This window comes from Haliotis cracherodii, unplaced genomic scaffold, assembly GCF_022045235.1.
Source record: "Haliotis cracherodii isolate W230 unplaced genomic scaffold, xgHalCrac1.p SCAF_20, whole genome shotgun sequence".
Lineage (NCBI taxonomy): Eukaryota > Metazoa > Mollusca > Gastropoda > Lepetellida > Haliotidae > Haliotis > Haliotis cracherodii.
Genome location: NW_027266276.1, coordinates 10,554,598 through 10,615,545, shown reverse-complemented (window position 1 = coordinate 10,615,545; position 60,948 = coordinate 10,554,598). Strand labels below are relative to the sequence as shown.

The 60,948-nt window shown below is 40.6% G+C and overlaps 2 protein-coding genes across 2 annotated transcripts in view; both read right to left on the bottom strand.

The window, feature by feature from the left end:
* Positions 1–3,728: 3,728 nt before the first annotated feature.
* On the bottom strand, positions 3,729–22,961 carry LOC139470174 (sodium- and chloride-dependent glycine transporter 1-like). Its single transcript, XM_071252476.1, has 13 exons — positions 22,847–22,961; positions 21,380–21,511; positions 20,386–20,701; positions 19,680–19,812; positions 18,515–18,649; positions 15,877–15,980; positions 12,431–12,555; positions 9,257–9,369; positions 8,152–8,280; positions 7,023–7,122; positions 6,427–6,527; positions 5,719–5,889; positions 3,729–3,824 (listed from the first exon to the last, which is right to left on the bottom strand). The coding sequence occupies exons 1-13, from the start codon at positions 22,959–22,961 to the stop codon at positions 3,729–3,731; spliced, it is 1,770 nt and encodes a 589-aa protein (XP_071108577.1).
* Positions 22,962–59,727: 36,766 nt separating this feature from the next.
* Positions 59,728–60,948, bottom strand: part of LOC139470157 (vacuolar protein-sorting-associated protein 36-like) — a 1,708-nt gene continuing 487 nt past the window's right edge. Inside the window, exon 2 of the mRNA XM_071252456.1 lies at positions 59,728–60,563. Within this exon, the coding sequence (XP_071108557.1) occupies positions 59,728–60,563 (836 nt within the window). The remainder of the gene's footprint in view (positions 60,564–60,948) is intronic.

Below are 60,948 nucleotides of genomic sequence, written 5' to 3'. Positions count from 1 at the left end.
CTTCCCGTACCTTAGCCAACTGATCTACCCGTACTCCCTAGCCCACTGATCTACCCGCACACTTTAGACCACTGAACTACCCCAACCTCAGACAACCTGTTTACCTCTCACCACATTGAGAAATAATAATCAAGTAAACAAACAATTAATAATGTAACCAGTCATCGTTGTTTTCAGAATATATAGATATTCTTGTAAGTATTTTGAGGCGGTGTATATACACTTGAAACTTGGCCTAACAATATACAAACGTCAAAACACTTCAACTATGATACCCAAATCAAATACATCCCAATGGAAGAATTATTTCATGTTTGTTTAATTTTTAGCCACCATAATACACCTGTATATACTTACTTTTTTCCCCCTGTATATTTCTAAGCAGAAAAATAATTTATCACAATCTCTTTAAAAATTTGTTTTCGTGATCATGAAGTGTAGCAATGTAAGTTGAATCAAGAGTTTCCGGGGAAAGGCATCCAAAATGTATGCAAATGTGTGCTGCATTCCCTTGTGATGTTTTAATCATTGTCTCTCAGAAGACAGTGTCAATAAATCTGCTTTTCTTTGGAAAAAAACATTGAACGAAAGAACACATTCATTCTTCTTTTAAGTTGGAGATGAGAATACATGAAATGGTGTCGCTATTTCCTATCTAAAATATTCAAGCATGGAATTTCGTCAAGAAAAATGTTAGATTTAATCTACATCCTTGCCTAGTCAAATTGTATATTCAGCAAAAACCGAGAGGCCATGGGCCCATAGTTCAACGTATTTACAAGGTATGGGTGTTTCTTCTAACTAACAATGCACGATGTATGTACAATGCGATATTTTGTAATATTGTAATATTTGAAATTGACATGAGTGGAATATATTTGTTTCTTAATTGAATATTTGCATGCGGTTACATGCATAAACATGAACTTTTTCTATACACTCATATTGACCACAAGCCCATATTTCTGATCCTTAAAGTAAAATTGGCATTATCTTTGTATCAAACATTTTAAAGTATTAATTACAGGGCAGATTATCATATTCTAACAAACTTTGTTGCTTTGACATCAACACTTTCTTAGCTTTAACAAATGTAGATTCTAGATATTTATTCCAACCCGAAGTCCTAGTAAAAAATATTCAAAGATAAGAATAAGATGAAACTAATATAGCAGACAGACCACGTGACGTGGCTTTGATAAACTACACAAGGTTTAACATTTCATTTCTATTATCAATCAGTGCAACACCAGCATCTGGCATGCCATCTTGTCTTTCCATGGACAGTTACAGATTTTGCCCTATGAATAAAAGCGACGAAGACTATTTCCATAATCATAAGAAATCTCTACCAAATGCAGATGTAATTGTACGATCCAGTCTGCAATAAGAGCATCCTAAATCATCCGCCTGAAGGCAGTAGATCTGCTCAAACAGGCGTGGAGAAATACAAAATGTCCCATCACAGTATAGAATATGGAAACGAGTCCAATCTTCGTCAGTGCCATATGACCCCCTGAATGTTCAGAATTTAGTCAGAATCACTTAATGTTTTGGGGAGTTATTGCACACATGCCAACTATCACCGATTATTGTTGTTTAACCTCTGACCTTGCTCTCATTAAACAGTTATTTACAGTTATATATAAGAGGCCTGTAACTAATTGCCAGGAAAAAAATCATAATATATATCTGTGGTCCTTAACACGCGGATATATCCTTTGTCCTTACCTTGTGGGTATATCATTGGTCCTTAATACGGGGGTATATCATTCGTCCTTAACAAGTGGGTATATCATTCGTCCTTAACACGTGGATGTATCATTGGTCCTTGACACGTGGGTATATCATTGGTCCTTAACACGTGGGTATATCATTGGTCCTTAACACGTAGGTATATCCTTGGACCTTAATACGTGGATGTATCATTGGTCCTTAACACGTGGGTATATCATTGGTCCTTGACACGTGGGTATATCATTGGTCCTTGACACGTGGATGTATCATTGGTCCTTAACACGTGGATATATCATTCGTCCTTAACACGTGGGTATATCATTCGTCCTTAACACGTGGATGTATCATTGGTCCTTAACACGTGGGTATATCATTGGTCCTTAACACGTAGATGTATCATTGGTCCTTAACACGTGGATATATCATTGGTCCTTAACACGTGGATGTATCATTGGTCCTAAACACCTGGGTATATCATTGGTCCTTAACACGTGGATAAATCACTGTCCTTAACACGTGGATATATCATTGGTACTGTATATATCATAGGGCCTTAACAGTGTTTCCTTTAAAGCTCACTTCGCTCCGAGTCTTGTCTTATATGATAATTTTCGAGTCTTATAAGATCATTTTCGTGTATGTGTACGATATATATAATTAGTTTATTGAATGTTTTGGGGGATTTGGAATTTACATATACAAATATTTCTTTCTTACTTTTTTGTTTGGAATTATGTAACACAATAAGGACACTTAGGGTGGGTGGTTGTTGCTCGTGGATCGTTGTTCCATGAAGTACATATCTCATGTTTCAAAGATGGTTTGAAAAATTCAATGTGTTGGTTAAAATTAGAAAAAAGGTGTTCATACGAAAACACACGTTGGGAGTCCGGGTAAGGATATAGGTCCTCAGCAACATATGCATGTCGTAAGAGACCACTAGATGGATCGGGTGGCCATGCTCGGAGACTTGGATGATTGAATGTCATCTATTCCAATTGCGTTGATCGACGCTCCTGATGTCGGTTACTGGATTGAGGACTTCCGGTTTAAAAACATCACTATCTGTTTGGGAAACCACATGGATATATTGGTTCGTGTGTCCTGGTCAAGATTAAATGGCGACTAATGTCCGATGCATGAGTTCAGACGACCGCAAAATGTCTGAAGAAACACGGAAGACGGTTGGTTTGGTGGTTAACGCAACACTCAGCAATATTCAACTATGTAACGGCAGCCTGTACGTAACTGGGTTTTGGCTACGAGGACGCGTCGATCAAAGGTCACCGAGTCTGACCACCTGTTCCATGACGAACAGCAACAGATATTGGGGAACTTGACGTCTTCCATTCCCTCCAAGAAACATATCAACGTCAAACTTATCAATATAAATCCTTTATTTTCACAATCATATAATATGTCTCTTGTATGAAAATAATTTGACCATGAGTTTTGTTTAAATCAAACTATATACACATTTTCATATACAATAATCAATCAGCAAATTCACACTGTTGTGTAGTTCACTTAAACAGTGTTTCAGATCTTGTGCTGTAGTGATGTTAGTCCCCTATAACAATCAACTTGGTGTAAAAAAAATACTTACAGCTGAGATGATAATCTGGGAGAAACATTATGTAATATCGATCTGGACTGGAATGGTTCTCCAATATATACTGGTTTAAGGTTTGGACAGAGAGTAATTTATGTTTAGAAATTACGTGATTCAGCTTAGTGGTTTAAGCGTTCGCTCGTCACGCAGAAGACCTAGGTTCGTTTTCAACGTAGGTACACTGCCCATTTCTGATGTCCCTTTTACATAGACTTACTACAGTCCTTGAATGATGCTTAAAGCGGCGTAAAACTTGCTCTATGATAGTGAATATAACAGAAACACCAATAATATTCCAAAAGTAACTGCAAATGTATTTATCCTTGGTAGCACTAAATTTATTACAGATACCAATATGCAATGACTAAAATTGGTTGAATTACATCATTGTTTCTGTAGCTTCGCCATTGCAATTTTCCTTCTCGAACGTTGATGGGCCCCAATGCTTGTTTGGTTCCAGGGCCTTCATGACTTTCTAAATACAAATAGATAAAAAAAAACATATAAAATAAACAAAATGCAAACTACTACAGACAACAATAGTTACTGAAGCATCTTTTTCTTGCAGCTGATCTGTACCTCGTTCTTGGTAAGTGAATAGGGACGGTGGGATAGCCTAGTGGTTTGAGCGTTCGCTCGTCACGCCGAAGACCCGGGTTCGATTCCCCACATTGGTACAGTGCATGAAACCCATTTGTGTTCCCTGCCGTGATATTGCTTTAATATTGCTAAATGCGGAGTAAAACAATACTCACTCACTCACTCACTAATAAGTGAACCTGTATTGCTTCTTTCTCGTTCATTTTATCAGACATTATCGTAAAGGTTTACGTAATTACGCTTTGCTTCAATATTTCTACCAGCTGAAGTCCATATATACTGAACAGATAAAGAAACGTCGTATTTTTGGATTCTTAGGACATAATTGTAATTTTTCTTCATGAATATGTTTTTTAGACTTAAAAAAAAAGCCAGTTTATGACATTCAACTGTTAATACCGGTTGCGTTCGGTGTAACAGTTGTGAACCTTGGGAACTGTGAGATGCCTGTGGGAGCAAGTTACAAGTGATGCACAGGAAAATTGAAATGCACGTGAAACATGTGCCAGGGTTCTGTATAAGAACCACCTGACACCTACTGAGAATTCAGTTGCTTTGTGAAGACAGCGGCCATGCCACGACTATCCTCCCAACAACGTGAACAAGCAATAGGACGATTAAATGCTGGACAACGTACCCAAATCATTGCCAATGCTTTTAACTGCAGTGTACGAACCATTGAAAGACTTCGAATACGTTACAACACCACCAACAGCACTAATGACCGTCCACGCAGTGGTCGTCGCCGAGTCACAACACCAAGACAAGATCGCTTCATCCTGCGGCAACATCTGCAGGACAGATTCACCACAGCGACACAGATAGCTCGTCAGACCATTGGCAACCATCAGCGACCCATCAGTGCTAACACTGTTCGAAATCGGCTGGCGAAGGAGAGGTGAACGTTTACAGAACAGTGTGTGGTTGAAAGAGACACGTGAGGAGGACCAAGCATTATCAGAACAATCGGCATCAATCAGAAACTTGGACCTGTTGTCTTCCAGAATATTGGCCCAGGCAGAGGACATGGAGTCACAGCCGCCCGTTACACCGACCAGGTTCTCCGACCCAACGTTGTACCTCATTTTGCAAGACTCCGAAACCACACCTTCCAGTATGACAACGCCCGTCCACACACTGCCATAGCCACCAGGACCTTCCTCCAACAGCATAACATCAGAGAAATACCATGGCCTTCACTCAGCCCGGACTTAAACCCAATTGAACACTTGTGGGATGACATCCAAAGAAGACTAAACCAGATCCAACCGCGTCCAAGAAATGCAGCAGAACTCAGTGCAGCTTTCCTCAGGGTCTGGGCGCAGATTCCAATGACGTCTGTAAACCGTTTGTGCCACTCAATGTACAGAAGATGCCGGGCCGTTATCAACGCACAAGGTGGACACACCAGGTACTGACTTTCAGCCTCCATCTGTGAGGATCACGTGATCAGACCCTCGATATGACATTGCAATAACATGACTGACACTCAAACAATACTTTGTGCCAAATGTGGTTGTTTTCTGACACTTATTTTTGTGCATCATTGACATTTGAATAAACAGTTCACTGTTTTCTGTATTCTCTCTCTCTCTCTCTCTCTCTCTCTCTCTCTCTCTCTCTCTCTCTCTCTCTCTCTCTCTCTCTCTCTGGTAACTTCTGGATATGTGATCGTGCGTCATTTATTTAGATTAGACACCTATCCGTGGGTGATATTTGATTTGGAACCGGATGATGCAGGATTTTACAGGAATCACTACTGCCATTACCTCTTTGAGTGTCTTCCCCTCTGTTCTGTACACTGTCCAGAAGAAGATGACCGGCAGGGGTACAAGTGAAGAAAAGGATATCGTCCACCCGAGTCCCGTGGCCCAGGCAGGGAAGACGTAGTCCCCGTACTTAGGTGGTCGGTAGGAGTAGAGGGAGTAGCTGAAGATCACCTGACGACGCAACGCTTGATGATCAAATATTGATATTGAAATATATTTAAGCACTTTTAAGGCGACCTCATCTTCAGCAACCCATACTTGTCGTAAGTGGCGACTATACTTGATGTACATCCAAGTGGCGACTGACAGGATCAGGTGGTCAGGCTCACTGACTTGGTTGATGCGTGTCATGGTATCCTAATTGCGTGGATTGATGGTCCGTCATTTGGTTGTCTGGTCCAGATAATTTACAGACCGCCGTCATGAAGCTGTAATATTGCTGGATGCGGCGTTAAACAACAACTTTCATTCGGTACAATTTGAATGCGTACTAATCTGCGTATTGATGGTATTGGTCTGTGATAATTAGTTGTGCAGAGTGACCAACATGAACAGATCGTTCATGAGTTTTATCCTTGGTCTGTCAGCACCATCTCAGGGTTCGCAATGCTAATCGTACAAGAGCTGCATTTCACAATTATCTGATACGCTGAGGTATACCGAGATACTGAGATACTGTTCAGAGCTGTTCAAGCTACCCTGACCTACCAGAAAAAGAATTGGGCAGATGTACTTGAGACTGATGATCATCGCCTTGGGAACCGTCTTCCCCCACATCATCTTGATGTCCTTCTCCAGTCTGTTTGTGCCTAGAATATTTAACCAAACAACTGACAGTGTTCTGAATTGCGTCCCTTAAGCACTGCATCGATGACAGGGATCGACGCCCAGAATCACCCCGTATGAAATATGTTACTTATACTACTATATATTAGTAAACTGTTATTATCTATAAGTTTACACAACGATGGATGTATCATGAATACAAAACATTTGCGGAAACCATTATGGACATGTGAGATATATTCAGACTTTAATGTATTGTTGTAACGAGAAACAAATTCGTGTTATTTCACCTAGACGTCGAGACAATGACGGAAATCTGGGTAAAATTAGTCCCAGTCAAGCTATGCTTGTCATTAAAGGTTATGTTCGTAAATTACATGTCATCGTACACGCTGTGTGGTGCGTTGATCATAATGTACATTCCTGGTTCGTATTGACTCGTAGCCGGGATATTGCTGAGTGCGGAGTTAACAGCAAACAAAGAGAGAAACAAAAAATGACAATTCAAAGATTCGTACCATAGCACCAGGTGACCACGAAGCATTCCATCATAGCGAAGACCGCCATGGAAGGGAAGAAGGCATACCAGTCGACGAGGGTAAGCATGTATATACCGCCCTGTAACATAAGCTCCGAATTTTGGAAAAATATAAGAACAGAATGTCGCCTTATCAATAGCCAACTACTGTTGTATAGCAATTATTGATTGTTTTTACATCCAGTTAAAGCTCGGGTAGTAAACTATTTTCCAGGAAACGAATGATCCGTTAATTATGTCCATCTGTATTTTAATAGATGTTCTATAAGAAATAGAAATAATCTTGCGAAGAATCCGGATTAAGGAGGTGAGGTGAGGTGAAATTGAGTTTGACGTCGCGTCCAAGATTATTGCACTTTTATAGCTACGTGCATGCATGTGTGTGTGTGTGTGTGTGTGTGTGTGTGGCTGTTTGCACTAGTCCGGACTGAATCCGATTTATAGTGCTAGCCCACTGAGATACCATGCCACAGTTTTAACATGAGTTTAACATGAATACCCACAGACACTCACACACAGTATACCGACTCCAAGCCGACCAGTCCTTGTTTTAGCCCCTTAATGCCGAGCGCCAGACAGGTTAACAACAACTACCATCTTTTGACGTCTTTTGGTATGACGCGACCGGGGATCGAACCCCGGACCTTCCGCTCTCCGGGCGGACTCTCTACCACTAAACCACGGAGTCGGACTTCTGTGAACAGTAAACTATCCCAGTCTTGACTTCTATATATCCTCAAATGATGTCTACACCAAGCTTGGCGTGCCTGACGGTGAATTGGAAGCAAAACTGGGCGTATCGCTGAACGGTTCTGCCATTGATTGCTCTCAACCCACGAATTGTCCGAGATGTTAATATGGCAGTGAAGTATCGATTCCGAAGATGCTCTCCAGGCGGAATCTACCACAAGACCACGGAGTCGGTCCCGGATTAAGGATGTCCGGGTAAAAAGATAACACAATTTACAGAATAAACCCCTGCCAAATCATGCTGTCGTATAGTTATACAACATCCACTTGGCTCCTTGGGTGTTCATCTCGTTTATGTACTTTACCGTAGAGACACTTGTATCATGGCAACCTAGCATCTAATAAAATTGGATATTTACCCGAGACATGTATAGAAGACCCATGAACAAGGACGGCAGCAGCACCATGATGTACGGCAACCAGCGTCGCCGGGCTAGTCTCGGGAACTGATCTGTTAATGCTGTTATTGAGATCTCAAAGCATGGTATCTGTACAAAGATGAGAAGTGGTCGGTCGGAGAAAAGTGGATCATATTTGTATAAACGACAACCTGGGTTCACTTGCTCAAAGCAGTTGTTGCCCTTTCAATACGGTAAACTTATTTGAAATTATGACAGTTAAATCAGCCGTTAGAAAGCATCACAGAAAGTGATGTCAGCGCTAGGACTGTCGTAAGTCTATGTAAAAGTATGGGACCTACGATTGTCATAGCGCTAATATCTCTTTGTGGAACGGGGCTCTGGCTTTTTGCAATGAACGTGTTCGATTTATATATAATGGCGAATCGTTACCCAGCAAAAAATGGGTAGACCGGAAAATGAGAAGGTATTTTAACTAACATGATTGCCCTCCTCTCTAAACATGTATAGCTCCAGGAGATGGGAATACTATATATGTGTAGCTGCACAACGGTCCTAGAACTGGGATTATATAATGTCGCAAGATTTGGGCACATCTCATGCTGAAGTGACGTCATCACAACATTGTTACAATCATTATCATTACTATTCATGAATATAATGAATTGTGCCCACTCTCATTACTCCGCACTCTCGTTAATGAGTTGATAAAAAACAATACCGAGTGTGGACTCAAGTTACCATCTCGGGGTATCTCGACAGATAGCATATATTTGTGGAGGTATTGGTTGGTTGGTTGTAAAGTGGTATCCAACTGAGCTACCATGCCATCCTCCACGCAGACACAGAATACTGACTCCGAGCCGACCAGTCCTTGTTTTATCCCCTTTCCGAGCGTCTTTTGGCATGACGCATGAGATCGAACCACCCACCTTTGCTCTCAGAACACGGAGGCTGTCCTTGTAAAGGTATAACATGTTCTTACTCTAACACTATCAACCATTAGTTTCTTCTCCAAAGCCATAGCGCAGTTGTCATACTATTTTCTTACTTACATCATCCCCACTATCTAACATAACTGTAGTGTATGATACAAAGCCATTACCAGCGAGTCTATTCCGAGGAGGAGCAGCGTGATGAAGGTCAAGGCCGACCACAATTGAGGCACCGGAAGTGAAGCCACAGCTTCAGGATACACAATGAATCCAAGGTTGAATCCTGGAAAAGTAACACAACATGTGACGCAGTCAGTGTTTGCTAGATGCTTTAAATGAAGTTTATTTGAGAATAAGTAAACGATATACTCATATTTCCAATGTTGTTACAAGCAAGAAACTCGTGTTGATAAACAGTATCTGTGTGTGAAAAGTGCAAAAACAGCTTGCAAACTAATTTGTGAAGTTTAAAAAACAGTTGACGAGAAATTGAATCGACCTCTATTCATACCCGTAATTTGGACAACATGTTAGTATTTTTAGACTGCGTAGATATCACACGAGTTTTACTTAGGTATTTGCAAAAATGGCGTCGGCATTTGCGAGAAGTGAAGAGGATCTAAGCAACAACCACAAATGCTTTGTTGTGTGAAACACACGTTGGCAAAACTGTTTGTTGCCAATATGAAGCCGCCTTAAATTGTTGGGGCATGCACTGAGGAGAGGTCGGTTATAACTATATGTTACATGGCAGTATAATTTGTTGTTGAACAATGATTGTAACAGTATTACATTGTTTTTGTTGAGATTCAGTAGAAGTTCATTGCAATGTTTGGACAATGATTGGATGTGAGGATGGAAGTACTATTAAATGAAAGCTGTGATGAGTTTTTATATTTAGATGTTTGAATATCTGTAAACCTCCGGAATAGCATGGATGGAAGTCAAGCGTTATAAAAAATATGTGGAATATTATGTGATGGTCTAATGACACACGACTTGCCGAGCACTTTGTGGAAAGTAATGAAGTAAGTTAGACTATGTGAGACCAACTTTTGTGTAAATATTACTTACCACCCCGGATTTACAGTCTCATTTCCACTGTTCTCACATTTAATACTGCCTTTGAATAGAGTACTACCACTCCATTGTGTACTGCAATTATAATTGTTGTGCTTGGTTTAACATATTGTTTCAATTTGGGAATCGACACGTAATCTTATACACCACTTCAGGTGAGTAAACATTTTTTGCACCTTTTCAATTTAATGTGATGTTTACTATCGACAAGACTGTAAGACAATTTGCAAGGCGGAAGACTTGAGCTTTCCGACAGTCAACGTTTCCTTCATTTCCAGTGATATTCTTGGAGCTCCATCCATCGCGACGCGTCACTTTTATTTGAACATCCAAAGCCTTTTCAAATGTAAAGCGTTTGGTTTAAAAAACCAGTAATGGTTGGCATGTGTAGGACTTTTGATTCAATTTATGACAAACTGACAAAAGTAATTGATACGGACATAAAATATTCACTACAACATTGGTGAAGTCTTACTGGTGATCCAGGATCAATTGAGCCAGCTTACAAAACGCTTTTAAGACAAGTTGGCTGTGCACAGAATTTGGGCAAACACATTTGGTTTGTAACAGGTAGAGAGAGTGTGCTCATGTTGTGCTCATGCAGGTCATGACGAAGAATTTGATTGCACTGCTTTAGACACACGTGTTGCTCATAAGACTATTCAGAGGTCGGTGCGATAAATCGTTTGACAGAAGTTAATTACAAACAAAAAAACATGTCAAAGCTGGGTTAGCAAGGTTAAGTCATGTATTCTCAGCGTCGAGAATTGGCCTTTAATCCTATAAGTTACATGGAGAAAGAATGTACAAATGTGAGAATGAGAATATCAGAATGTGAAGACTAATGCTGAGATTGCCCAGTTATCTCAACATATATCTACAGCAACATTACGTTTACAGTATGCTAAAACCCCATAAACAATTTTGATTAATGGAGGAGTATATCATTGAGTCAAGTATCTCAACGTTAATGTATCAACCTTGACAATCATTTGGTGATGACACTATTCGGTATTGCTCTCTGGGGTAAAATAAGTGCTCAAGTCTTACAGCAAATGAATTCCGTTCATTGTCACCATACTTCTCAATTGTTGTTATCTATGCAGGTATGCTGTCACCGTTTTTATAGTCATGGGGTACCTCACATCAGCAGGTACTGTTATGTGATATTGAACTCTCCTCTAGAATTCGTTGCTAGCCGAGACAGGACACGCAGATGTCCTTCGTACATCTTCTCACGGACCACCCGCTACCCCTTTCTTCACAAAGGTACGCGCCAGTGGGCGGACTTCATACATAGTCATACGGGGTTAATGGTCAGGTCACAGTTCAACGTATCCTGGCTTACCAGTAATTTAGCTTCCATAAACCATTTACATCACTCTGCAGTCATTCGGCACATGTTTGAGACTGATTATCATCCATGATTGACAGTACCATTCCTGTTTATCATCCATGATTGGCAGTACAATTCCCGTTTATCCTCCATGACTTGGCAGTACCATTCCCGTTTATCATTCATGATTAGCAGTACAATTCCCGTTTATCCTCCATGAGTTGGCAGTGCCTTTGCCGTTTATCATCCTCGAGTTGGCAGGACCATTCCCGTTTATCTTCTACGAAGTGTCAGTACCATTCCTGTTTATGATCCATGATTGGCAGTACAGTTCCCGTTTATGATCCATGAGTTGGCAGTACCATTCCCGTTTATCTTCTACGAGGTGTCAGTACCACGCCGTTTATCATCCATGATTGGCAGTACAATTCCCGTTTATCTTCTACGAGGTGTCAGTACCATTCCTGTTTATCATCCTCGAGTTGGCAGTACCATTCCCGTTTATCATCCACGGGTTGGCAGTACCATTCCCGTTTATCATCCACGGGTTGGCAGTACCATTCCCGTTTATTTTCCGTGAGTTGGCAGTACCAAATCTTTCAATCAATTCAAGGTCCTAAGCATATCTTTTAACTTAGTAAGAGGTTTTGGATATAATTCATTGTATTATAGGTATAAGACCATAATGATACAAGGTGTTGAAATATTGCTCGACATAAAGAGAAAGATGACAAATGGAACGTTAAGGTCATTCCTCTTGTCATGCAGTCTTGTGGAGAGTGTTTTGTCACTCTGAATCTTTATGCACAGACCAAAATCTGAAACAGATGAGGCGGTTCACAGGCCTCGTTCATTTCTAGTTCAAGTGGGAAATTCAGTGGGAGGAAGATGTCTATTTGACCTGTTAACTAATGTTACGCATACATACCCGATGACTGGAACGCTTCCACAGTCACTCCACGCAAGTAGGCGACATGGCCCATGATGGCGAAAAATGCAAACCCGACAAAGACAGCGGTAGCGACGTCGGCAGCCACAATAATTAAAACATCCCTACAAAGAAACAAAGAATATTCTTACAGTCTTGCAGTGGCAAATGTAAACAAGATGCCTGAAGATTATTTCTATTATTCTTGGATAAAGTGTTCCAAAATTACGTTACATACCTTATACTTATGCTACAACGTATTTTATCATTCCCAAAACGGGCGCTTTAATCACAATACTATTATACTTCAGAATACATATCCTTATTTCACAATATACTTTGAAGTAAAAAAATACACATTTGAAAACAGCAAGTTAAGATACGCCTCTTGGTATCATTTGAATTATGATGACTGCGAAGTCGAATGTTATCAAACAATTAATCAAATTTATTCTGTGACATGCAAGTAGGGAAGCTTAAAGCTAAGGCCCATTTTCGGTCGCATCAAACATGGATGTTTTCGTTTTTAAGCATTTCGGTGAAATAAATCATATGTTATAAAGTACTAGAAGGTCTTGCTGTTAACAAGATGATTAAAGATGTTCTCACACAACGAAATATGAAATTCATTACCAACAATTGTTTCAATTGTACAATCGAGCATATTTCCATTTGCAGCTTTCATCAAGATACGAGTATGTCTTAAGCTAATATTATACCTCAGTAACCAAGGTCGCTGGGCTGAAAAAAGTTGCTAAGATTGAAAAGGAAAATCAATAACAATCACCATTGTGACATTCTGACTACAAATCTTCATAATAAAAAACAACAACAGAGAGCTTAGCCCCGTTCGAACGCCGTACATTCAAGAAGAACATGATTGGTTAGTGTTTGCCTCTGATCCGTGACGTCACAATCATGTCGGCCAATAAAATCCTGAGGTTCACAGGTTCAAGCTAAAGAGTGTTCCTCTCGCCCAACTTGTTGAAACCTTTTGGACTCGGGGTCATCTGGGAAAAGCACACACATGTCTACGAAAGTTCAAGGTAATACAAAAGAGTCTATGAAATGAAAAATGCGTACAGCATTTCCGATCCATATACAGTGAAACAATGAAATATTTATATCTCAACTTTACAACCATAGAATCAGAGAGACGAGAGTCTAATTTAACATAAAACATGCATTGGGACTAATTTTCTCACAAAATCGTATGAAAGTCAAATAGTGAATATTCGATAATACAGATAATTACACAATCATCACCTGCAGTGTTTATGACATGTTCATGAACTGTTACAGTAATTCGTTAAATGGATTTAAACAGTAAAGGACTGCACACATTAATGTGATGGTTGTCACAATGTAGAACAATATAAACGAACAATAGGATTAATTTTCTTTTGTTTAACGGCTATGAAAAAATATTCAGGGGTTTCGTTGGTATCAAATCGTGATCAAGGGCACGTTATGTTATTCAGAACATCTGTCTACAAAGAACGACTGTCTGTCTGTCAATAATGGTGTTAATCCATACTAATCGAGAATTAAATCCAATTCCATTAAGAAGGATTTGTACCATAAATTAAAGTTCAATATATATACACACAAAAGCTACTGTGCTTCATATAGAATTTAATAAAAATAAATTTATTTTGAAATTGAATTTTACGTTGTTAAACATGCGTCGTTCTTCACATATTTTTTAGGACATTCTCTGTGATTTTAAGGTTGTGATTTACAATTTGCCCTTTAATGCACGGCGACCAAATTGGATGTTTGCGTGTTTGTCTAGCTTTAAGGAGATCATTAAGAAACTTTGGTCCGACTATAAATAACGCTTATATGCTGCAAACAGAAATGGCGCAAAACGAAGTTGCCAGACATTTTAATGTTCATGCGAGACACAATATTATCGCGTTGGAGACGTTATCTACAGCAGGCAACCACTCATTACTAGCCAGGGGCCGGCCATCCACGTGTGCCGTGACGCCAACAAGACAAACCTATTCGGTTGGTACATCTTCGGAATCGATACTTCACTGCCACATTAACATCTCGGACAATTCGTGGGTTGAGAGCAATCAATGGCAGAACCGTTCAGCGATACGCCCAGTTTTGCTTCCATTTCACCGTCAGGCACGCCAAGCTTGGTGTAGACATCATTTGAGGATATATAGAAGTCAAGACTGGGATAGTTTACTGTTCACAGAAGTCCGACTCCGTGGTTTAGTGGTAGAGCGTCCGCCCGGAGAGCGGAAGGTCCGGGGTTCGAACCCCGACCGCGTCATACCAAAAGACGTTAAAATATGGTACTTGTTGTTACCCTGTCTGGCGCTCGGCATTAAGGGTCTAAAACAAGGACTGGTCTGCTCGGAGGCAGTATGCTGTGTCTGAGTGGGGTATTCAAGTTAAACTGCGGCATGGTATCTCAGTGGGCTAGCACTATAAATCGGCATCAGTCCGGACTAGTACAAGCAGCCACACAAACACACACACGTACATGCACGTCGCAATATAAGTGCAATAATCTTGGACGCGACGTTAAACCCCATTTCACCTCACCTAAAAGTTCACAGATGAGTCGCGGTTTCTTGTGGACAGCTCTGCAAGGGTATACAGGCGTCTAGGAGAACGTTTTAGCGACGTCGTCAGTTTTGGGGTGGAAGTGTAATGATATGGGGTGGCACCACAACTCATTGGGGTAACACAACCCATCATTGTTTATAGCAAGGTTAATTGCGTACGCCGCCGAGACGGCATTGTTCGAGATCTTGTTCTACTCTTTGTGCACATACAGAAACGTAACGTCACATTGCAGCAGGAAAATGCCCGCCGAATTGTTGCGCGTGTTCTTTCATACTTTTTGAGGCAGCATATCATTGATGTACTGCCATGGCCGACTGTTTCTCCGGACCTTCCTCCCTCAAACCACATCTGGGATGCAATGGGAGGACGCCTACGACAGGATGAAAACCTGCCGATAACGTTACGTCAGTTTGGCCAATCTTTGGTTGACTTTTGGAACAACATCCCCCAGGCTGTCTCCAATCATTTTGTGCCTTCTCTTCAATACGCCGCCGCTGTCTCGCCTGAATCAACGCAAATGGTGGCCACACCCGATATTGACATTGTTAATTGAGTTGTTACACCATCCCTCTTTCAGGTCTTGTCGCTCTGTCTCCTGTTACCAGGTATGGGGTTTGTCAACGGATGTGTTATGATAAAACATTGATCAGAAGAATGTCCAAATATTATGTTGGTATTTTCAATAACATAACATTTGCACTACTTTGTATGAAGCACAGTTATTTTTTTTCCTTTAGTATACGCTTTACAGTATGCCCTGAATGAGTTTTTATAGCGCATGGTTCAATATGTTTGTATAGAATATCAACAGCTTAGGTTATACAGGATACGTGGGGCATTATGAACGAAATATCTACCTGAAGCAATTGTTGTTGAATTTGTTGTGGGAGGCCATTGTGATGAGACAACCCCAGGCGATACCCAGCGAGTAGAGAGCATAGTTGCATGCCTCGATCCAGATCTAAAATGGAACGGTTTGCTGTACATTGGAGAAACAACCAGGACCAGGTGACACCGCGGTGGTAAATTATGTTTAATTTGTCACTGTGAATTTTTCTTTGTTTTACCAACGTCATGTATTCTAAAGAAATTGCCATGGTTTTACATTATAACTCCTACATCCACATAACTAAGTTAGTCAGTATGTGAACATATGGCAATGGCGTTCATGCCATATGTTCACATACAGACTAACTTAGTTATTTCTTAGTTGTATTAATAATACCCTGATCGCTGTGTGTTTTCCTTTAACCCAACAGGTATTAATATATGGAAATGCTTTCAGTTCTCTAGTTAAAGCTGCGTACACTGAAAGAAAGAGTTAGTTAGGTTTACTAACGTAGTGAAGTTCACCGTCACTCAGACACTAACATGTTAGACTTTTTTACTAATTAAACTAGTAGATGGCTTATCATAGATCGGTATATTTTTAATGACTAATACCTCGTTCACGTGCACAGCAGTTACTCAAGAAAGTTATTTTCCATATGAAAATATACCTGGTATATGATTTTTTTTATGCGTTCACATGACAAATTCCTAAGATGAGTAATTAAGGTATGTGAATAGAGTTAGACACACATATTCATCCGTTTGTTCACAACTTTCAATATGAAAGGGTTGTTTTCCAATCAAAGTCGAATGAAAAGAAAGTTATATAACAGGAATCTTTGTCTGCGAGGGAAGGAACTGATTACAGTAAGGAACTATAACTTTATTGCTATTTCTATACTGTGAAAGTGAGAGTTTGTATTTGACTGCCAAGTCATCACAAAATGACTCTTGTGGTTCATAATTTGACAGGGGGCACAGGTGGCCCAGTCGTCTAAGGCGCCGCGATTCGCTGTGCAGTGTGCTCTTGGGAACGCCAGAAACCTATGATCGTCATACGCACTCACTCACCCACAGCACAGGTGGTAGCGTGACGGACAACAATATAAGAGGTTGCAGCATCGAATCCCACCGGGGTATAAAACTATTTGTGTTCCTCAATGAGATGCTGCTATATGCCTTAAAGTATTTCTCTCATACAGGAAGTTGACAATGAAGAATCTGATTACTACTTAATCTGTTTTAGTGTCGACTGACATCCCGGTGTAAGAAGAAGTACACATGCAAGATCAATTCAGATGCTGACGCTGCCTACCATTCATATTTTCAAGATCAACGTCCATCTCGCTTTCCAACTAAAGGTCAGCGATGGCGCAAAACAGGTTAGGGGCACTCGATAACCTACTGTAGATTCACCAGTAACGTTATTGTCTGTTACTGGCGTTCATATCGAGGATGTACACACCTTCTCACCACACAACATATGTGCCAGGATATATTCCACGGTAACATACACTGCATCGGCCAATATTCCAAAGCTTCTTACAAAGCGTGTTAGCCCTTTCGGTAACAACTGATTGTTAGTCATCAATTCATAACATTAATATCACTCTTTTAATTTTTACGCCCATTGGAATCTGTTTCGGCGGATAAGCAAGACCACTTATTCTTTCATTTCCAGTGTTAAGGATGGGAAGTGTGTCTGTATATAGGGGGAGGGAGTGCTCGATGCCCTGATTTGTGAACGCTAGCTCTGTGAAATGTTACGATGAACAGATGGATGTGACAGACACGGGAGGGTCATTGATTTGGGTTGTCAAATTTGCAGTGCAGAGCTTTTTCTCCTTGGTTCGAGTCCCAGATTCGACCCGATTTACTCTACTTGGTATGAGAGCACCACGTTGGTATATCCTCCTTTCTTAATCCAACAGCCATATGACCAAACTTGCACATTCACTTACCATTTGTGTAACAGGGGATGTACTACATTATTTGCTGGTACAGTGATCATTGTTTTACATTCTATGCTGCTACACTTTACCTTTTCATTGTTTTACGTATATGCTGCTACACTCTTCATTGTTTTACATTATATGATGTTACAGTCGTCAATGTTTTACATTATATGCTGTTACATTTTTCAATGTTTTACATTATATGCTCTTACATTCTTCATTGTTTTAATTATATGCTGCTACAATTATCATTGTTTTACATTATATGCTGCTACAATTATCATTGTTTTACATCATATGCTCTTACACTTTTAATTATAGTATGTTTTACATTATATGCTGTTACATTCTTCAATGTTTTACATTATATGCTGTTACATTCTTCAATATTTTACATTATATGCTGGTACACTCTTCAATGTTTTACATTGTACGTTGTCACGATAATCATTGATTTATTGAAAGAAGTTTCGGAATATCTGGATAACGTAGTGTCCTAGCATGAATAGTCCTCCCTCAATATACCTCGGTCCTGTATACAAATTCGGCCTGTGATAGTTGAAACTGACGTATAAACAATAGCATTATTATCTCTCACGAATAAACGAAACGAAAAGAATAAGTCAACTTACCACGCCGCTCTACTACTGTCATGAAGTCCGTAACCTCAAAGCAACACCTACTCTCTTAGTATATGTGACGTATTCACCTTTGGATCCAACAACTTTTCGAACTTTGGATACACGAAGTAGTAAATCCCGTCAGCCGATCCCGGAAGTAGACATCCTTGGATGAGGAAGACTGTGAGGAGTATGTAGGGGATGCCCACGGTGATGTAGACCACCTGTTACCATGGAAATTCAAGGTGTGAGTGTATGGAACATGACTCTTCTTGAAGCTGATTGTGTGTTCATTTTGTTTGTTACATCTTGGTACCATGGCGGGGTTATTTAGACCCAGATATAACAGATGGTTCACATATCACAGTTATGTAAACTGAACTACAATACAATGTTAAACTTATGTTTGACAATAGTGGCTGATCAATATTATATGGTGAGTTAAATCTTGTCATGACGCAATATTACAACCATATCGACATTTAGGATCATACCATGTGGTATTTTCATGTCATGCGTCAAATTTAGAAATGTCATCCGGATATCTCCTATAAAATATTTTTTAATCTTTACCGAGGTCTTGAATGTTGTAACCTTCATCAAACAACTTCTGTGCCGAATATATCGCTCTTTAAAATCTTGTTAAAAAGAGCATGCTCGATTGTACCTCAACATTTATGGAATGTGACCACCAAGGGTCTGCTGAAATATTTCTCGACATAACGAGTAAGGTGACTATTGCAGTGGTAAAGTCATCATTCCTGTCATACAGTCTTGTTCAGTCAGAGTGTGTGGAGAGTGTTTTGTCACTCCGAATCTTTATGTACAGCTCTAAATATGAAACAGATGAGGCGGTCTCACTGGTTTCACTGGTGCCATTTATTCACCGACCCTGTAATGTATGGACCATAACTATGTATATATGGAGAGAGAGAGAGATTCAGTAATCGGACGTGTTCACAAGAAACGATACTGTTTCACTATACATGTGTTTGTTTGATTGTTTGGTGCTTCATTCAGAAATATTCCATCAATATGACGGAGTCCTTTCTATAAAATATTCAAATGTTTTAAAGGCAATATAATAACTGAAATTATAAAGAGTTATCCACTCCGCTGGGGAACGATGATAAGATTTTAACTATGACACTGAGCCTAACCACCCGATCCATTTGGTAAATTCTTACGACCTGCATAATGTTTGGAGACCAATTCTGGTTTGGTATTAATGCTTTTGCAGAGTTATGCCAATACCTTTCCTGAAACTTTGATGCCTTGAAATATGAACAAGAACGCCATCACATATGCGATGACCAGGCAGCCAAATAGAGGCCATCTTACTTCCCCCAGATGTTCCAAGCCGTCTGATATCTCTAAAACCCGGAATCTGTTGAAAGGAAACGGGACTTTGATAGTGATTTAAAAACACCTGTTTACAATGTAGTCTAAATCCAACAATGGATTCTGCTTAAAGTTGACATTTCTGATGATTATGGAAAAGTTTAAGTCTCTTAAATTTGCACAGCTCAGTAATTCTATTTCATTACTATGGGCATCTCCGCAAAAGGTGGTACACTTGGAACGAACCTGCAATCAGTAAGAACCAATAGTTATAATGCTCAATGGGTGAGTGACTGAGTTGGGTTTCAGGCCGCTTTTAACAGTATTTCAGTTATATCGCGACGTGTAAGCTTAATGTGGAACGAAAGCCCGAAGTGATGCAGGCCTCAGACGTTTACCACTTCGGTGAAACCAACGAGCAAGGGCATGGTGCTGACAAACCTAGAAACATAATCGGGGCGATCCGGGATTGGAACCCACAATCATAGGTTTCACAACTCACAGCGAATCGCGGCGCCTTAGACGACTGGGCCACCCGTGACCCCTAATGCTCAGTGAGCTTTATTGGAAATAGGTTCACGTATATTCTGTTCGTGTTGGTAATATTAAATCCACTTACCTCCAGAACTCCTCTGCAGCTGTCATCCCGGATACAACACTAGACCAGTTACCTGTCCCATTAGCCAAAAGCGAGTTGTTATACATAGCCGTTGCAGCATTGGAATCAGTCAGCGAGGCGTTAGTTACGTTAGCATCCGCAACACCGTCGACGTCGATGTGCGATATGCAAGATGGCGTGTTCCAGACGTTGTCACAGTGCGCCCAGGGTATCTTGGCGCTGAACGAGTAGTAGAGGTAGTAGAAGAACCAGGCAAACAGAGCAGGATAATAGGTTGAGAAGTACATGGTGATCAAGACGTACCCAAGTCCGATACCTGTAAGAATGACAACAGTGATATGGAACGGTTACACCTTACAAGGCATCTTACATACATTGGACAGGTTACATGCACGGTTCTGGAATCATATGCGTAGTTCTTCCCGGCGATTGAACTGTACACTTGCTTTACGCTACCTATACATGTCGGACATGGGTTCCAGATGACTTTACATATATACCACCTTCAACTCTTTAGATGGCCGACAAGGGTTTCAGTCAACTTTACATATAGACCACCTTCAACTCTTTAGATGGCCGACTAGGGTTTCAGTCAACTTTACATATAGACCACCTTCAACTCTTTAGATGGCGGACTAGGGTTTCAGTCAACTTTACATATATACTACCTTCAGGTCTTGAGATGGCCGACAAGGGTTTCAGTCAACTTCACATATATACTACCTTCAGGTCTTGAGATGGCCGACAAGGGTTTCAGTCAACTTTACATATATACTACCTTCAGGTCTTTTAGATGGCCGACAAGGGTTTCAGTCAACTTTACATATATACTACCTTCAGGTCTTGAGATGGCTGACAAGGGTTTCAGTCAACTTTACATATATACTACCTTCAGGTCTTTTAGATGGCCGACAAGGGTTTCAGTCAACTGTTCATATATACTACCTTCAGCTCTTTAGATGGCGGACATGTTTCCAAGTAAATTGTACACTACCTCTAAATGGCGGACATAGGTTCCACACTTTGACAGGTCCACTCTGAGAAAACTGACCAATCACCATCTCCAGAAACACACAGGGAATAGCGCCGATAACAGAGAACACCAGGAACAGTAGCAGGAATGCACCTTCAAATAGATAAGAGTTATGTTGGTCGTGACGTGTTGTATATGATGTTATGGTGATGATGTCATGATGATCCCGTTGTCTTTGTAACCCTCGCGTGGTTCACCTGCACGCATGCGCACGCAAAATTAATGCCAGAGTTGAAAATGCAGAATGTGTATATAAAACGTGAATTCGTAATATCATGTATGAGACTTTTGATTAAATGATTATTATCGTTGACTATATTTACAGAAATCAAATTTGAACTTAAGTGAGTGAGTGAGTATGGTTTTACGCCGCTTTTAGCAATATTCCAGCAATATCACGGCGGGGGACACCAGAAATGGGCTTCACACATTGTACCCATGTCGGGAATCGAACCCGGGTCTTCAACGTGACGAGCGAACGCTTTAACCACTAGGCTGGCTACCCGACTGCCCAATTTGAACTTAAGCAATCAAAACAACACTTAATCGTTTGGAACATGTCAACATCCACAAAGTTTGTTTCGAACTAAGATGAGTGAGTGAGTGAGTATGGTTTTACACCGCTTTTAGCAATATTCCAGCAATATCACGGCGGGGGACACCGGAAAATGGGCTTCACACATTGTACTCATGTGGCGAATCGAACCCGGGTCTTCGGCGTGACGAGTGAACGATTTAGCTACAAGGCTGTACCACCGTCCCCGCCCCTATGGATAAGCACAGTCTTTCCACACTACAGTTACATTACAGTGATCCAAGTCATAATTCGCAGTTAGATGAGTGAGTGAGAGTATAGTTTTATGCCGCTTTTAGCATTATTCCAGCAATATCACGGCAGGGGACATCAGAAATGGGTTTCACACTTTGTACCCATGTCGGGAATCGAACCCGGGTCTTCGGCGTGACGAGCGAACGCTTCAACCACTAGGCTACCCGACCGCCCCCGCAGTTAGGTGAGATAAGGTGAGCTCTATATCGCTACTCGCAGAGTGGAAAACGTCTAAAAACCTGCATCACTTCGGGATTTTCTTCCAAGTTGAGCTACCGTGATCTAGTGGTAGAGCGTGCGCCCGGAGAGCGGAAGGTTGGGGGTTCGATCCATGGTCGCGTCATACCAAAAGACGTAAAAGATGGTTCTTGTTGTTACCCTGCCTTGCGTTCGGCATTTAGTTGCTAAAACAAGGACTGATCGGCTCGGAGTCAGTGTGTTTAAGTGGGGTATTACTGTTATCTGCACATCGCTATATAAGTGCAATAATCTTGGACGCGACGTTAAACCCCATTTCACCTCACATCCAAGTTGAGCTGACATGCCATGATAAAACTGAAATACGGTTAAGAACGAACACTCTTTCTGTTTGTACATACCTCCGCCATTTCTCATACACAGGTAGGGGAACTTCCACATGCCTCCAACTCCCACAGAGTACCCGAGAATTGTGACGATGTAATCCACGTGAGAGCCCCATGTCTCGTGTCCCATCCCTGTTAAACATGCAGTATAATACTTATCTATCAGCGAATAAGCAACAGTGAGTCAATCCAATATCTCAATGAGATCAATCCAATATCTCAGTAAGATCAATCCAATATCTCAGTAAGATCAATCCAATATCTCAGTAAGATCAATCCAATATCTCAGTGAGTCAATCCAATATCTCAGTGACATCAATCCAATATCTCAATGAGTCAATCCAATATCTCAGTGAGTTCAATCCAGTATCTCAGTAAGATCAATCCAATATCTCAATGAGTCAATCCAATATCTCAGTGAGTTCAATCCAGTATCTCAGTAAGATCAATCCAATATCTCAGTGAGTCAATCCAATATGTCAGTGAGATCAATCCAGTATCTCAGTAAGATCAATCCAATATCTCAGTGAGTCAATCCAATATCTAAATGACATCAATCCAGTATCTCAGTAAAATCATTCCAACATCTGAGTGAGACAGTCCAATATCTCAGTGAGATCAATCCAATATCTCAGTAAGAGCAATCCAATATCTCAGTGAGATCAATCCAATATCTCAGTGAAATCAATCCAATATCTAAATGAGTCAATCCAATATCTCAGTGAGTTCAATCCAGTATCTCAGTAAGATCAATCCAATATCTCAGTGAGTCAATCCAATATGTCAGTGAGATCAATCCAGTATCTCAGTAAGATCAATCCAATATCTCAGTGAGTCAATCCAATATCTAAATGACATCAATCCAGTATCTCAGTAAAATCATTCCAACATCTGAGTGAGACAGTCCAATATATCAGTGAGATCAATCCAATATCTCAGTAAGAGCAATCCAATATCTCAGTGAGATCAATCCAATATCTCAGTGAAATCAATCCAATATCTCAATGAGTCAATCCAATGTCTCAGTGAGATCAATCCAGTATCTCAGTAAGATCAATCCAATATCTCAGTGAGTCAATCCAATATCTCATTGAGATCAATCCAATAGCTCATTGAGATCAATCCAATATCTCAGTGAGTCTATCCAATATCTCTGTGGTACGACGAAAAATCAACACCTCCTTTGACAAGCACCACAAAATATCGACCATATATCATTGTGCTCACAAAAACAAGTATAGGTTACGGTGGCATGGGCGAGTGAGTGAGTTGGGTTTAATGCCGCTTTTAACAGTATTCCAGTTATGTCACGGCGTGTCAGCTTAATGTAGGACGTAAGCCTGAAATGATGCAGGTCTCAGACGTTTACCACTTCGGCGAAACCCACGAGCACGGGTATGGTTCTGACAAACCTAGAAACATAATCGGGGCGAACCGGGATTCGAACCTACAATCAGAGGTTTCTGGCGTGCCCAAAGGGACGCAACTCTGCACAGCGAATCGCGGCGCCTCCGTCGACTGGGCCACCCGTGCCCCCTTCGTCAGCATTCTTATAAAATATCTGCACAACTTCAGAGAACAGTTATCTGCACGGAAAGTTAACACATACTGTCTGTTTGTACAACCTTGGAGTACGAGAAACTACAGAGATCAAATTTTAACCAAATATTGTACGTCCATTCTTAACACCAATCTTTGATCAACCTCTAAGGGTCTAAAGTCTGTTTGTGATATCGTTATATCTTGGGTTGACTAGAAGAAGAAAAAGAAAGTCAATGAAGTCGTCATTAATACCACATGATAGGAACGAAAATGGTATTCCAACCCACGATCGACGGATCCCGCGAACTAAAGAACGCAGGTATAGGTACTTTGTTATCGCTGGACCACCAGTGTTTCAGAATATGAAATTTTGTTATTTTAGTTTATAGGAATCATGTTCTGATAAAATCAGTTTTCTTAACAAAACATATTCTCGTTTCAACCTGTCTCCCTAAAAACGGTATTAAGATATTTGTCAACTATAAACCCGCAACTTTACTCTCCTATTTACGTCGTCAAACGATGAGTTCATGTGAGAGTAGCCAATGAGTTTGGTAGAAGTATTATAACCTGTCCCATGTGAATGGATGGTGAAAGCCCCACACCCCTGAAGCTTTGTAATCGAATTCATAAAGACATAATGTAAAATGCTAGATTGTGGACGCGATGTCGGCCCCAGACTTCAGATAACTGCGGGTTTGGCAGTACACGGCCACGTGATCCTCAAAGAATTCAGTATTTCTATGACACAAGCTGACAAGGTGAGACACTACATACAGTAAAGTTTAACGCGGCGTTAAACCCACTACTTCAGACATGAATGGGTCTTAAATAACATTTGACAACCACTTATTAATAAAATCGGAACATAAGAAAACCTTGAGACTCAACGTCGTGTTTGTTTGACTGTTATTTCCAAAAATCTTTAAAGAGGTTGGCTCACGGTTAACCTAATATTAAATGTTTTAAGAAATATTATCCGCGATATTCAAAGTCTTGATATTTTTCAAACAAACATTTTTAAGGAGGACATTTAAAACATAACAGATATATATTTCTTAAGTTGTCGTCTAGGGTACAATTACGTTTGGTGTATACATGATGCATGAAACAATATTGCAAGGAACAAGACTGAACAGGACCGAGAATAACACCATCGTCATTTATATCTTTAAAATACGGAAGCGTAGTAGGGTCACGGTGAATCTTTTTTTTTGTCTCGGTATCTCGTACGTAGGACTTATTATCTCCTACGTGGGACTTAGTATCTCCTACGTGGGACTTACTATCTCCTACGTATGACTTAGTATCTCCTACGTAGGACTTAGTATCTCCTACGTAGGACTTACTATCTCCTACGTAGGACTTAGTATCTCCTTCGTAGGACTTAGTATATCCTACATGTACGTAGGACTTAATATCTCCTACGTAGGAGATACTAAGTCCTACGTAGGAGATAGTTATTCTAGTCCATACTAAGTCCTACGTAGGAGATAGTAAGTCCTACGTAGGAGATAATAAGTCCTACGTAGGAGATATTAAGTCCTACGTAGGAGATAGTTATTCTAGGCCATACAAAGTCCTACGTAGGAGATAGTAAGTCCTACGTAGGAGATAGTTATTCTAGGCCATACAAAGTCCTACGTAGGAGATAGTAAGTCCTACGTAGGAGATAATAAGTCCTACGTAGGAGATATTAAGTCCTACGTAGGAGATAGTGATTCTAGGCCATACAAAGTCCTACGTAGGAGATAGTAAGTCCTACGTAGGAGATAATAAGTCCTGCGTAGGAGATATTAAGTCCTACGTAGGAGATATTAAGTCCTACGTAGGAGATAGTGATTCTAGGCCATACAAAGTCCTACGTAGGAGATAGTAAGACAAAAAAATTCACCGTCGCCCTACTACGCTTCCGTACAAAAAGAACCAACGGAGATAAAGGAGAAATTAATATTTAAAAAGAAGATGGTTATACTGTGCAAATATTTGGTGACATTTAAATATTTTGCTTGAAAATTTGTTCGGACATTTAAACAGAAACACATCCATAAACACACACATATACAGTCACATGCAAAGGTACTTATCATATTATACATATGAAATTTTGTAAGGTTGATTTCTTTTACATTTCTGGTACTCAACATTTTTTTGTTCTTTATTATAATTTATATTCGAAAACTGCGTATATTTATTCGAGATAACTTTAGATCTAGATTTAGGGAAAAGCTTCACATTTAAACAGGTAGTGGAATGTATCGGCTATAGCTGGTGACATACACAGTTTACATGTTCTTAATTCTGCCACTGCAAGACATGTTGTGTCGCGATATTATCAGCAATCAGCAATCCTTACTTACAAAAGACTTACACCGTCACAAAGGACGGACAGACCAAGCGGTGACACTTATTTACCTAATAATACTTTTAGTGTGCGACGTCAGTACACCACCTGTGCTAGACGATAAGGTTTTACTTTAACGATTTCATTATAACTTAATGTTTCTTTATGCTTCTAAAGTATGTAAATCTGCATGTGCGTTGTAAATATATTTATTGTAACCATAAACGTTCATATATTACCATCACGAACAGAACAAACGTGAACTTATTTCCAGTAAAGCTCACTGAGCATTAGGGGGCACGGGTGGCCCAGTCGGCTATGGCGCCGCGATTCGCTGTGCAGAGTTGCGTCCCTTGGGTACACTACAAACCTATGATTATGCGTTCGAATCCCGGTTCGCCCCGCTTATCTTTCTAGGTTTGTCAGCGCCAAGCCCGTGCTTGTGGGTTTCACCGAAATGGTAAACGTCTGAGATCTGCAATTCCTGGGTGCACAATGTCATTACTGTGCACACAGTGACGCGTGCACTAACTTGTGCAGATACCACTGTATTGTAGCCACTCTGTGCGCACCACTGTATTGTTAACGTCATCCGGACGGCATTGTTGACGTCATTCACATCTTATTGTGACGTAAGGTTGGAATGAATCTAGCTGAAGATTATTTCATTCGAAAATTGTAGTTTTCTATCATTACGGTCTTGATCAGTGCATTTTTCCAAAGGGGAGCTCAAAAGAATTAAATTAAGAAATAATGGGTTATTACGAAATTATTACACTCGCATGTGTGTCTCGCTCTAGCACGGCAACTATAATAACCCTGGCACTCGTTTCGTAAAATCTGTATAACTCTCATACTCACATAACAATCTCTACTCACATATAATCTATTATTTCTTGTCCTTTTCCTTTGAATATTGTAGGAACTACATTTGTGGGTTTCATTAAAGGTTGAATACAAACCCGACGATCGTGTTTTTATCTGTATAGTAAAACCCCGTTAATCCGGACAAAACACGTCTTCCGGATGTTTCTGTTTGGGCATACTGTGGCCGAAATACTGCCGATGTGGCTTTAATGTTTAAAACGGGGCTGTCGCTCCGTGCGTTCAAAATTATAGCGATTGTCCTCAATCAAAAGGAATCCAGTCCATTGTTTACGCCCGACTGTAATAAGCATGTGATTATGAATCATTATGTAACAGTGACAATACCAGGTGTTCACGTAAGAGAGAGAGAGAGAGAGAGAGAGAGAGAGAGAGAGAGAGAGAGAGAGAGAGAGAGAGAGAGAGAGAGAGAATAATGTTTATTATAGTGTCACATGTTATATTCACTTCATACTAAAACACGTACACGAACAATTCAATATAACATCCGACCAGGTATGGCCTACGAGACACTTAGACATAAAAGCAAATTATAACGTCATGATCTGGATAAGGTAAAAAAAGACATATACTAAGACAATGTTTAAAGTTAAGGTTTGGTAATGAACAAGCACGCTCGCACACGCACACACACGCGAAAGCACACGCACACACACACGCCAAGTAACGCACGCAATCATACACAAACACATAGATACCCATTCACCCACCCCACCCCACACCATACCACACGCGCGCACACACACACCACACGCGCGCGCACACACACACACACACACACACATACATACACACACACAAACACGCGCACGCACGCACGCACAGACACATACCATACGTACATTATACCACACACACGCACACACACACGCCATACGTACATTAGACCACACACACACACACGCACGCGCGCACACATACAAACAAACACGCGCACGCACGCACGCACGCACGCACGCACGCACGCACAGACACATACCATACGTACATTATACCACACACACGCACACACACACGCCATACGTACATTATACCATACACACACACACACACGCACGCGCGCACACACACAAACAATCACGCGCACGCACGCACGCACGCACGCACGCACAGACACATACCATACGTACATTATACCACACACACACACAGCACAGAGGTGCATTTATCCTCAACGACACTTAACATAAACATTACAAGTATAACATTGATCACAAGTAGAAATACTTCTATTCGCAAGCATAATGACATACATGCAGAACAGCGCACACAAAATCAAATGAGTGACGTAAAGGTGACCATACCCTGCCCCACCGGTGGCTTTGGAATACATGTATCTAGACAAGGTGATGGCTGAATAACTGTTTAGACAGAAATATGCCACAAAGATTGAGATTCCGTTACAGGGGTCAAGTCGGGGTTACTCTCTGCCATAATGCTGCATTTTGTAGCATAACATGATATGCATTTTAGTTACAGAATACAGTAAACTACGGTTATAACGAACTCAAAGGGACTACTATTTTTAGTTCGTTATAACCGTAGTTCGTTATAAGCATATATACAGCATAACCACAGCAAATAGTCGGGACTAAAAAGTAAGTTCGTTATATCCGTCAGTTCGTTATAAGCGTGTTCGTTATAACCGTAGTTTACTGTATGTATACATACAGGGTTCACTGTATTTCATCTCTCAGAATGTTTGATTGTGTATGGTGCAGTACACGTTACGGGAACATGGTAGTTCGCATTATTTCTTCCGTCCGGGCGAAACAACTGCGAACTATCTAGTCCAAGGAACAACAACCAAGTTCCTGTAAGTTCTACCCATCATTTCATAGTGACAAAAGTCCAATACAGTTCTTAAAACACAAAATCTAGCTTTCTTGGTTATAAAGGTAAATTCTCCAAAACAGATAGTAAATACCATTTCCTGTAAGTGTGTCTATGAAATAATGAAAGAAGACAACGGGCACCTACGTAGCTTGAAAAAATGTCCGGATTACTGGATAACCGGGAATGTGAATATGAGTGAGTGAGTTGGGTTTAGCGCCCCTTTTAACAGAATTACAGTTATATCACGGCGTGTCATCTTAATAGTGGGAAAAGCCCGAAGTGATGCAGGTCTCAGACGTTTATCACTTCGAATAACCTACGAGCACGGGTAATGTGCAGACAAACCTAGAAACATAATCGGGGCGAACCCACAATCATAGGTTTCTGGCGTGCCCAAGTAACGCAGCTCTGCACAGCGAATCGCGGCGCCTTAGACGACTGGGTCACCCGTGCCCCCGAATGTGTGTGTGTGTGTGTGTGTGTGTGTGTGTGTGTGTGTGTGATTTTGTCTAGTGGCGATGAAAATGATAAAGATCGCGTTATATTTGACAGCGGCGAAGATGGAAGTGTAAGGGATGTCGCCTAAATAAACGTTGTATGCCTGCCGTCCAGAAGCGTGACCTGCTAGATGTCACTATGACGTTGTCACGACGAGATAGAGAAACGCGGACTTTTGAAAGATAGCGGCCTTGTGCGTGTTTGATGAATCCAACGTGCCAGCCACTGGGCAGGCCATGTTTCACTGAAAGACGATGACGTATAACTTGGCCACAATCGGCCTTGTGCTTGTATGATGAATCAGGATTTGTTACCCACGTGGCAGCCATGTTTTACAGTGAAACGAGGACATAGATCTCCCGACAAGTTGACCGGATAGAGTATGTTAAGCAACAGTGTACCGTCCAACGCTTTGCTCCACAAGCAAAGTTACACTTTTGGGTCACTCGAGGGGTGTTAAGTGGCCAGAAATACAACAGGCATCAAGAAAGTTCACTCACACAGTTATTGTTTTATGTTTGTTTGCTTGTTATTTAACGCCGCAATATGGCAGCAATATGACGGCAGTCTGTAAATGATCGAGTCTGGACCTGACAATCCAGTGATTGACATCCTGCGCATTGATCTACACAGTTTGGTCAGCGACCCTAAACCACCCGATCCCGTACTCGCCTCTTAGACAAGCACAGTCGTTTCTTACGACAAGCATGGTTGCTTAAGACCAATGCTGACCCGGGTCGTCACAGGTACGTCAATATTAATAACATTGGCAGGTGTAACAGTAATCTCAGTTGAAGGTAGAGCGTGCTTACATGTGTAAGTATACAAAATGCGTTGACGAGTTTTTGTTTCATTGAAGTATTTCTTTCACCTTCGAATCTAGTGGGGGCATCCCGGTTCGCCCCGATTATGTCTCTAGGTTTGTCAGCACCATACCCGTGCTTGTGGGTTTCTGAGACCTGCATCACTTCGGGCTTTCTTAAGCTGACACGCCGTGATATGACTGGAATACTGTTAAAAGCGGCGTTAAACCCAACTCACTCAGTCACGCAAATCTAGTATTACTGTTATATGTAAACAAAATTGTTCTGCTCTTTGATGCAGTACTCAATTTGAAGAGTCGTGACATAAGTTTCCAGATACTTAGCATACACACTTTAAAATTGCGCTTAGACATAATGTAACACGTCAACGACAGAAAATAACCATCCTCAATTATCTGCCGAAACTGAATCCACTAGGCGTAAAATGGCATACTAGTAGTTATATTATATTAATTAATCTCAGTAATGACACCACGTGTAACATAAACCATACCTTATTGTCATTTGAACACAAACGTTTGGCTGGTGTATAATGATTAGACTAACTTGTATTATGCAGCTGTGCCAGCACCATACTTAAGTTCAAAGAAAGCTACAAAACCTTAAATGTTAACCTTGACTTCCACTCGTTGGTTATTAACTGTTCAGTAAATCGACGTGGAGACATAATGACGTTTCAATGCCATTTTGAGGACTCACAAGTAATTTTGTGCACATTGTTGCCATACTAACACTCAATCAAAACATCAAAAGCATTTGAATGACATTTGTAACATTTTCACGATGTCTAGTGTGTTTTCAGGGGCGATTTGTATGCATTACATTGTAATATACACATAGAACCTAACCTTTCACTAGGGTAATATATTGAGTTGAGACCTACCGGTGAGGCTGCGATCGTGAGTTATATTCAACACACAGAGTGAAGTAACGAATCCTCTGACGGCAATGTTCAACACACGTCCGGAGGTTTCCGCGGACTGGTCGCTATGGGAGCACACCTACGTCAATGGTATGGTCTGAGAGCGTGAATAGCTGTGGGTGTAATGTGTTAGCCGGAATTGATGGTCGGTTTCATCAAGCCTTTCAATGACGGTGTCCTCGCGCTATCCGTGGGACGTTTTGAGTCATGGTTCGTGAACACCAAACCCAGGTGACACTGGCCTTTAGAAAGGTTCAATGGTACTCATAAATTATTCATTTCGTCATAGGATTTGAGGATTTGGTACACGAATTATTGCGAGCATTCTTGCATGACAATGAAAACGTCCTTCAGTCCGAAGTGGTGAACTTACAGAATAGAGTCAATGTGTTTTGATGGATTATCTGTCATGAGTGAATAACTTGCACAAATGTCAGGATCATTCCATTAGGTTATGGATAGAACATGTTATACCTCATGTTCGTTTGTGTAGAAAAACCTTTCTGCACTAAATGACAAAAACATTAATTTCTAACACTCGCTAATTCATATGAGCCGCCATCTTGCTTTGTCTATGACATGACGGCATCGACTGTGATGACATGTCGGACATGGATTTGCTACCACTAACCATTGTCGTGTAGTATGTTCATAATAATGTTTGTGATTATCCCGGTTCCACTGCCTAAGAAAACGCATTGCCCGGATTTTTCTATAACCACCCGGATATGTCAGCGGAAGACATGCGCAGTGGCATTGTATTTTAACGCGGGAACTGAATGAAACATGCGTGATTTGAGAAATTAAAATATAATCTGTGCCATCATGTATGTACATGTGAGGTGAGGTAAAATTGGGTTTAACGTCGCGTCCAAGATTATTGCACTTATATAGCGACGTGCATGTACGTGTGTGTGTTTGTGTGGCTGCTTGTATTAATCCGGACTGATGCCGATTTATAGTGCTAGCTCAATGAGATATCATGCCGCAGTTTAACATGAATATCCCTTTTAGACAGTATACTGACTCCGAGCCGACCAGTCCTTGTTTTAGCCCCTTAACGCCGAGCGCCAGACAGGGTAACAACAAGTACCATATTTTAACGTCTTTTGGTATGACGCGGCCGGGGATCGAACCCCGGACCTTCCCCTCTCCGGGCGGACGCTCTACCACTAGACCACGGAGGCGGTCGTATGTACATGTAGTAACCTGGCTTGCACGAATGACCCGAAGCATGCGATTTTCTGTTGATCTTACAACTAAAGAAATATTGAAGATGACCATATTCATAGAACATAATAGCCTGCACCTGGTGAGATTCATAAATCCGTCTTGAACTAGAGTGAGTTACAATATTACACCTGTGATCAGAGCCTCTCGAATGTCATGGGTATTCGGTAAGCGTCAGTCCAATAATTACATGACTTTTTGTATACTCCTTGACTAAAACATGGCAACATATTCCGGAGTTACTGCATACTAGTAACTTTTAAATTTTAAATTATCAATTATATATATATATATCTACTTCAGTGTGAAACACTGAGATTTCTTAAAGTAAAAAAAGTGATATTGTCATTACAGTTAGCAAAACACTTGATGCTTTACTGACATAAACGTAACACTTTTATCTGATAAAGAATATTTTTACCTCTTGATCAAATCGTTTTTGTTATTGTTGTTTATATTTTTGAAGATTTAGCAAACACGGAACTAGATTTGAAGTGCAGAGAAACGTCTTTGCCTGTTTGGTAGGGAAAATTTACGTTTCAAGATATTACATTCTGAATTTCTGAAGCATTCGGCTCTGCCCGCCTTATTGCCCGCTAGAGACGTTTCTGCTCCAGTGACCACACGGCGGGAGTAGGTTCATTAGCTCCCTGTGTTCTGTGTCCACACTCCATCCATACAGAGTCACCCACCTTGCCTAATCCAGCCAGACCAGGATTTAGATAGCGAGCATGATAGATAGATCGATATTCTTTATTTCCTCCAGATATTGAAGATACATATCATATATGATATTATGTATAATTACAGAGCTGTACAGTAGTACAATTTAACAATATTATGAGAAATGATAACTACAAAGTGCATGACAATCAAGCATTCCTATAACTGTTTTGTAACAGATACAGCCATGTCCAACAGTATCTTGACACAATAACCATAAGGTCACCCCATAGACTTTGAGATAAAGAGCTAACACACTCAGGCATACCGCCAAGTAGTACAGACAGGATTATATCATCGTCCTCACTACATAGTCTTGCAAATGTAGAGACATCTACCACATCACAAATGATTTCAAATAGTTCATTTCTGTCACTCATATTCAATGTACAATACAAAAAGACATGCTTAATAATATCATGAGCTACAATTCTGCATCGACATTCCATAGATTCTATATTTAGGCATCCTAGCCGTACACGATGAGACAGGTTTGGGAACTGTTCAGGACGTTCAAGTGCAAGCAGCCAGAGTCTGTGTTCTTCATCATTACGTAGTGAAACATATCTATTTAAGTTAAGTCTAGATAGCAGCTTAGAGCATACATGTACAGCTACCTGGACTGCAAAAATAATCCTTTCCTTAACAATGTCAGACCATGCCTTTTGACTTGGGAGGCTACATTTGATTAGATAATCTTCTATTTCTGCATAGAGATTGTATATTGTGACAAGTCTAAACATGTTATATACAGGTGACAAAGCACATCGTTTTCTGAAGTTATCCAACGCTATTTCGTATCTAAACTGCCCAAGGCGAGTAATGAATACCTTTTTAAAAACATAGCTGTAACTGGACCGGCATAGTTTTCCAAGTAGTAACAGTGACTGTTTGTCAATAAAGGATTGGAGAGATCGCAAGCCCATGTTGTCCACAGCAACAGTACCTGATTTACATTTTGGAAGGCCCTGTATTTTTCTACTGAAATAACGTTGAATAACTTCCAGCATATCGTAGTCTTTGAGGGTTAATAGTCCCCAGACATTACACCCATAGAGCCCGCATGGGAGTATCACTCGTTCCCAGATCCTTTTTGCTGGGATTGGATTCATGCCTCCAAACTTTAGTCCAGTATCATTATTACTATTGATTAACATTTTTAACTGTTCACAAACTAATTGTGTTCGTTCTAAGGAAGACTTATCAGAGCTAATCCTGACACCTGCATATATTAAAGATTGGAACAAACACACTGGCCAAGTACAGTGATTGGGAGCAGGTAAATTTACGCTGCGCATCAAATATTAGAACAGCGCTTTTCGTGACATTGTACTTAAGCTGCCATTTGTATGCATACTGATTTACAACATTGAGAAGATCTTGAAGGCCTGTTGGTGAGCTGCTAAACAATGATGTATCATCTGCCAAGAGCTGGCCTGGAGTATGTGCCCACGGCAGATTTAGCCCTTGCTTAGAGCGTTCCAGCTCACATAACAGATCATTTATATATAATGTAAAGAGCCAAGCAGATATAACTCTGCCTTGACCAACTCCTTGGCGTACATGAAACAAATCTGATATATAGCCTGCAAAGCTGACATAGGAGTACATAGACATATAAGGGCTACGTAGTATTCGCCATGTTTTACCCGTGATACCAAGGTCATAAGGTTTAAGAAAAAGTCCATCTAGCCATACCTTGTCGAAGGCTTTTTCAGTATATAGAAATGCACAGTAGACTGGAGAACTCCTTTCATTGTAATATTCTATTGCTTCTAATAGTGTGAGGGCACCTGCATTCTTGCGAAAGCCAAATTGGAGAAGATGTGGGAAGTTACAGTTTTTAGTTATCCAGAATTCGATTCTGTTCTGTGGTCGTCAGGAACTTGCAATTGTAACATCTCCTTCTGAATAGAGACATGCAAATAATCACAAGCCAAATGAATATTACAAACCATTACAGTGTGTCTCATTCAGTGTATGTGGCCTTACAAATAAACTGGAGTTTACATATTTTCATGACTTTATTGACAAATATGATCTTACAGGTTTGCAAGAAACAAAGGCAGATAGTTGAGATGAGTGAGTATGGTTTTACACCGCTTTTAGCAATATCCCTGCAACATCAAGGCGGGGAAACCAGAAATTGGCTTCACACATGTACCCATGTCGGGAATCGAACCCGGGTCTTCGGCGTGTCGAGCGAACGCTTTAACCACTAGGCTACCCGGCCGCCCCTCGGTGAAAGAGGACAGTCAGTATAATGTGTGTGAGTGGGGGGTTCATGTTAAATTGCGCCATGGTAACACAGTGGGCTAGCACTATAAAACAGGTATTAGTCTGGTCTTTCACAAGCATACACACACACACACACACACACACACACACACACACACACACACACACACGCACACGCACACACACACACACTATATTTTTGTATTTCACTATACGTATAGAATATCATATTTGTTACATACTTTTTGTGTAGTTGTCTATCGGAAAATTCAATTATTTTTAAAAATGGCTGCGACGTCGACGGTTCTGAGGTTAAATGATGCGGGAAATAGTTTCCTAGTGTGAGGTCTCACCTTTAGTTCCTGTCCCATTCAATTCTCAAACCAAAACAAGAGGGCTCCATACAGCGGAGGTGACAACTCAAGCGCCGCGTGCTATTAACTGGGCTCGGTCATGTTTTTATAAGAGGAAAACTGAAGTGAAAGCTCGTGTGTTTTTCATACGGATGAGTTACAAAATACCAATTACCAGTTTGATTGGATTAGAATCCAGTGGTTATGAAAGCCTACAACACAATATAAATCCCTAGGTCGTACGAAATTAACATGCATTTTCAAGACTGGGACATCATTAATTCATTGTTTTAACCTATCAAGTAACTCTCCCTCTTATTGAATTGCACATATATTGCTACACTTGTGAATCTGTATTAATATACATTCATGCTCGGCAAAGATGTTTTTGTATCTATTCTATATTTATATTCATATGTATTATGTTGGTAAAATCATTTTGTACTTCTGATGCCACTGACAGCGGCTGAGTGTAATATGAAAGCTCAGTGCAGACGGAAAGAAGCGCTTCCAGAAGTGCAATGCTACAACAAAGTACAAAAACATTTTATTCACACTAGCACGGTGACCACCAGTGGTGATGTATGAACAACACAATTTATTAAACTTTAGATGGCTAGTCCATAAACACAATGATTGATCATGAGTTAATTCTTGTTTGATAAATTTTAACGTTGTGGAGAATATTTTTCGGATAAACGAAAATGTAACAAATAGTGTTTCATTGTTTAAAGAAATGTGATATGCAGTGACAGTAAGTAACCTTGTAGGTCATCATTTCACATTTTTGATTTTTTTTAAAAGTACAATAAACACAATGGATCTACACTCTCTCAAAAAAGAAACGCAACCCCTATATTTTCAAGATATTTATCTCAATATTCAAGTTATCATAACACATCTGTTATTGAAGACAACAATCTGAAATTTGGCATGGTGGCAGTACAGTTATGCAAGTTTAAGTCCAGACTTCGACAGTTCTCTCACTCACTAAGATTGACTTGACGCAAGGGGGCGTCTTTCTCAGTACCTCGTATGAGCGCCACGAGCTGCGATCACAGCATTACACCTCCTAGGAACAGAACAGATTAGACGCCGGATTCTTTCCTGAGGGATTGCTCTCCACTCCTCCTGCAGTGCAACGGCTAGTGCATCCAACGTCTGCGGCGGCGGTGTACTTGCACGTACTCGTCGGTCCAGATAATCCCAAATTAAAGATGTTCGATTGAGTTGATGTCTGGTGATCGGGAGGGCCATGGTAACACGCTGACGTTAGAATTCTGGAGAAAATTCACTGTTGCATGAGCAGTGTGCGGCCAAGTGTCGTCGTGTTGATAGAGCTCCCCCTGTTGGTCGATAATCGGCAGAAGATGAGGCTGTAAGACGTCATTGATATAGCGCTGGGCTTTCAAATTGCCACGAATGATCACCAAGTCTGATCTTTGGTTGTAAGACATGGCTCCCCACACCATGACGCTCCCTCCTCCAAATCTGTCGACCTTCCGAACACAGTTCGGGGCAAAACGTTCGTTTCCTCTTCTACAGACACGCTGTCTTCCGTCACAGCGTTGTAAGAGAAAACGTGATTCGTCACTAAACCAGACGCGCCTCCAGTTTCTGAGGGTCCATATCCGAACGTTGGTGCACCACCTGAGTCGTTGGCGTCGATGTTGGTGGCGTAAAACAGGTCCATTAAGTGGTCTTCTTGCACGTAGACCGGCTTCTCGTAGACGGTTCTTAATTGTTTGTGCGGACACTCTTCTCAAACCTGGCACCTGTGTTGCAGTGACGGTAGGTGTGGCTAGCCGATTACGTAGGTGGGTGACCCGGATGAATCGATCCTGAGGTGGTGTGGTAACCCTTGGCCTACCACTTATGGGGCGATCTTCAGTTGCATGAAACTGGGTGTATTGGCTCCAAAGTCGGGAAATCGTTGTTTTATGAACATTGAGGTGCCGGGCAACGTTTCAGAAGCTTTGTCCGGCCTCAATACGACCAATGGCAATATTTCGATCTGCAGCACTCAACCATGGCATATTCGACCTTGTCTTTTGGTGAAAATGATAGAGTTAATCGCTAATCAACACGTGCTTCTATAAACCCATACTTCTACTGCTCTTTCCATGAATTGCACGTGCATGAGGCTTTTGGCATGGACCACGTGAAAATTTTGGCACACTATGATAAAAGTAACAATAAAATACCCTTGTGCACGAAAATTGGTGTGTTTTGGCGCTTACGTTAATGAACAGTGTACATGGTATAAGTGCATATCAGAAAAATTGTATTTACAATCAATAATTTTCTTCTTGGGGTTTTCTCACATTTTCAGACTGGGGTTGCGTTTCTTTTTTGAGAGAGTGTATCTTCCACTAAAATGACTGTACCGGAATAACATGAACTTCGATACTTTTTTATATAACAGATATGCGTTTTGTGTTCATTAGTTTAGCAAACTTAAATATGTTTGGTCAATCGGAATAACATTTATCAATCAAAATGGTATTGTTGGACAGCGATTGACAACAAAACAGATAGTGGAATTCTCCACCAAGTGCATTTGTATTACATTGTGTGCAAAAAAGCGATCTTCACGAGGTACACCTATCCATCTACCCACCTCTATTGGCAATTTATGGTTACATAGGGAAGAAAAGTAAAGGTTGAGAAATATTTAGAGGCAGTAGTAAGCAATGTTCAAACGATGGGTAGTCTTTTAGATACGTGTAGTATTTCTCTTTTGAAGAGTTGACGATTCCACTTCTCAATGACTGATAAACTGAAGGCGGAGGGTATTCATAAGTTGAAATAAAATGTAAGCTTTGTTATAATCATCAGGGGAAGCAAACATATACGTAAGACCAAAACAGGTGCTCGTACGTTTCTTCACCCATAAGGTTAATCGTCTTAAAATAGTTGTAGAATGTGCTTCAATGGCCCTTACTATTTTGTTCCTCACATTCTTTGTTATTTAGTAAAATCCAGTACTCTTTGGGGGGATCTTTTCAAATTATTGTTTTAGTCCACGTTTACGAAATTATTTAATCATCGTTCTATAATCTCTTACTTGTTTTACGATACATACTTCTGTTGTACTTAGAATCAATCCTTATATAAATATGTTTTGCCTTGAAAAACATTTTCTGTGTTTGTTTACAGTCATTGCCGAACCAAGGCTAACGATCAAGCCTCGTTTTAGGACTAGTATTGTTGCCCTTATATTGAGAAGTCCCAAATGTTTACCTGACTGACAACAGTAGTTGGATCACCCTTACTTCCCATTTTTGTCCTTATCAGCTCACACAGGAGATTAGTTTTGATTAAAACATTTCAGTTTAACTTAGGTTCTAATTTGCCGTTCACGCAGCTGGTTATTTTTAGCATTATCATTGGTTACATCAACCCATGTATAACGAAGTCAAAAGGACGCAGGGCAATGAATATCATATATCAAGGGGGGAAAATCTTCAACAGCAAAACTTGTAATAAGAGGTAAACACAGGAGAAATTACATAATTAACCAATCAATCAATCAATCAATCAATCATACTGGTATCCTTACATGTTACATGACCCACCTTCTAATGTTTTCCAATTCTCCCATTACAAATAAACAAATTATATTTTTCTCAAATAGCCAGCTTAAACCCATGGTTAATAGGATTTGATGCATCCATGTTGGATCTTTCTCTTGGCATACAACTATGATCTCACACTGACCCTGGATTAAGTTCTCTCATCATGTCAATATCTAAATCAAACTCACCAATAATGTGATTGTCAAATATGCAATAATCTTTAAGAAGTCCTGTTCTGGTATTAAGGTCACCAATCAGCATAACTAAGTCTCCCGTGAAGATCCGGGGTAGAATAGGTCTTCAGCAACCCATGTTTGCTGTAAAAGGCGACCTTGCGTGTTGTAAGAGGCGACTAACGGGATCGGGTAGTCAGGCTTGCTGACTTGATGGATGAATGCCATCGATATCTATTGCGTGGATCGATGCTCATAATGTCAATCACTGGATTGTCTAAATCCAGAGTAGATTATTTACAGACCGCCGTCATAGAGCTGCAATATTGCTGAGTGTGCGTATAACAACGAACAAACAAGCAAACATGACTAAGTCATTTCCACACATTATGTGCACAATACCGTTTTCAATGTCCTGGACTATATCTTCATATGAATACTTGAATGACTCAGGAGGGACATACACAACTTCTTATTATAGATCACGAGGCAAATGGAGACCCTGAGATCTTTACTAACAAAGCGCAGCCAATTTCACTGTCAATCACAGTTTCATGGCATGCATATTAATTTTAACTTCTGTTCCTATTCGTCGAGATCTCCTTTCAGATTTAGATCTACTTTTCTGGAAACGTTTATGATTATCTATTAGTATTTCATCTCAACTGAAGGTCGGCCGGGTAGCCTAGCGGTTAAAGCATTCGCTCGTCACGCCGAAGACCCAGGTTCGATTCCCGACATGGGTACAATGTGTGAAGCCAATTTCTGGTTTCCCCGCCTTGATGTTGCTGGGATATTGCTAAAAGCGGCATAAAACCATACTCACTCATCTCAACTATCTGCCTTTGTTTCTTGCAAACCTGTAAGATCATATTTGTCAAAAGTGGCGTAAAACCATACTCACTCGAGGTTGAATTCCAACATATATTAATGGAAATGTGGGTTCAACATTGTGTCGGCATGATTAACCGACAACCGAATTGTCCGTGGTGAAAAATAATGGATCGTTTAAGCAATAGAGTTATGTCACAGTTTTAGCCGAATGAATAGCCCCTTAATAGTTGGAGGCGAATCGCGGTGCACTTAAAGTTTCGTGTTGTTTTACTTATGTTTATTTAAGAGATTGTGGTTTAGGGGTGGGGTGAACAACTTACCTGCGCTCACCGGTGTTTGCTGTGTGTCCAAAATATGAACCATGATCATTTAGAACTGATTACTGAACTTTGTTCACCTAAAATTAGACCCGTGAAGATCCGGGGTAGAATAGGTCTTCAGCAACCCATGCTTGCCGTATAGGTCTTCAGCAACCCATGCTTGCCGTAAAGAGGTGACTATGCTTGTCGTAAAAGGCGACTAACGGGATCGGGTGGTCAGGCTCGCTGACTTAGTTGATTCATGTCATCGATCCCAATTGAGTGGATCGATGTTCATGATATCAATCACTGGATTGTCTGGTCAGTCTCGATTATTTATAGACCTCCGTCATACAGCTGGAATATTGCTGAGTGCGGCGTTAAACAACAAAAAAACAATCACCTAACATTAATCAGTGAAATAAAAACATTACAATCGATATATATTCCAGACCAATTTTACCCGTGTATACCTGAAGGGTCAACTTTTTGTGGGTGTTTGGCGGGCCTTATGCAGAAGATGATTTGTCTGACAATGGGTATTGTGCAATAAGTAGAGTGCAATTGTTCATTTTATGTTGGTTTCATGTGGTACCTCCAATGTTTAACCCAGCCCAAATTTTGGGACCCTCTCTGGGGGGGGGTCTGGCGGACCTTATGCAGAGGAAAATTTGTCAGGTATGGGCCGTGTTGTACTCAGTAACATGTACCTGTTCATCTAAACTTACTTTCATCTTGTACTTTGAATGTATACTCTGGTCAAATTTTACCAGAGTGTCCACTGAGTGCATTAAGGGTCAACATTTGGGGGTGTCTGGCGGGCGTTATGCAGCAGACGATTTGTCTGGCAACGGGTATTTTATACTTAGTAGAGTGTAATAGTTCATTTTATGTTGATTTCATGTGGTACCTCCATTGTTTAACCCAGCCCAAATTTTGGGACACTCCCTGGGGGTGTCTGGCAAGCCTTATGCAGAGGAAGATTTGTCTGGAGTGGCCCATTCTGTACTCTGTGAGATGAACCAGTTCATTTACACTTACTTTCATGTGGTACCTCCAATGTTTGATCCAGCCCTTGAATGGCCCCTTCTTTTGGGGGGCCAGGGGCCACACGCAGCAGGGGCTCCCCGGCAGACATCCATATATGAATATGTTGGGTTACACAGTAAATGTGTTCGGATATTGGTACCTTGTTCGTTTGACCAAAGTGCTCTGGGCTGCTGTTCCATTATTCAAAGAGAGCTATTACAGTCGTTGTATTAAAAGTACTGGTGGCGACTACGTTGATTACATGAAACACGATATCCATATGCCTGTTACCATATTTTAAAAGCATTTGACAAAAATGGTCAAACAAACTGGATTTCTTACATAAGACAATTATTGTTTCAAAGTGGGTTTTCATATGTGTGGTTGTTTCAGGATTGGGGCGATATGACATGCTTCATGGTTATAGTCAAACAACGATGTAAAGATATAGAATTCCAAAACTGGCATTACAAAATCTCAAATTCTTCTTTCCTTGATGTTTATTCATCTTATAAATCACTACTCGGACCAGAAAACTATCTGTCTACTTTAGCATGTGAAAGATATCTTCTCAGAGCTTTATGTAAATTCCGTTGTTTGAGCCATAATCTAGAAAGAAAACAGTACAGAAAACTGGACTTAATACAACCACCGAGCCATCGTTTAGTTTATGTATTAAATGGAACCGCTATGAAATAAAACATAAATACCATTTTTTTGTTAATTTGTACTTTTTATAAAAGAACATTTAATTCCAATATGATACCATGTGCAACCATCTGTCCCAAAATGTATCAGTCTTCTATCTACCAGAAATGATTCCGTTTTTTTAAAAACCTGTCCAAATATTTAAAAAGACATTTACCTCTGTAAATACAAATTAAAAAATATGAACTTTTGTTGTAAGAAAATATGTGCATGTTCATAGTATATATTATTCCAGTAAATGAACTCTGGGCCATGCGGCCTTCATTCATAAATAAACTTCTTCTTCTTCTTCTTCTTCTTCTTCTTCTTCTTCTTTTTCTTCTTCTAAAACATGGAGGATGGAGATTGTTCTGTACTGTATTCACATCCAATGCTGATTTACCCACGGTCTAACGATCTAACCACCGACGTTTCGCTCTCTGGGCAGATGCTCTATCCCATAGGACTCGGAGGCGGTCTCTTTGTCACTAACTTAACAAACAGCATTCATCTCTTGTACTGAATTCCAAAGCTAAATAACACAATGTACAAAGATATATATATATATTGCTGGGTCAAACAAATATACCACCAAATCACTTTCTCATAATCCTTAATGCAATAAAGGAAAGAATTCTTCACATTCACAAAATGGAATAATTATCAAAAAAACATCCCGATTCTCCAAAATTCAAGTATTTGCATGAATTCTTGCTTCAAAAAAAAGACAAGGTCAATTCTGTCAAATCATATTTCTACTTTGTATACCACAAACTCTTCTGGTATATCGATGATCTGACATCTTTCAATAACGTCAAATAGGCAATGCCTTTCTACTTATTTACCCGCCTGAACTAGTAATACAAGAGACCAGTGAAACCATCTGATCTGTTTTATATTTAGATCTATTCATAACGATTCAAAGTGACAGCAAACCCAAGGCCGCTTGACAAGAGGGATGACTTCATGTTTCCCTTCATGTCGAGCAATATCCCAGCAGCTCCAGCCTTTTCCAAACTTTTGAGGTGCAATCGCGCAGACAACGCGTTTGTCTCAAAGAGAACTAGAAGACTCTTGCACAAAATTTGTTAGATCAAGGTTACAACATTCAAGGCCTCAGTAAAGTTTTCAAAAGGTTTTATAGTGACATATTTCCAAATTGGACGTATTTTTACAGGTGAACAATTAACCTTTGTTTTTGCATGTGTTTGTGACAGATGTGCCCCGTGGACCAGGATATGCTCCTCCTTTCGCGAACACCTGGTATCATCCCGATTTGATAATGATTCAGGAACACATGCTCAGAGTATATTCGGAATCGTACAATCGGCTCATTCAACCGATATTTCCTATGAATATGCAAAGGGGTTTGCGCTTGTATTAAAAACAATGGTTGCACTGATTTATTGATCATATCAAGTTTCCTTACAAGTGCATATAGCACTCAGTATTAACCATGTCGAGCATGGAGGACAGTGATGCAGGAGCTCCAATGACAGAGCTTCCTTGTCAAGCAGAAAATGGCAGTGAACCTACACGACAGAGAGAATCATGGAGCAGGCATCTGGACTATATGCTAACAATGGTTGGCTATTGTGTTTCGGGCGGTCGGGTAGCCTAGTGGTTAAAGCGTTCGCTCGTCACGCCGAAGACCCAGGTTCGATTCCCGACATGGGTACAATGTGTGAAGCCCATTTCTGGTGTCCCCCGCCGTGATATTGCTGGAATATTGCTAAAAGCGGCGTAAAACCATACTCACTCACTCACTCACTATTGTGTTTCATTAGGAAACTTACTGAGGTTCCCATATATCTGCAATAGAAACGGTGGAGGTAAGAATATTAAATATCTACAGATACATTGATATTTATTGCGTGATAAAGATGAGGCACGAGCTACCAAACTATGAATGCCCTTGCCTATAATAACAACACGACATGAGGGATTAAATGGCCGGCGCTGTGCAGGTGTTGTTGAGCTACAAAGCTGCTAGTAGGGTGCACGAAAAGCTAGCGTTGCGAATGGCGATTAGCAGTTACCGCTGCCGGCCTCAGTAGCCTATTTAATCATAAGAAACGCTACCGTTGATCGGCAAATACCACGCTGCCAAAAGCAGTTACCGCTGCCTTTGCCAACCAAACCAACCACCGCTGCCTGGCTCAATTAGTAAAACCATTGTGGCAGCTACTTCCGCTGGCCCAAATATCAACTACCACTGGCATGATGACTACCGCCGCCGGGGCTATATACATGGCAACTGGCTGAGGAATGTAAGCTTTTTTACAATTCCACGGCTGAAAAGTCGGGAAAGACAAGGTCTCCACTGAGAACGAAGAACATGGGAAAAGTTCCTGCTGAAATGCAGGTTGCCTTAAACGTGAGTAGTAACATGGAAGCAAGTCAATTTGTTACTAGCAGGGTAGCCCACAAGAACCACGAGCACCTCGATATTGTATATCGTTGAGACAGGCCTTCACATGTATACAGTTATTGGTAAGTCATGTTTACTAGTATTTAGATATATACTGAGAGGCATTAAAAACGCATATTCAATTTTAAGATATAATGTTTTAAGAACATATGAGGTCCGTTTACATTTTACCTTGTTGACACTGTCCATTGTTGGTTATTACTGTAAACATGTCATATGGGTTGCAAACAAAAACTGTTTCTGGAAACGAAGCCAACCACCAAAACGCAGCACACCACTGGGAATGCTGCTATCGATGCACATTTTGTGAAGGGCATGATGCACGTGCAAACCTCAAAGGTAGGCCCTATAAATGCACACCATGACATTTTGCCATCACTTTCCTACACAATGCCACGGTCAACGCAAGATCAGCGTAATGAAGCAATGGGGATGTTAAATGCTGGTCGTACCCAAGAACAAGTTGCTGCTCATTTCCATTGCCATCAAACGACAATATCGAGATTACATGAGCGGTTGAGAACCACAGGCAGCGTAAGGGACCGTCCTCGACCAGGTGCACCGCCTGTGACGTCACAGAGACAAGATTGTCAAATCGTTAACAGCCACCTCAGAAATCGCTTCACGTCTGCCAGTTCAACGGCAAATGCAACCATTGGTCTCCGTGGAAGACACATCAGTGACCGTACAGTGCGTCGTCAGGAATTTGAGGTGTCGACGACCCTATCGTGGACAAGTCTTGACTCAGGCACACAGGCTACCACGGCAGTGATGGGCAGCTGGTGGGGGTAATCTCGGTGGTAGAGATGGAGACAAGTTGTTTTTTCTGATGAATCACGTTTTACAGTCAGCTACCCTGATGGACGTTTACGTGTATACCGAGGCCAACATGAACGATTTACACAACCATGTGTTATTGAACGTGATTGGTTTGGAGGTGGAGGTGTTATGGTTTGGGGAGCAATCAATGCAAATTTCTGGTCGGATCTTGTTGTTGTGCAGTGAACCTTAATGCCAGACGTTACATCGACAACGTTCTACAGCCTGTTCTGTTGCCATTACTGACACAACGTGGTTTACGTCGCCATGTCTTTCAACATGACAAAGCAAGGCCTCACACTGCCAGGATAACAAATGCCTTCTTGCAACAGAACAACGTTAATGTGTTGGACTGGCCTTCAAAGTCCCCAGATTTGAACCCTATAGAACATTTGTGGGATGAACTTGGCCGCCGTGTCCGACGTCAACAAAATACTCCACAGACGGTTCCACAACTGACTCAAACTCTTGTGCATTACTGGAGACATATTCCTCAGGCTGCAATTCGTCGACTGTGTCTCTCAATGCCTCACCGGCTTCAAGCGTGCATTGCTGCACAAGGAGGACACACTCGTTATTGACACCACTCGCCTTTGTGGTCATTTTCATAGATATTAATTCTTTGTCACACAGTAACTGTTCATGAAATTCACCAGTGTAATCTTTAATTAGGCTCTTGTTTTGATTGTCATTTGTATATTTCATTTCAGTAAAACATTATTGACACTTAAATTTGAGTATGCGTTATTTGTTCCTCTCAGTATATAAGCAACATTATAACATAATAATGTATATATACATATATACAAGCATCCTTAAAACATATTCATTTACTTATATAAGAGCATTGTTGAACCATTTCATTTACATATGCACATATATATGTAAATATCTATATGCACAAGCTGTTCTACTGGTACCTGAAATAAAAGAAAGATATGAAATGCAAAATGAAATGCACAAATACCAGACGAAATATGGAAAGAGAAGGAACGGGGATGGGGGGAAAGCGATTAGATACGATGGTAAATGATGCAAATGCAACATGCAAATAAGGTAATTTACAAGAAATCACTTTGAAAAGGCAGGATATACTTTGATATACATCTCCAATTATTTAAAGTGCAATTCTCATGTACAACTTTGCAGAATAGGCCAGACCGTAACATCGTTAATGCAAATATCGTTTTTAAAACATTGAAAGCATTTATTTCTCAAACTGAATGAGAAACAATGTGCGAAACATGCTTTTTCTTAAATAGCGTTTATTGTTCGCGTTTCAGTACGTTGCTTTATTTTGTTGTGAGACTTATCTTTGTTTATAATATTCGCTGATCTGTGTATGCAGTTTTGAAGCATCGGTCGTTCTTACTTCGTTCCTCTTTGTGGTATTGTGAGTTTATATAGATCATTACTTGCCAATATGACCAACTCTGACAGTGAAAATAGTTTTCGCGTTATCATTGAATGTGAATGTTTCTCGGAAAAGGAATTGGTGATTTCTGAGGAAGAAGTACAAGTGAACCCCTACATGTTTGAACCTGTACGTGCATGTGACCGACAGCAGCGATGAAAATAACAAGAATGATCCCCATCTTAGAAACATGGATCAGAAGGGATTGCAAAACACATATTGGTTAGGCTTTCATTTTGTTTTCTCACATATCATCACAATATCCTGTTGTAGTCCTGAAGTACCACTACATGTCATAGAATCTGTGTCACTTGCTAACGTTTTGCATTACGCTATACACAAGGCTGAGTGATGTATGATAGCTGGACTGACTGCTGGCATACATTAATATATTGCATGTGCATGCAGTTGTTGTAGATGAGAATAACTGCAGGTGAGACAAAAACTGTTCTGATTATCAGCACAAATTGGCCACAAAGATTAATTGATATATATATATATATATATATATATATATATATATATATATATATATATATATATATACTCCTAAAAGAAACGCACAGGTAGTATGTAGCTCATTAAACCTGACTACACAAAATATCCGGTATATAAATTCGATATATGTCTTTGGAAAATGTTGGTGGAATGATATTCGACAAATGGTGCGTCAAATTTCTTCTTCACCGGCAAGATGGAAGACAACGTGTTTGTCGTCATCGAAATGAGCGTTTTGCCCACATTGTGGACGTGCATTCGACAATTTCGGTGGCGGTTGGGGCCATATCCTACACCACGAGATCTGACTTGGTTGTGGTTTAGACTCTGCGTTCAGCTCCCCCTTGTCGCCTTATGTGACATGACAATAAACAGTTTTCAATATCTTTGTACAACGACAACATGTGACTATCAAACTCCAAAATTGCATATATGTACCTATGATATTAAATTAGATATGTCGACTTTATTAGGTACAATAAATTTACTATAAATCTACCTGACTGTGCGTTTCTTCTTCTTTTTTTGAAGAGTGTATATTTGTTTATAACAGCGCGGATTAGGGGAAAATACATCACTCGAAAATACTTTACTCTAGTAGATTATAGAATTGATGTTAAATCAAGCACAGCCAAAAAGTGTAGTTTTCCGTTTGCCGGAAACCTGGATACCTTCCCACTTTGGATCCGGCCCGGATACTTTCCGGAAACCTTTCCCCAAAAGTTTGCCAAACTTTTGTTTGGGGGGTGCATTTTGTTCAATTAATTAAGTGTGAAACACATAAAAAAAATTATCTGAAGATTGCCAAGAAAATTGAAGGTTACTGAAGGTATCTGGAAGGTATCCGGAAGGTTTCCGGAAGGTTTCCATAAAACGGAAACCTACACTCTTTTTGCTGTGAAAGTTACATAACACGCCCCACTCGCCATACTCTTAACATACATGCAATACATCACAGGTCTCCTAACAACTTATGAAACTCTCGTATTTTCTGTGCCAGGCCAAAGGTTATCCCCGAGCAGCCTGTAATTACGCCACCCATCCACGTTAGCGCCTTTTAGATTCGTTTGGGTTGTCACAAATACAGACGTCAAATACGTTGTTTTAATTAAGTGCAACACCGCTAGGTTTACATTTCCACACTGTTTTTTCTCGGCCATCGTAGTGTTCATCCCACTGGCTACATAATGATGTAAGATACATCTGTTACTATTTTTCGTGATACTTGCACGTTAAGTTTCCCCATCATGTGGATGTGTCTGCAGACTAACATGGCTGCAGATTAAGATCGCATAATTAAGCAGTCCTCTGATAGGGACTGAATTGATTACACTTGATATACATGACTTCTAAAATAGGGTCTCGATCGCATCATATTTTGGGTGAACCCCATATAAAGTTAATGTCAGTAGAGGCCACATTATGAAATTACGGATTATTTCGTGTACAATCTATGCAATTTCCAATTATTTCATATAAACTTTCAGTAATTAAAATAATACCTGTCATTTGTCAAGGATGTGTCAATTGGCAATGACACTTTAAAGTTCATTTACTCATTAAATGACTTGTAAAAAGCTGCATTCAGTTCAGTATGGAGCGAGTGAGTTGGAACATCCATAGACTGTTTTGTGCTGAAACTGAATGTGATTGGATGACGTTGAAGGACAATGGCAATCGGTGTGAAGACGACATCACAAAGAACTTGGGTATACAATTTCTTAAGGAGGGCATTTAGAATTGGAACTTGATGACACTTCATGATAAAATACATCCATAGGCTATTTTGTGCTGAAACTGAAGGTCAAGTTCCTTAAACAGGAAATGTTAATTACTTTGTTGATAAGGTAGTTCCAGTTGTAATACTGTTTCAAAGTCGTATTGCATTGAGCATGTTTTACCTAACTGGAAGCTATGTACTTAAACCGGAAGTGCTTATAACTTTGTTTCTAAGGCATCAAGAACGTGGTACTTTTTATTTCAAAGTTCTACTTCAAAGGGCATTTGTGAATATATGTTAATAAAATGGTTCGTGGTATATTTTTATGATGGGAGAATTCTGGAACAATCCGGGAAAGTTGGAGGTTGGACTGGTTCTGTTTGTTCCATGTGTTGCAAACACCTTTCTGATTAAGAAACAGGTTATCACTGACTGTGAAGAAGCAATTTCATCAAGGGTCGTTGTTGCTGATTTTTTTCTCATCCTGTATACTTTGTCAAGACATGTATTTAAGTTACTGTTAATTCTGACATCAGGAACGAAGTAATCTTATCTGATGTATTCATGCGCGGCATTCAGCATCACTATCTATGAACATGTTTTTTTCATAAATATGACATCCAGTGCTACTGTCAAAGCATATCAGTGGCCAATTCGTGTTATTAAACTCCGTATATATCACTTAAGTTCAAATTGCCTCCTGACATTTGTAATCTTTCTCTTTGAATTGTCCATCGTAATTCCAAGTCAATGTTGCGTGTTGTTATTACGTCCCCTTGGCAGACAGCGAGGACGTATCGTGGACGCAGCAGGACGTAATCGTTGTATTATTGGAGTGAGTGAGTGAGTGAGTATGGTTTTACGCCGCTTTTAGCAATATTCCAGCAATATCACCCGAAATGGGCTTCACACATTGTACCCATGTCGGGAATCGAACCCGGGTCTTCGGCGTGACGAGCGAACGCTTTAACCACTAGGCTACCCGACTGCCCTTGTAATATTGGAAGGCAATTAGTGAATCAATTAGATGTAAATAATTGATTGGTATAACTATTCTTTTTTATACCAAATTACCTCCTGAGTCGCCCTTACATATTCGTTTCAATTACCTAATCTATCAATAGACTGCAATTTTTTAAAACAGAAACAAATTGCTATCTAAGTAACTGTAAAGTTATTCAGTTTAAGAAGACATCTATATATAGCAGGAAAGTGCCATAATAGTTACTGGCAATAATTATATTGCCCTGACACAGGTCAATGCACAGTAAACCTTCATCTTCAGAGGGATCTACTTTTCAGGGCGTATTGTGTTGTCCCAATGAATGTTACAGACCACCATCATATAGCTGGAATATTGCTGAGTGCAGCGTCAAACAAGAAACAAACCAACCAACCGACCAACCATATGAATGTATTGTTATTCCCACATGAATCAAAAGCTATTTACTCAATGAAGAGAAGTGTTTGACTCTTAGTGACATCCCTACGGTGAATGTTTATTGGGAGGTCGGGTCCGGGCGCTACAATATTATGAAACATTGTTTTTATTATTAGTGATGCCATTGTTCCTTTTGGTAGACAATGAATCAGTTTCACGTTTTGAATACATTCAGTGCTTGTTTCCTTTTCCATGTCTGCTTTATCAAACGTGTTTTGTTCCCCTGGAAAGTTTTATTGGGGGGACATTTTATCGCTCACAATGATAACTAACCAGTTTTCTCTATATCTCATTATTCGTTTTCCAAAAGGCAATTTTCTATTTTTTATTTGGCAAGTTTGTAATATCTTCCATTCATGTTCTAACGAGAACACTAGCTATTGCCATCGTTGTTTTGTTTGCTTGTTGTTTAACTTCGCATTCAGCACTATTCCAGCAACATGACGGCGGTCTGTAAATAATCGAGTCTGGACCAGACAATCCAGTGATTGATATCATGAGCATCAATCCACGCAATTGGGATCGATGATATGCATCAACCAAGTCAGCGAGTCTGACCACCGATCCCGTTAGTCGTCTTTTAGGACAAGCATAGTCGCCTTTTACCCAAGCATTGGTTGCTGAAGACCTATTCTACCCCGGATCTTCACGGGTCGGATTCCGGGTGAGAACAGGACTCCGGCAATCTTTTCTGGTAGTAACCAAATGGATCAGTGGTCAGTCTCGGTGACTTGGTTGATTGTGTGTCATCTCACCTTGGCGGCGTAGTTCCTGAAGCACAATATAGATAACTGGGATGTCTGGTCCACATTCGATCATATATAGGACCGGTTGTATCGAAGCCTCATTAACTAATGGCTGCATTAAACCCTAATAATACAATAAATTCTTAATGCACCATGAGTTAATGGCATCATCAAAATCGGCTGTATCAAACGTTTATTAGCATTTCATTATCTAATGATGTTTTATGTAAGTGTTTTCATTAACCTGTCCTTAAATTTCCCCTAAATATTTCCCACAACTCCCTGACGTAAACACGTACGCTTTACTTCCGGTCATCTATCAAAATGGCATCGTATGCACCTGAACCTAGAGATGGAAACAAGAATTTAGACAGCTCCGAAATTCGGCTATAAGCCGAGTTGGGGGAGAAACACATTTCCATACTTAACAGTAAGTTGTGTGGCACCGTTACCCACGAAAGGCTATTTGGGCAGAGGTAACGACCAAAGTTAACGCTCTTGGTGTTTGTCAGCGTACAACAAAAGAAATAAAAACAAAATGGCCGAACATGCACAGGACGGCCAAAAGGGAATTCAGTAACGGACATTCAGCGACAGACAGCTGGACACGAGGAAGTCTTGTGACTTTGAAGGGATGACGTGTATGCTCCATGCACAGGTTACAGTGACATTTGATTTGTTATTATAAGAATTTAGCACCTTGGCTGTCACACACTTCTTGAAGGTTAATCGAATGGTAGCCTTTCCTATTGACAAAGGCAGGTTCGTTGTCTGATGGTGCCTGATCCGTGCATGTGTCCCATCGATACATCCGATGACTTCAGGAAATCGAGATATATTGTAAAATACCTTTCCCATGTCACCTATATCCTCCCTCTCGGACGTCGAGGTAACAAACTTGGGCACAAGAGACGCAATGGCAAGGGAAACCTTCCTCACAACTCGTGAAGCTGTTGATTTGTGTATCCCTATTGTGTCGTCATGATTAGCAGGAAACTTCCCATTGCAAAGAACACGCATAACTGTTCTCTTCAGTGTGCACGACACATTTAGTTTAAGTCATTAGAGTAGCCCCCCTTTATTAAATTGGCTGACTACACCAAGTTAAAAGCGTATCTTTCTGGAGTGAAGTGAAAAGGATCAATGAATTTACATTACTTCCAACTGTGAAATATATTTACAAGGTTGGTATCATTAGGCTGCATATACGACTGTATCAACACACGTGTTAGTGAGTAGACCCAGGCAGAACTGCATATCATTCATTGTAAAGATTGTCGCTTTAAATTTTAAATTTTAAATTCCAAACAAACTCAACACGTTTGTACACATACCTAAAGCAAGTCAAAAACTTTTCTTTCTTTTGAATTAACGCTCAACCTGAAACTGAGCTTGGAGGCAAAAAGTGTACACAATAATTACTGATGACCTGATGCTTAAAATCAGTGCTCAGTCGATCATCTGCAAGCAGTAATGTCTCCCACGGAAAGAAATCTGACCTCCGTGTTAAACCACATTACAAACTGAATATCCTATAAGCTGTACCCAGCATTGAGATGAAATCGAAAGTATAAGAAAACTTGGTAATACTTATGTTAATGAACATATTGCTGGGTTTCAACAAGCTGAACGATGAAGTGTTGTGATTTCAGTTCATGGGTACCGAAGTCGTTATTACTGCTCTTATTGATCAGTATCCGCGGCATTTGGGTAAGAGGAGGATGCTTCTAACAGGAGGAGTCTGCCTGATATTATTTCTCCCTGGAATCATATTCTGCACACAGGTAACTATGCCTTTCAGTTGAACAATGTAATAACCAATAATATTTCAGCATAGCTGTCGATTCAGTGACTCCGGAATAGCGACGTGAAAGCACGTAGATCCAGAAGATTGAACAATGTAATAGGAGAACCGATAGCATTTCAGCTTAGCTGTCGGTTCAGTGACTCAGCAATAGCTATGTCAAAGAACGTTGGGTAGATGCTGCAATTATGAAATAGTAGCAGTGGTTGGTTAAAATAGCAGCAATTGGTTAAAATAGTAGCAGCGGTTAGTTAAAATTGTAGTAGTTGTTGGTTAAAATAGTAGCAGCGGTTGGTTAAAATAGTAGCGGTGGCTGGTTAAAATAGTAGCAGTGGTTGGTTAAAAATAGTAGCAGTGGTTGGTTAAAATAGTAGCGGTGGTTGGTTAAAATAGTAGCAGTGGTTGGTTAAAATAGTAGCAGCAGTTGGTTAAAACAGTAGCAGCGGTTGGTTAAAATAGTAGCCGTGTTTGGTAGCAGTGTTTGGTTAAAATAGTAGCAGTGGTTGGTTAAAATAGTAGCAGTGGTTGGTTAAAATAGTTCAATCACAGTAACAGTAGAGTGAACCCTGTTGGATATGTAACGCCAATCGTTGTTGGTCGGAAAATGGACTTGAAACACCAGGGAGTGACAGTAGTGGTAGTGGTAGTGATAGCATCAGTTGTGGCATTAGTAGTGGTAGTATAGTAACAGTAGATGTAGCAGTAGCAGCGGCGGTCGTGTCTGTAGTGAAAGTAGTATATATTTCTGCAAGGACGATATAAACTTCTTTACTTTCATTTCCAGGGAGGGCCGTACATGTTTCAGCTGGTCGACTGGTATATGTTATCTCTCGGGCCCTTGGTGGTATTACACTGGAGTTTGTTGTCTTGTCATGGATATATGGTGCGTATAACAATTGTATCAGTTATAAGTGTGTATGCTATAACCCAGCAGCTCGTGAAGATCCGGGGTAGAATACGCAACAGGAACCTGCCCACATTGCAAACAACAAGAAACCCCAGAACACGCACTCATACACTGCACCCACTACCTAACACACCGAACTACACTACAAACCACCCTAAATCTAAATAAGGCTCTTACTCTAGAAGCAATCCTAAACCCACAAAATAAAATAGAAAAATTCAAAGCCTTAGGCGTATACTTAATCAAAACAGGACTAATAAATCGCATTTTAAAACCCCAATAAACTACCAAAACCAAACCACATAATCAAACTAACAAACTTCCATACTCAGGTCCCTTAGTTCGCCCCCCAAACCCTCTTGGCATTTTTTCCAAATCTCAAAATTTCCAAATTTCTATATAAGCAACCACTAAAACACCCCTACTGGATTGCCAAACAACTTTTTCCCCTTTTTCGGAAACACATTAATTGGCTTGGCCGGGCCCGTGTGCGAAATACGCTGCAGTCGGAAAGCGCACGTAAAATCTCCAATATAAGTAAGTAAGTAAGTAAGGTCTGTTTACACTGTCATTTGTGATGTATTGTGTGACCATTCTGCATTCATTTGTGTTTTTAACTTATTGAGTAACTTGTGGTTCTGGTTGATGATTTCAACATTTGATAACGTGTTGCAATGAATAAAGTATGTATGTATTATTTATACTTATTTTTGCATTTTTAATTTTTGCGATTGAGTCTCGTTCGCAAAACTCGCATTAATAAAAAGGTCGCAAAACATTTCCTGTTTACAGTAGGTCTTCAGCAACCAATGCTTCCTGTAAAAGGCGACTATGCTTGTCGTAAGAGCCGACAAACGGGATCGGGTGGTCAGGCTCGCTGACATGGTTGATGCATGTCATCGATCCCAATTGCGTGGATCGATGCTCATGATATTAATCACTGGATTGTCTGGTCCAGACTCGATTATTTACAGATACTGGAACATATAGCTGTAATATTTCCGAGTGCGGTGTTCATGGGTTTGTTGGTTGTGTGTGTCGGCGTGGATCTTGGCTCATAATAGTAAGCACTGGATGGTCTGGTTAGAAAATCGATTATGTACAGGCCACCAACAGAAAGTTGAACTATTAATGAGTGTGGCGTTTGTCATCAAACGTATACAAATGTCTCTGTTAAAGAAGCGAATGTACAATGCAAGTCTTCAAGGTGGACACATGTTTCTGTCAGGTATAAGAAGAATCAGTAGAGACGTTGAGATGATGATTGGCAAGCCACTGTCGATGCCTATTAAGATCCTCTGGGCATTTGTAACCCCGGCAATCTTGATAGTAAGTACAATACAGTTTCGGACAGCCGCGTTTCAAGGCGGCATTGATGCATCGCATAAAACACATGATACATGATGTTATACAAATAAAACTGGAAAAACACATTCGTAATCATTAGAATTCACGATTGTATGATTCCCACTACATCAAAAGCATGTGTTTATCAATCACTATCAAACAATGATGACACCAGGTGAGCGTATCCTGCCGCACCGATGGCACCCGTGACAAAAGCATGCAAAGGCAAGTCAATTGTTTACCTGAAAAAAAATACGGGAACATATTTGACAAAAAAGGGAATTGCATCAGATATCATTTTCATCACAAATGTGTTAAATCTGGAAATGCCCTCCAAATGTCTCCAAAAACTGTTTTTAAGCTTCAGTTGAGTGGGGCCTTCAATGTTGTAACACTGATGAAAAAACATTTGAGCAAGAATAGTAGGATGAAGGGGTCTCAATGGTCTCCTTTATATCAAATTCAGGCGGATAAATCAGTGGAAGGGAATTGACTATTTGAAGGTTATTGAACGATATAAGATTACTGATATACCTGAAGTTGAAGTTGAACATCTCGGTGGTAATAACCTTGTTTTGATTTTGCCAATCCGAGAAGAAATTCCGATTCATATGCATCAGGAAAGAGATCTGCAAGAAGCGGATCTCAGTTCGTCCCCATGAAGATGTCTACTTCTTGACTAAATGAGTAGTCCACACATTTGGCATAAATGGTATCAGTGAGGAAGTCCAACATTTCACCTGCTTCCCAGTAACTCCATAGTGGGTAGAATATGTCTAACACTAACACTTCAACCGGCGCCCCAGGAAGATCCAGGGTAGAATAGGTCTTCAGCATCCCATGCCTGCCGTAAAAGGCGAGTATGCTTGTCGTAAGTGGTGACTAACGGGGTGGTCAGGCTCGCTGGCTTGGTTGATGCATGTCATCGATCCCAAATGCGTGGATCGATGCTCGTGATATCAATCACTGGATTGTTTGGTCCAGACTCGAATTTTTACAGACCGCCGTCATATAGGTGGAATATTGCTGAGTGCGGCGTTAAACAACAAAAAAACAGTAACTTCATACGTTTGCTTTCATTGTCGTCAAAATGTCCTTATATGTTATGGTCACTAAATTTCGTGGTTTTTTTTCATATGTGTGTCATGTGGGATAGCTTTCTCATTTTCATTTCGTTAGATATCTTGAGTGAGTGAGTGAGTTGGGTTTAACGCCGCTTTTAACAGTATTCCAGTTATATCACGGCGTGTCAGCTTAATGATATGGGAGGAAAGCCCGAAGTGATGCAGGTCTCAGACGTTTACCACTTTGGTGAAACCAACGAGCACGGATATGATGCTGACAAACCTAGAAACATAATTGGGGCGAACCGGGATTCGAACCCACAATCATAGGTTTCTGGCGTGCCGAAAGGACGCAAGTCTGCACAGCGAATAGCGGGGCCTTAGACGACTGGGCCACCTGTGCCCCCTTAGATATCTTGAATATGAGGTGCAGAAGTTTAATATACACGTTTCTAGGTTAAAGAAAAAAACTGCAGAAATCGTCACACATTAGCTGAAACTTTAATCCAGGTTATCAATTATCTATTCAATTCTATCCATTTTTTAGCAATAATCGTAGAAGGATAAACGATTTGTGAAATAAATATGCTTTAAAACATTGCAATAACATCGCGACTTTCGGATGTCTCACTTTAAGAAACAAGGGTTAAACATTTTTCCGTACCATGGATACTCCAAGTGTGCATGTGTACCACTGTCAAAGTCACGCCATGATATCTCTGTTTCATGTTCAGATCACTTTCATCCTGACGCTTCTCCGCTACCAACCACCGACCTACGGCAAGTATGAGTTTCCCAGCTACAAGAGTACAATCGGCTGGTTCCTTGCAGTGCTGCCCCTCCTGCCCATACCGGTCTATATGGTCACTGCAGTCAGGAAGCACATGGCGACCAATTCCCTGACGAAGGTAATAGACACTTGTTCTTTAATTAGTTTGATAATAATGATAACACTAATCATAAGCGAAAAGCCATATCAAATCGGCCCAGACTCAGTTTTACAAGGAGAGGCTATCTGGCGAATATGCGGACCTCGCTTACGAAATGAAAGGCTTCCCATAGTTCTCGGTGCTTTAGGTTTGACCAATCTGCTGACTGACATTGGGAGGGTGCCGTGATTTCGTGCAAGGAACACAGCCCTTCTGACGAAAATGTCAGTCTACTATAAAACGTTTTGAAAGCTTTACCGAGGCATTGAATAATGTAACCTTGATCAAACAAATTTTTAACAAACGTCGAATGAATCGGGGCATTGTCACTCTTTTCACTAATTGTCTCCATGTTATTTCATTGTCCGTCTCTCTGTCAACATCATGACTTTTAGAAATTGTTATTCATTACATTGGTGGACGTTTCATTGTGTGTATTACTGACAAAATTGCTAAAGTATGGAGTTTTTGACGATCTGACAGCATATGACACGTCATCAACCTCCTTGACCCCAAACCTGCTAATTGGAGTCGATTTCGCAATGCCCGTGATGACAATCGCTTGTGGTGCATCCAGATCTGAAAGCTGTTTGTTGCAAAGGGTTGTCCCCTAACCATGCGGAAGTGGTCACGTTCATCGCGTGCTGTGACGTCACGCGGGGGCCATCCAGACCTTGGACGGTCCTTTGCCCCATTAGCTTGCCAATAGTTCCATACCACTCTGCTTTTAACCAATATCCGATCTGTACGCTGCTTAGAAATGCTTAAAACTGAGTGGATACGTTGAACGGTGTTGAAGTGGATATTTAATACTTGATCCATTTTACAGATCTAAGGCGCCGCGATTCGCTATGCAGAGTTGCGTCCTTTGGGCACGCCAGAAGCCTATGATTGTGGGTTCGAATCCCGGTTCGCCCCGATTATGTTTCTAGGTTTGTCAGCACCATACCCGTGCTCGTGGGTTTCGCCGAAGTGGTAAACGTCTGAGACCTGCATCACCTCGGGCTTTCCTCCCACATTAAGTTGACACGCCGCGATATAACTGGAATACTGTTAAAAGCGGCGTTAAACCCAACTCACTCACTCACAAGCACATAACAAGTCTGTTGTTCACAGGAACAAACACAGGAGCATGTCCTAACGTCTTCAAAGCTTTACATGATCCTTAAATGTTGTAACCTTGATCAAACTACTTTTGAGCAAATGTTGTATGACGTTCTGTGAAATCTTAGAAAGAGTATGCTCAAATGTATCTAAAAAGTTGTGAAATGTCGACAGCAAAGACCGAAATTGCTGGAATATTGTTCGACAAAAAGTTGACTACTGGAAAGAAGAAGTTGAACAAAACCCAAAGCAGATGTACCACGTATGATGATTTATTCACAAGTCATCATAAACAGCGACGCAAATCCCTTTGTCTCGAAAATTAGAAATGGGCTCTTTGTCCCACTTAACCATACACCAGGAATGAAGGAAAGATATGTGGGTATAGCTCTGTCTTCTAGGATGAGGAAGGGAAGATGTTCTGGTACACTACATGCAATACTGTAGCTAGTTGAAGATGGATGTTACAATTCTTTGTCATGACACGTTGAATATTTTGTCTTGGTGTCATTACTGATAATTGGTGAAAATGTACATTGGTTTCAAAATTTGCAAGGTACAACCAAGTAGAGAATTCTTTATTGAAGCATTTCGCTTAAAGAAGAATGCTAGTGTTGTGTCTTTACATGTGACCTTTCATTCGTATTGTTACATTTTACAATGCATGTTTTTATTTTCTAATTCAATATTGTTGACATTAAGAAAGGATTTGTCATCCAGCTGTTTTGTCCTTGGCCATTGCCAGAGTTGAATCTACCCATTCCCATTCCGGATCCCATTCCCATTCCCATTCCGGATCCCATTCCCATTCCGGATCCCATTCCGGATCCCATTCCCATTCCGGATCCCATTCCCATTCCCATTCCGGATCCCATTCCCATACGTCGGTTTGGATTTAAGCCGTTCATCATCCACATCGTTTCTGGGTTGACATCGATCATATTTGGGGGAAGGCCGAACATGTTCATCATTTGGAAATCCATGTATGTATCAAGATTTCCATTAAAGAGGAACATGTTTGCCAAATTGTTCATTGGCTGCTGCTGGGCCCATTGGTTCTGTTGACCCCACTGGTTTTGTTGCTGACCCCATTGGTTTTGTGGCTGCGCCCATTGGTTCTGCTGACCCCACTGGTTTTGTTGCTGACCCCATTGGTTTTGTGGTGGACCCCATTGGTTTTGTGGCTGACCCCATTGGTTTTGTGGAGGACCCCATTGGTTTTGCTGTGGTTGCTGAGGCCATTGGTTGTTGGACATTTGGAACTGTTGGTTTGGAAACGGCTGCTGCGGTCCGAAATTATTCACTTGATTAGGATAGGCCATATTTGGTGCCTGTTGAGATTGTTGTTGTTGTTGTTGCTGCTGCTGCTGCTGTTGTTGTTGCTGCTGCTGCTGTTGCTGCTGCTGTTGGGCGTTTGTTGTTTGTACAGCAGTGGGCGCTGCTGAAACGGTATTGGTGCCCTGTTGTGCGGCTGGGTTGGCATTGGCATTGATAGGGTAATTCTGTCCAAATCCTGTCAATGAAAGAATCCAACATGTTAGGCTGATTGGGGGTCAATGCCGCGATGAACGGCGTTTCGAGGTATTGTGAGTGACGCTTGAAACCTTTCATCATAATGTTGGGAATATCCATCTCGTGGAATGCACATGTTCTTCATACTGACTAACTTTCACGATCGATGATTTTATATCATTATAATTTCTTTTTCTATCGAAAAAATGAGTCTTAGCGAGCGACGCTAAACACGAAGATATAGGCGACTTGAGATTAACCTGATGAGTATGCTGATCGTAATGATAAAAGTAGAACTGTTTGGAAGTAACGCCAAAATCGCTATATGGCCCAGATGATAGAACATTATCGATTCACGAACATTTATTTAGTTGACGTTATGTCGT

Excerpts from the sequence above, each read along its gene's own strand:
- LOC139470174 (XM_071252476.1), bottom strand. The coding sequence starts at position 22,961 with ATGGGACACGAGACATGGGGCTCTCACGTGGATTACATCGTCACAATT. Across the intron at positions 21,512-22,846 it reads GTGTATGAGAAATGGCGGAG|GTGCATTCCTGCTACTGTTC; the intron begins GTATGTACAAAC and ends ATCTATTTGAAG. Across the intron at positions 7,123-8,151 it reads GTCTTCTATACATGTCTCGG|GGCGGTATATACATGCTTAC; the intron begins GTAAATATCCAA and ends CTTATGTTACAG.